Source organism: Temnothorax nylanderi, unplaced genomic scaffold (assembly GCF_030848795.1).
Source record: "Temnothorax nylanderi isolate EJ_2023f unplaced genomic scaffold, tnyl_v1.0 TNYL_tig0124_pilon, whole genome shotgun sequence".
In the NCBI taxonomy this organism is placed as follows: domain Eukaryota; kingdom Metazoa; phylum Arthropoda; class Insecta; order Hymenoptera; family Formicidae; genus Temnothorax; species Temnothorax nylanderi.
This window is the reverse complement of record NW_027249186.1, coordinates 275,746-347,834: the sequence shown is the minus strand read 5'-3', so window position 1 is coordinate 347,834 and position 72,089 is coordinate 275,746. Positions and strand designations below refer to the sequence as shown.

General features: G+C 33.5%; 5 protein-coding genes and 1 long non-coding RNA gene across 15 annotated transcripts; 4 read left to right on the top strand and 2 right to left on the bottom strand.

Annotated features, from left to right (window-relative positions):
• The first annotated feature begins 1,844 nt into the window (after nt 1-1,844).
• LOC139776627 (uncharacterized) lies at nt 1,845-2,678 on the top strand. Its single transcript, XR_011719126.1, has 2 exons — nt 1,845-2,406; nt 2,549-2,678. It is a non-coding gene; the product is annotated as an uncharacterized lncRNA (long non-coding RNA).
• A 6,668-nt stretch (nt 2,679-9,346) lies between these two features.
• Nucleotides 9,347-17,923, top strand: LOC139776632 (F-box/LRR-repeat protein 4-like). 3 transcript variants are annotated; one of them, XR_011719128.1, is made up of 9 exons: nt 9,347-9,574; nt 11,167-11,397; nt 11,511-11,622; nt 11,714-12,164; nt 12,611-12,749; nt 12,839-13,217; nt 13,296-13,632; nt 13,774-14,202; nt 17,635-17,923. XR_011719128.1 is itself a non-coding variant. In XM_071713445.1 (8 exons), the coding sequence occupies exons 2-8, from the start codon at nt 11,176-11,178 to the stop codon at nt 14,108-14,110; spliced, it is 1,977 nt and encodes a 658-aa protein (XP_071569546.1). In that variant the 5' UTR covers nt 9,347-9,574; nt 11,167-11,175; the 3' UTR covers nt 14,111-14,610. The 3 variants fall into 3 exon arrangements, 2 of the variants coding, with proteins under 2 accessions (XP_071569546.1, XP_071569547.1); XM_071713445.1 differs by lacking the exon at nt 17,635-17,923 and having other exon boundaries at nt 13,774-14,610; XM_071713446.1 differs by lacking the exons at nt 9,347-9,574; nt 17,635-17,923 and adding an exon at nt 10,138-10,674 and having other exon boundaries at nt 13,774-14,610.
• Nucleotides 17,924-24,615: 6,692 nt separating this feature from the next.
• On the bottom strand, nt 24,616-31,271 carry LOC139776634 (uncharacterized). Its single transcript, XM_071713448.1, has 6 exons — nt 30,614-31,271; nt 29,460-29,624; nt 28,749-28,901; nt 27,785-27,889; nt 25,606-25,799; nt 24,616-24,797 (listed from the first exon to the last, which is right to left on the bottom strand). Exons 1-5 carry the CDS (start codon nt 31,231-31,233, stop codon nt 25,655-25,657), a joined length of 1,188 nt encoding a protein of 395 aa, XP_071569549.1. The 5' UTR covers nt 31,234-31,271; the 3' UTR covers nt 24,616-24,797; nt 25,606-25,654.
• Nucleotides 31,272-36,985: 5,714 nt separating this feature from the next.
• Nucleotides 36,986-46,815, top strand: LOC139776633 (F-box/LRR-repeat protein 4-like). Of its 2 annotated transcripts, XR_011719129.1 has the most exons (9): nt 36,986-37,096; nt 38,973-39,206; nt 39,328-39,439; nt 39,531-39,981; nt 40,423-40,561; nt 40,651-41,002; nt 41,098-41,443; nt 41,587-42,009; nt 45,482-46,815. XR_011719129.1 is itself a non-coding variant. In XM_071713447.1 (8 exons), exons 2-8 carry the CDS (start codon nt 38,982-38,984, stop codon nt 41,915-41,917), a joined length of 1,956 nt encoding a protein of 651 aa, XP_071569548.1. In that variant the 5' UTR covers nt 36,986-37,096; nt 38,973-38,981; the 3' UTR covers nt 41,918-43,051. The 2 variants fall into 2 exon arrangements, 1 of the variants encoding a protein (XP_071569548.1); XM_071713447.1 differs by lacking the exon at nt 45,482-46,815 and having other exon boundaries at nt 41,587-43,051.
• LOC139776629 (uncharacterized) lies at nt 46,794-54,874 on the bottom strand. Of its 7 annotated transcripts, none has more exons than XM_071713439.1 (21): nt 54,821-54,845; nt 54,357-54,406; nt 53,882-54,155; nt 53,645-53,777; nt 53,109-53,277; nt 52,388-52,634; nt 52,175-52,295; nt 51,949-52,086; nt 51,607-51,863; nt 51,273-51,393; nt 51,047-51,184; nt 50,784-50,963; nt 50,355-50,682; nt 49,760-49,867; nt 49,418-49,582; nt 48,862-49,068; nt 47,980-48,135; nt 47,706-47,882; nt 47,484-47,594; nt 47,135-47,377; nt 46,794-47,054 (listed from the first exon to the last, which is right to left on the bottom strand). In XM_071713439.1, exons 3-21 carry the CDS (start codon nt 54,019-54,021, stop codon nt 46,900-46,902), a joined length of 3,294 nt encoding a protein of 1,097 aa, XP_071569540.1. In that variant the 5' UTR covers nt 54,022-54,155; nt 54,357-54,406; nt 54,821-54,845; the 3' UTR covers nt 46,794-46,899. The 7 variants fall into 7 exon arrangements, 6 of the variants coding, with proteins under 6 accessions (XP_071569540.1, XP_071569539.1, XP_071569538.1 ...); XM_071713438.1 differs by having other exon boundaries at nt 54,357-54,426; nt 54,821-54,843; XM_071713437.1 differs by lacking the exon at nt 54,357-54,406 and having other exon boundaries at nt 53,882-54,144; nt 54,821-54,874.
• Nucleotides 54,875-64,227: 9,353 nt separating this feature from the next.
• Nucleotides 64,228-66,603, top strand: LOC139776618 (uncharacterized). Its single transcript, XM_071713425.1, has 5 exons — nt 64,228-64,285; nt 64,411-64,604; nt 64,999-65,167; nt 65,231-65,361; nt 65,448-66,603. Exons 1-5 carry the CDS (start codon nt 64,228-64,230, stop codon nt 65,682-65,684), a joined length of 789 nt encoding a protein of 262 aa, XP_071569526.1. The 3' UTR covers nt 65,685-66,603.
• Nucleotides 66,604-72,089: the final 5,486 nt, after the last annotated feature.

Genomic DNA, 72,089 nt, shown 5'->3' with positions numbered 1-72,089 from the left:
TTTGATATACAAATTATCATGCACTTAATTTTATACACTGTTAAATTCATAGGGTTAAATTAAACTCAATTTTGAGTAATTTTTAACTATTCCATAGGTCGCCACTGCTCCTACTCAATATGTAGTTAATTTAACTAAAACAATGTTAATTTGACTAAATTAATGGAGTTAAAATAATCCTATTTTGTTTTAAACTAATAAATTTTGACGCACATGGTAGTTAAAAAAAACAAAATAAATCTAACTCATGGTATTGGTTTAAATTTCATCCTCTAACCTTTAACAGTGTACTATATACAATATGTTACGTAAATTCCGACATATCGTACCCCGAGAAGAACACTGTCACAACTCAAAAAAATTCGATTTTGAGTTAAGCCCATAAAAAGTATGGCTAAGGTGTTCCCTACATGTTTATAATATAGTGTTACAAGTCTATATGCAAAATATGCCGCACGGAAGCAGAAGTGTTAATCTTTTATTCTTTTAAACCAATTAAGTTGCGGTCGCTGAACAAATTGTGTCATAAGTGCATGAAATAATTGACAAGTGAATCACAGCAGACGTCTTAAAAAAACAGTATAAGTTTTATCAACAAAATTATATAGATAACAGCCGTAATTGCAATTGCTTTAGTTATCTCACTACTCAAAAAAATTGAATTAAATTTGTTTTTCCACTCTCCTGAAAATTGTGGATTTTTGAGTTGTGACAGTATTCTTCTCAATGTGCGATATATCTACGTCAAATTTTTAGTACAAAAATATAAGATTTTTTTTAGCATACAAATTCATTAAAATACTTTAATTTTGTTTCTTTATTTGAAGAACATACAGGGGCATATATATATATATATATGGGGCATTCTACTTCACAGGAAGACCCCCTCTGTCCAAAAATGGTTTCAACCGAAAAGGTTCCACTTAGGCTTAAAATGTAGGTTATTATGTCTACTTGTAAATGCAAAGTGGCACCTTTTGAAATTGCAAATGGCGGATCCAATATGGCGGACAATTAAAAAAATAACGCGATATTTCGACATTTTAGAACACTCTGAACATATTGGCATCAAAAACTCAAAAAACAATCTTTTCTTTGGTTTCTTCTACCCCTATTTCATATATAATTCACTTAAATTTGGTTGACTAGACCCAACTTTATACGCAATCAAAGGTTCATATACGAAATTTACGAAAACAAAGCTTCCTCTATGAGGAAGCAACAAAAAAAGTAACCAAATACGCTTGAAAATTTTTACTCGGGGGTTTTTTGGGTCGTTAAATACGAATTTGACTTCAAATTTTTAAAATTCAAAATGGCGGACCCCAAATGGCGGACATAATCAAAATTTTTCAAACAACGGGCGGATTTGATTGAAACTTGTTATTTGGGGGTTTTTGGGGTTACTGATTATGAATCCGAAGTCTGATTTTAAAAATTCAAAATGGCGGATCCAATATGGCGGATGGATTTTTTTAAAAACGAACGAATTTGCTTGAAACTCGTTGCTCGGGGATTTTTGGAGTCGCTGATTATGAATCCAAAGTTGAATTTTAAACATTCAAAATGATGGATATAATACCCGAGTAGAAATTTATTCAGGCGTGCCTGTTGTCATGTACGGCCCTGATCAGGTATGAATGAGGCATGCCTGACTACGGCATGCCAGATCAGGTCCTGACTGGTGCCATATCAAACATGCCTGGTTATATATAATCAGGCAAGCCTGATAAGGCAATAATCAGGACCTTTTTGAGTATCCCCTAATACACAAATTTTCGAAGGTCAAAAAATCTGATATATTTATTAATATATAATATTTATAATAAAACATCGAGGGCCTTTTTTATTTGACTATTATTATTATATTGTAGAAAGTACAATTTGTCTTCTTTCATTATATAATATTAAAATTTGTTTTTAATAATTATATATTTGAATTAATAAATATAATATATATACAATAATAATTAGTGTGTAGTAATTATAAGTATAATTATAATAAATTATATATATACGTACTGTATGAGAGAATTTTTTCTTATTGTTAATAGATTAGATATGATAAATATAAGGTTAGGTTAGGTAACCTAACCTTATATTTATCACACATATTTTAAAATAACTTGGGTTCTTACCGTGACTACAATACTGTCAAAAAGTTAATGATAGACAACTGACGTTATATAGTATTTGGCTGGGTTGTCCGTCCGCCTTAGGCATGTGCAGTGTATTAATCTCATATGTACAGATATAATAATACACACTGTGTTACTATTATAGAATAGCTGTTAATCCACCGCTATCAGAAATTGTGTTTTTTATATATCTCGAAACTCGGCTTTGAAACTATAAACTACTGATGATTTCATCTTTTGTACAGTCAATCTTTTTCTAATTGCACAGGTGAGTAAAAGTACATACATCGTATTTACATCAATATATATGCTGTTGAAATTTTATGAGATTACTCATTTTCTTAGGAATAAGAAAATGAGTTTACGGTCGAATGTATTGTATATATATTGTTTAAATAACTGTTTAACAGGACATGAGTGACAATAAAAGAAAACGAAAGCAAGAGCTAACACGACTACGGGTGAAGCGGCATAGAAAACATAAAGCTTATTGTAGTACATCTGAAAATGGAAATAAATCTGACAGTTCATCTGCTTCAATGGCTTCTCCTGCTGCTGCTTCAATCTCAAATGAGCAAGAATTCTTTATGGACATCGAACAATTTGATTCATATGATGAAAACACTGCAGTGAACAATAATAATGAAAATTTAAACTTAACGCAGGATTCCATGAACAATATAAATGATGAGAATATTCTCAGTGACAGTATTGGGGACAATGATCAAACTGATTTCGAAATGGATGAACACAGTAACACAGATGAAATGGATGAACATAGTAACACAGATGAAATGGATGAACACAGTAACACAGATAAAATGGATGAACACAGTAACACAGATGAAAATATAGATTTATTAGAAGCCAGTATAGATAATGAGGATGAATTCTATGAATATAACGATGAATTTGATGAGATCACAGAGCTACGAACTTGGGCATTGTCTGGAAATCCTACTATACTCACACACGACTTGATGAATTATTGCGTATCCTGAGGACTCGTTTACTTCCAAATTTACCAAAATCTTCTAAAACTTTTTTAAAAACAGTTTTTCTTTATCCTGATAATGTCCTGAATATTATGCCTAAAAGGGTCCTCATGAATTCGGCTGACATGGTCCTTATTAGGTAAATGAAATCCGGTCCTGAACATGCAATGCGTTACACATCTTGTCAGGACCATGTCAGGTGACTTTACCAGGGTCAGATTATGTATTATGGCACACCTGATCCGGACCTGTTCAGACAGTAACTGAAATTTCTACTCGGGTATAGCGAGTGATTTGTTTAAAACAAATTATACATTGTAGACAAGTGTTGATCCTGCAGAAGCATTAGAATACCTTTTTATAAGTAGTTCCTTATTACTGTTTGAGATAAAGTTTTAATATCCCTGGTACAGCTGGAGCCTTGTCAAATCTTTTTCTCAAGAACTTTTCAATTTTGTCGTGTTCTTTGCGACTATAAAATTGTTACGTCCAACCCCGGGATTAGGATAAGAAAATCTGGGAAGCGAAGGAAAGGCCAACCAGAGGGGTCGGGGTAAGGAAGGACGCAACTAGACGCTTAAGAATACTGCTCGCAGGCACGCGCTCTGAGGCGCGTGGCGCGAGCCGAACGCACTTTTATGACTCAGGAAGGGTCAACGTCCGTAGGGACCCTAGGACGCCTTCCGTGAGCGGTGCGATCGTCGGTCCTCTTTTAAATCAGGGAATTTAATCCCTTTAACTTAGGATCGGACCTCGTGCGATTTCGAGAGGGATAGAGTGGTGGGTGAGGTCTTAAATTAAAGAATAAATGGAGATATCTTTAACATAAGTATTTATATTTATTTGACATAAAAAAGGTGTTATTCAGTATAAAAAAAATAATTATAAACTATAGACTATATAGGCGTTAATGTAAAATGTGTATGTGTATACAATAAAACAAAGGAGAGTTGTGTAAACGGTTGTTGTACATTATGCGGATTCTGGACGATTTGCGTGGTTACATTTAATGAAATTCTCTATTGAGGCGAAACATATGAGAATTAAAATAAATAAAGTGTATTTTATAATTGCTATTCCAAGGTTATCATCTCGGGTTGGTCTACTTCCTCGAGATTTATAATTGTCGAGGCGGTTGACGGGGCCGGAGACGGAGTTCGGGAAGAGGAGGGGGAGTCGGGAGGTTCGAGGAGGGCGACCGGATCGCGGCTGACGGGGACCACGCAAAATGGGGCCACCCGACACGCGCGGGGAAGTCTCCTCATGCCTTGGAGAACAAATCCAAGGAGCACTTTGAGTCCACCAACGAGTCAGCCAACTCAAAGCAATACACCCCGAGTCCGCCCACCCAGCCAACCCAAAGCAGTGCACCCCGAGTCCACCGACGAGTCAGCCAACTCAGAGCAACACACCTCGGATCCGCCGAGCCAGCCAACTCAAAGCAACATACTCCGAGTCCACCGAGCCAGCTAACTCAAAGCAAAGGAGATTGTTCGGAATCGACCGATAAATCGGCTAGTTCGGAACAGGGGTAGCAAGAGGGATGGAAGGGTTATACTGGGAGACTTCCCTAACGCGTGGATATATGAAGAAGAAGGGGAGCATATATATATATATATATGGTGTGTGTAGAACTTACTACTTGTCGCTGATCGAATAGCTGGTTCTTTTGAAATAGCTGGCTCTCCTTGGGTCCTGTGGATAGGCTCTCGTTGGCACTCGATGGGTTTAAGTTCACGCACAGAACCCAACTCAAACTCAAGATGAGATTTGAATCCGGCGCAGCAAATTGAAAGGAGGCGAGGCGACGAGATAATCCGGCTGAAGAGGAGCTGGGCAAGAGAGCAAGTCCTGCGATGTCGCGATTTATATAGGAAAGTTCTAAGGATGGGAAGGGTGAATTGCGTGTGGGATGTGTCAGGTTTTCATTTTGGGAACTTCTGGTTGGCGGGATGTTTCTAATTTTTGTCTGAAGGATTTCTTATTGGGTGGGATGGTCTTCACCCAAGAGCTGGATTCTTAAGTTTTCGCCTATCCTAGAAAGCTAGAAACGGTTGTCGATTTTTCCGACTGTTCATTGGCGAGTCTTCTCGTAAGGCCCCCACTGTCTTATTGGGGGTGCAACCCATCGCTTCCTCCAGTGACTCACTTGTTTTTCGGTTATCGTTGGTTTCTCCTTTATTAGGGTGTCTTTTTTTATCTCGCGGCCCTGTTTTTGTGTTGACGGACGATGCACACCTCTCAATCTTAAATGCAAGCAAAAAACTCCGCCACGTGTATTTACGGACACGTCTCAGGCTTTGTTTCCGCTTGTCGGAAACATCGTACGTGCATTTTGAAAGCTCGCTTGATGCAATAAAGATCTTCATCAACCCATTAAGGCCCATTTGGCGCGTCGAGTCGCCAGGTTTACATTCTTTCAGTTTTAGGCCTGACAAAGCCGATGAAAATCCTGTCACGTATGCCCCGTCCGTCACTAATTCGTCATCTGGAAGGTTGCGTTTAAGCGCCTAGGTAAACAGATACTTTACCTATAAAAAAGGAAAAGGAATGTGCAAGGATCAAGGCTCACTCGTCGATCGACAACCGTCCGTGCTTAGTTTACCCTATCCTAATCTTAACGGCTATCCTGAGCGCAGAGGAATTTAAGCGAAAAAGGGAAGTCGTGGAGTTCGCAGGACGTAACAAAATAATGTCGTTATATTTTCAAAATAATTCTGCCCCCATTCAACAAGTTTATTTGGAGTTAATATTGCATCAGCTGGCTTACATATGAGACTAATTCTCGCAGCTTTTCTTTTAAATAAAGCACCAATTCCATCCGAAGCACCTTTGCCGTGAGCTGTCGCATGAACATGCCATTCAGCGCTAACATTAAAATCATCTTGATGGTGAATTAAGTTCATCATCTGGAATTTATTTTTAAAATGTTGCTTTGCTTCATCACTGAAGTATATAATTTTCTTTACGTCGAAGCTCTTTTTTATGTGAGGAATCAACATTTTTTGGATAGTATATACAGCAGCTGTATCATGGCGCGTACTATCTGACAAAAATACAAGACTTTTATGCTCAACTTTTTGATTTTTTTTGTAGTAATAAACGACAGGGAAAACTGTACATTGGTCGTTATTAAAATGAAAAGCCTGAGACGCATCTTGAACTACATATTTGTAGTTTTCAGAAAAATCTAAAACAACAAGTGCTTCCCCCTCATTTAAATTATCTTTCTTGTCTTGAAAAAATTGCGACTGCTGTTTTGATATAAACGAATGAGGCTTCAAAAGCAATAACTTATTACTTAATGCCTACAATAGAATTCTTGGAGGAAGTAATTTAATTACTCAAGAGTTACTGACAAAGACAAATCTAAATTGTGTACTTGGCAACTTTTTTTTACTTTCTCTTAAAAATGTAATTTTTTAATGATATTAATTACTTAGAAGAAAAATTAATATTTGTCACATTTACCTCTGCTGATCTCCTTACCTATGTCTATGATGGGAACTTGTAGATGCATAACTTCCTTCAGCTACAGGTTGTTGTATCGTTGCATCTACATTATAAGATCTAGTTCCCCTACCAGATTCTGAGTGTTCGCTTATCCGATGGATCTTATCCAGATGACTTTTTAAGAAATTTATTCCATGAACTGTTCTACATTTAAATTTGCATTGCTTTTCTCTGCAAAATGATCTTCTCAAAGAACTGTCGATTCTGAAATGGTTCGATACCCAACTATTTGTTATTTCTTCTTCTATCTTATCTAACTTATCTCGATGCTTCAGTTCCAGATGCCTCAATAAATTGTCCTTTGAATGTAACTTATACACTCGTTGTGATGTACAAATTGTGCACTTTGCAAAGTACTTGTTGCGTTCGGGTGTGAAATATTGTTTTACAATGCTGTCTCTCCATATAAAGCGGCTTTGCGTGGTAAATATGTTATGTTTGTGGAATAAGTGTGATTCCATTTTTATTTTGTCTGCATAAGCTTTAGGACACTCCTTGCACTGTCTGTATTCACCATTTCTCTTACTGTGATCCTCAATCTTATCACAATATGTAATCGAGCGTTGTCGAGCTGCCATTATATCCGCACTATATCACGGCACATTTTGGCAAACATTTTGGACATTTTTTTTGTTAATTAGATTTATTAGTCTACATAACATATATTTTTTTCATCAAGATCGGTCAAGTGGTTTTCGAGAAAAATACATTTCTTTATTTTACTTTCTCCCTGCATAACTTCTAAAAAAATAAATTTTTTTAAATAATATTTGGTGGAAAGTTTTATCATATTGGTACTAACTTGTGACATTAATGTCAGCTCTGTATGATCAAGGGCAGATTTCACATGCTTACTCCGCTAGGCCCTTTGAGTAAATTTAATAACTCATCATCTTGAAATGTAAACATTTTGTTATATGTAAACATTTTGAGATAAGTTATTAAATTTATTCTTTGAAAAAATAAAAATAAAACATGGCTTTTTTGATTGATTTTGTATCTCTTAATTGTTAATCTAGTCTCTGTGCTTCATTCGATATGAAATTGTATCGTCGTTTTAGGAGAAGGTAATTCGAAAGAATAAGACCAAATTATGACCAATAAAAGCTTTGCAAATTTATTTCCAAACAATAACAATATTGTTGAAATGTAATGTTGGAGCAGTCAGATAAAGCAAGAATGTAATGTATCCTACATAATGAAGGAAGTTCGTGATGTATCACTCATCGAATCTATTCGTTCGTTTATCTTTCGGCTATATAGCATATTTTAGAGATGCAATTAACAGTTATTGCATAAATAATGAAGTCGATACTTGTTAATTATAATTAAGTAATACAGTAATAATTATTACGATAAAAGTGCGCAAAACTTTAAAATAAAATTTTCTAATATTTTGAAGTCAATCTCACCATCAGCGAAAATAGTTGTGAGTTATAAAAGTTCTTCATATAAATCTAGCATCTGATTATTTAACTCCTTTCGGCAACTGCAAATTTTATACAAAATATTTCACCGGAAGTATTGACTATTGAGCAACAGATTCATAGCAGGCGTTGCGACCTTTTATCGATTTTCTTCTCAACGCTTATCATAACGAAACTTGATAGCTGTTCTCGGGACTTCTTCGGCAATCGATGATGTTGATTTCAAACGTAATCAAGATGAGACCAAACGTAAGCTGCTATTTCGCTGTGTTCGCGAACTTAGTCATAACAAACCAAATAGCAACATTTACTTCGCCAGTGAATAATTAACAGTAAAGACTTTTTAATCGAACTTACTTTGACCAAAACCATACAATGATCGTACTGTCACAATAAAAAAAATTATAGTCAGTAGGGTAGATTTAAAAAGTTTTTACAGTCATAACGATTCCGAGAAGACAATAGATCTATCATTTCCGCTCGCTGTTGCCAAGGGTTCAAAGTTTCTGGTATATTTTTTGTTCATTTCGAGTATAAAAAATCGCGGGACTTTCTTACGACGGTCAATCATCAGTCAATTAATTGTCGTCAGTCATTATACCTACTTTTGGTCGCGAACAGTCTCCTGAGAAGGAAGATCGTCACTCATGTTTTGTTTATCTTTAATTAATTACGGTTGAAATATCACAATGTTGCATGTCACATCTCAAGTAAGTACGTGGGCTTCAAGTGCTTCGTTGTATAATATAATATAAAATATATATATACACATATGTGATAACACGATAAAATTTTTACTGTGACATAATTTATGGAATTGCGTTATATAAATTTTCTCAAAAACTAACATTTTAAAATATCTAAAAAACATGACATTATTTATAATCGTCAATAAATGATTAAAGGTATAAATTATTGTATATTGTTGAATTTATAGGCATCTGTTAAGTTTTTATTATCGATACTTATTGTTAGTTGAGAATAAATCTTATATCACGATTTAAATCGTTTTGGATTCAAATTCTTGTGATGGATCAAGCTATATAATAAAGCGCTCGCGTATGAAAGATTCATTGAATTAATAAATTCAGCCTTTTGATGAATTGTCCTCGTGAGAAGAAGCGTTTGCGTCTAATATGCCAATGGAACATAGGGTACACCTACATGAAAAGCCATACAAAAAATGACCATCGGTATTCCCTCCACTTTGCCTCAATCCTGATTGGTCGAGTTAGCGATCCAGGGGATCGATCATGTATCTTTTTCCCTAGCGCGAAAACGTGAAAAGTGAAAAGTTTTACACCATTGAACTTAATGGCGAAAATTTTCCCTTTTTACCTTTCCGCCCTAGGGATCTAGTTACATGATCGTTACTCTGAAAGAAACTCATACTGCTCGCAGTCTAGTATCTGTGGTGCTCACCGACTGCGTGTTCCCACATGTTCTCTCTTTCTTGATTTTTCATTTTATACGGATAAATTAAATCTACTTCGCATAAACAGTGAGTATAAAAATCGATTAGCTTTTCCGATTAATCTTTAATTTAGCTTTCGTCAAATTTCCGTTAATTTCCTTTATTCGCTGTATTCGCTGTATTCATATATGTTCGACTTAATCGCTATTATGCATATCGATATGTAAGATGGAAAATATATTATAAATAACATAAAAAATATAAATTCTTGAAAATATTAGTCACTTAGAAAACGTAAGTGCAGCAAACATGAGCAATTTTTGCAATTTTTTTTGTTTCTTCTTTGTTACTAACGTGGTAAAAAAAAGAACACGAAGCACGTGCTCACGATATATCAGATTTAGAAAAAAAAATGTTTCCATATTTTATTTAAAAAACTTTTAGAAACTGTTTTTTCTTTAAAATATTTAATTACTTAATAATGATATACATTTGTTTTTACAAATTAGTTTATATTTTCAAACACTAGCACATTATTATCTAACCTCAATTTCTTTTTTCACAAGACAGACTGCTTGTGCTATACTTATTGCTAGGACACGTGGCATACTGACACAGACAGTGAGACAGTGCGCATATGCACTAGTGGCTCAGTTTCTTCCACAGACTTCTATATACCACTAGATTGCTCATTTCGCAGCCATATTTGCTTCCAAGAATGGAGAATGTCATTGAATATTTTTTATACTCACATATACAAATATACAATATAAATACATATACAAAAACATATACAAATCACGCGTAACAAATATATAAACTAAACTTCTCGCACATTTTATCTTTTCTTTTTTCCTCTACATCGTAAAAAGAAAAAAGGAAAGATAAGCCGTACAAGAAGTTCAGCTAAAAAGAACAGATCTATTATCTATTTTCAGAATAGAATCAATGCTTGTTTTCTATTGCACAAACTGTGGACAAACATAAGGAGTGTGTCGGGTGGTTGATTTAAAGACGGTAGTTTAACTTTTCCGCATGCATAACACATGTAATAATCGGTTACCAATAATCGATTTTCCAAGGCATTTTTCAAGTGAAATATCGAGGTTCTGTGTACATCGCGAGCGAGCAATCTCAAAATTCCCGAAAAAACGCCCGGGAAAACCAAGGGTTGATGTGGCTGATCGGTAAGTGAAATATCGGAAAAGCGGAAATGACTCAATAGTGTGAAACTCGAGTAGAAAAAGACCGGTTACGACGTGTTTAATCCATGAAAACATTTATGCGGTTCGATTTGAAATTAGGGGCATTTAGTTATGATTCAAATTACAAATATCAATTTCATCCGAGAGTAGTAATTGGGAAAATGGATGCAATATGTGATCATTGTCAAGCAAATAAGTTTAAAACTTAAGCACCTAGAATGTGTTATTCATGCGGAAAAGTTAAACTACCGTTTTTAAATCAACCATCTGACACACACCTTATGTTTGTCCACAATAAGAATATTGAAACACAAATGAAGTCGTTTTAAGAAAAATAACTCCCGGGCGAAGCCCGGGTAACCAGCTAGTATTATATAATTATAATAAATGGAAAGTATTATAATGCAGCATTTTAGCGTTTTTATGCCAAAAAGGGCAAGGATTATAACCTTCATATCTTTTATCTGCTTTCAGAGAAAGAATATGACATTCCATTATCCATTTGAGAGTGAGAGTTTGAGACAATATCCCTATATCGGCAGGGTCTCAACAGGAGAGGAAAATTCTGTTGATTTTATCTATCAATTTGTGAAGTATTGTACAAATAATCTCGATAATCTCGCCACACTTCGTACTGAACGTTACATAAAAGGGGTACCTACTAAATTTCCAAAATATGGAGATTTTTCAGAAACATTTATTATGGTATGCGTATATTTCGCGGGATTATTGTCCTGTAGAAGTAATCACAGTTTAACATTATGCTACAAGATTTTGTAGTATTTGACACATTTTGACATTTCAATATTTTGATACAGAGAACTTATGGTTTCGATATCTCATTATTACCTTCATGGCATGCAACTATTACACTACCTGGTGGGAGTATACCATGGCATGAAAAAGATATTAAACACATCAATCATCTGAGTATGTAATATTTTAATTGATAAATAAAATATTATTAAAGAAAGAACGTTTCCATTGGGAAGAAATCATAATTATACTTTCTACTTTATAGAAATCGAGTTTCATGAAGCTGTATATCCAATCAGAGTCTCTATATACGAAGTATATAATCCTGGAAACATAATTAAAATTTGGGCTCAAGATTCTTCAAATGATCGGTGGATTTTATTGTGGGATGGATCGCCTCAGATTGTGCCTCCGATATCAAGACTATTTTCCCCACCTTTACAGCTGTGTAGCTTTAAAACCAACAAACTCAAACTAGAATTTAAGCACAGTATATTAGACTACACAAAGCTAGACGCTGTGATGCTTATCGGAACGTCAGAATTGATCCTTCCCAGAAATCCTGAAGAGAGTTTAACTGATTTATTAAAGAGACTTAACTGCATGTATTCTCACCATGAGGATGTCCATAATCTAACAGCAAATTACGAAAAAGCACATTTGGATATTGACCATCTTCAAAAGAATTTTCCTGAACACTGTATTATTTGTAAAAGGTATTACATTTGTCAACATTAAGTAGGTAGCAAAACGTGAGTGTGCAAATCATTTCTGGAAACAGTTTATGTATTGTTGCCACAAACATTGCGTAAACATGAATGAAATCGTAGCGCTATAGAATTCATATTTATGGTGCTTTGCAGCAAAAATGTGTTGTTTCCATCAATAATATTTAAACTATATAGCCAATGGAGCTTTCGGGCGTAAACTGTTGATACCAAAATGTAACAGATAATGAATAGACCATTGCTTGAAACAAATTCAATACTGTTGCTGAGCATTTACAGACGCAGCTTTACATGTTGTTACATTTGTACAAACATTCGTCACGAATTTACGCACATATTTCGTAAATATAACTGACGTTTTGTTATCTGGGAATATTCAATCTTTCTTTATTCTGTTAATAATAAAAATAAATTTGTTCCGACATTATTTGCAGCGATGTAGAAAACAGTTTTCATAAGAATAATTTCGGGAATGAAAAGACATCTGTACTTCTTAGGAAGGTAATCCCTGATTATATGAATCGTATAGATGAATCCAAAGAGCTATCACCTGACAGTTTTTCTGCGCTTTCTGTAAAGTATTCTAAGAAGTCTATTTCTCATGATAATATTTATTTCAATGTTATCTCATGTACTAAAGTTTTGTGTTTTATCTTTTGCAGGATGAAGTAATTCTAGAAATATTAAAGCACTTAGACTTGAAGACGTTATGCCTCATGAACCAAGTAAATAAGCGCTTCAATGATTTAACACGGGACCCTCTACTATATACACGTTTGAACATGCGAAATATCTGTTGTCCTACTTATTTTTATAATATACTTTGCTACTTTACACTTAGATGTAAATATTTGCAACAATTAGATCTTACATTAAGCAACTTTTATTCTTCGCATTTCGTGCAATTTCTTGAGAATTGCGGCAGGCATTTGACGCACTTACGAATCGTTGAATATGTCGACAATGAATGGATCATTGAATGGATATCTGTCGACAATGATGTCCTACTCAAAATTTCAGAGATATGCAAAAATTTGAAAGGTATATATATATATTAAGATTATACAAATATCAAAATTATTGTTAAGTTGCATGTATGACCAATACATATTTTTTTAGAGTTGTATCTGACGGGATATTTTGATAATGAAGGACTTTCATGTCTCGAAAATCTAGAGAACCTGGAAAAGTTGAAACTTGAAACAACAAAAATAGAAGCTCAATGTCTTTGCAAAATACTGCAAAAAAATAAACGGATGCGTGAATTATATTTGCACTGTGAACTTGAGGGGAGTTACAAAAAGGGGTCCCCAGCCGACACCGTTGCAATAGAGTTAAAAAATTCGTGTCGGGACTTGCAAAAAATAAATTTATATGAAACAGGTTATATTTCATCGAAGGGTATTAATGCCCTTGCTGACTGTAAGAATTTACGATCAGTGGATCTTGGGGAAATGTATGTGCTACATTTTCTTTCGAAATATATATTACGTATTCTTTATTAAAATTTGTTTCTCTTGCAAGATTCTTGAAAAAGTTACTTTGATTTTATTTTTGTGATTGAAGTTCTGTAATAATTATATGGTTCTTGTTACAGAAACGATGAAGACTTTAATGATAGCTGGAGCAGATTGCTTTCCTCCTGTCAACTGCTGGAAGACATATGGTTGAGTAATATTGTCCTCACTGATCGCAATTTAAAATTACTAGCGGAGTGCAAAAACTTGAAACGTTTATATCTGGACGACGTGGAATTTGTAACACCTGAAAATGTTTGCATTATTCTCGAGCAATGTCCTAAATTGCAACAGTTGAGCCTCATGGTCCACAATATTAGCCCCTACTTGATTAGCCAGTGGAAGAAAAGTCATCCACATGTGTTTGACGAGGAAGGAGGAATATATGAGGAGTATATAAATGAGGAGTATATGTGAATATTTCTATCGAGAATTTGATTCAAAACCATAGAAACTTATTTATACTATCGGGATAAGTGTCAGTTCAACAAAGTACAACTGATTTGAGAGTAAGTGTGTTTAAATTCTTACTAAAATACAGTACAAATGTCATTACCAAATAAAATAAACAGAAACTTATAGATTATTCTTCGAAATTCGACATAAAAACCCATAAAAACGGATGATTCAAAATGATACAAATTATTAAAATCTGGTCAGTAAGTTTCTTCTTATAACTTATTAATACCAGATTATTCTGACTGTTTGATTGAATCTGTTTATATCTAATAGGTAGTTTCTTTTTTGATTATTCTGGCTAGACCAACGAAATGTCATGAAGTCTTTAGATACATGCAAACATACATACATACATACATACATACATACATATATACATACGGACATTTTATAAAATTACGATTTTCCGACGTTTTAGAACATTTTGAACACATTGGCATCAAAAACTAGAAAAACAATTTTTTCTTCGGTCTTTTCTACCCCTATTTCACATATAATTCTTTAAAAGTTGGTTGATTAGACTTAGCTTTATATGCGATCAAAGGTCCATGTACGAAGTTTATGAAAATAAAGCTGCCTCTATGAGGAAGCAAAAAAGATAAAACTTATTAAACGTGCTAATTTAGCGAATTTTGTATTATCGTCTTTTGTCAATTTCGTATCTCAATTTCGTCTTTTGTCAATTTCGTATATCTGGGATATTAGTATTACATAATTTCAATTTTATTACACTGAGAAAAAAAGCTGTTGTTTCAATTAAAGTTCTATCACCAATTTAATTATTCATTTCAAGATCCAGATTCCAATCCAGGGGTCTAACAATAATATACAATTGAATAAATTACTTATGTTTTTGGCATCCCGTGATAGCACTTTAATTGAAGCAACAGCTTTTTTTTCTCAGTGTATAATTTTTCTTACAATTTTTTATTGAAATAATTTTATTATAATTGACATAACATATAATTAAGTCATTATACACATACACACATACTTTTAATATACTTTAGAACTACACATTATGTAATAAGTAAAAAAGTTATTACATATAATTAGTAATAAGACAATTAAATAATATTATATAATATTACGTATAGCTATGTATATTCAGGATTTATAATTCAAATTTTTGACATACATAATCTATATGTATATATGTATAATTAACACATTATATTTTCAAATTATAGTTTTTCCGTGTTTTTAGTCTCTATTATACCCACCCGAACTTCTCCGTCAATGTATTTGATCTACCTATTCATATTTCTACCTATCCATGTCCTATTTACCTAACGCGTCATATATTTCTATATCTACCCGTATTCATTAGTTTATTTATTAGTTTATTTAATTTATTGTTTAATCTATTAGTATTAATTAGTCGCGACCGCGAGTACCCGAGATTAGGGATATATATATATTGAAAATTTCAATAGTTTAAAAGATTTTAAGTTTGCGGCTAAGATTAAACTGAAAACGTCATCACTTTTCTGTCTCCGCGATTGCATGCACATACATATATATGCAAGAAATATTATCTTACCTGTATGTATGTATTACGTTATATTTTGGTGGTGTTGAACGTCAACCTACCTTGTGTAGATTCTCTTTCTCTTATTTCTTCTGGCCAGTTTAACCTTACCCTTTTTCTAGCCAAATCCATTCTGGCGGCAAAGCTAGAGACGGGAAGGAGAAATACTCCTTCTATTGCCGGCTGATTACAGCCGGCAGATGAACGCAATAATTTTACGTTCTTTCCCGAAACACGACCGCGACGCAAAGGACTATTCATATATAGCAATTAAATTAATTAATTATTGAATTACTAACGTTTAAAATCTACTTACTATCTTATATAATATATATTCTAATTTACATACTTGATAATTTCTTCGATTATAAACAAAAACGATATTAATTAGTCAGAAGCTCTTAATGTAGATAGTACAAGCATGCAGAACTTTAATAAAAATGCGAAATAAATGAGTAACAATTGATAAACGATTGAGAAAATCTAAGGTCCATATTTTCGATTTATCGTTTCGAATATCGAGTCTCGCCTCAAGCAGGTGAGAAATAAAAAATTAATGACGTGAGATCCGAAAGGAATAATAAATTTCCCGCATAATATTGCTAATATTTCGTGCACTTGAACGAACATAATTTAAATTTTGATAGCTACATCTCGCACTATATATTACATATTTTGTATGTAATCCTTCCAAAATTATCTTATGGTGTATTAAAAATAAATATTATATTCCTCAAATACAAAGATTTATGTAATGCGAAATTGATCGAGTTTAAAAAGTGATCGCTACAAAAAATTTTTCTGTTTCACGAGATGACATTTACGTATTGGATCTCACGTCATATCACTTTAAACTGGTATAAAGACAGTTATCAATACATATGGCCAGACTGTAAAAGTTTAGGCTATATATATAATTGGCACGTTATATAAAAACAAATAATTTCAATTAATGATCGTGAACACAAACACAATTTTTTTTAACAAATTACATGGAATATGTCAAATAGATTATACTAAACTATTATAAAATATTGCAAGACATTCCCTTTATTTTTTCGTAGTGTATATGCATTACTGAATATATCTCTAATTGTAAGCATATATATATTGCGTTTTTGCACCAATTATTTATGTAATATTTAATCCTGAATGACATTTCGGAAAAGGGAAGGTAGGAGAATAAAACTAAGTGTTTGTTACTCAGTAACAAATTGCTAATGTTCAATTATTGCAATACCATAAATATACATATATAATTGTATTTATTTACCTACTTATATTTTATATATTTCTTTTTTGTTCAATTTGATAAATAACTATTTAATTTATTCTACGAAGACATGCATATATAATAAATGGATTATGTGATTTATCCAGGATTAAATATTAAATCCTAATATGTTACAGTCAATTCATTTTAAGGTAGTGGATCTATGCAATGTAATATATGTAATAATTTATTATGGTAATTTGACAAAAGCGTCTCTGCAATATATTTAATGTAATTGTCGATCCGTAGATCCATTACCTCAATTATAAAAATTTATTCATCACTCACCGACTGATGCGCAACAGCGGAGTTATTCTGCAACGTCGCTACGACGATTCTGTAACAAGCAAATATAAAATCCAAATTAAAACATTGCAAAAAAGAAACAGTTGCTATTTCAAAAATAATTACTGAACACTGAACTCTGTATTCTAGTTTATTAAGCAAATATTTAACGAAATAATTACGAAGTAATATAATAACGAAGAAATAATAACGAAGTACTCTTTTGAGAATACTCTAATATTTATTGGATATAAGCTTCTATTATAGGATTTCAAAAATAAAAATATTTTTCCTTAATTTTTATTTTCTAAATAACTATTTAGTTGAAAAATGGACGACTTCCGCAATAAGATATAATATACAATGTATATAAATCAATTATATTTATCGCAGGTTGCTCCGCCGGCGCCTGATGCCCTCTCTCTGGCCACCTCCTCTTCTCAGGCTGCTCGGGTTATCAGCTCAGTCAGCTCGATCCGCTGGCCTCCGCAGGTCCTTGGCACAACACTCGCGAAACCGCGGGCAATTACAATCAATAGTGCAATGGGTACCTTTAGCTTCCCCGTCGTCAGGGTGCTGAACCCCTCAGAGTACTAATGCCTCTCCACCATCTGCAAGGTCGTACCCGTTGGGAGAGGATTATTAGCAAAAAAAACTTTAATCAATTTTGTGTAATTTCACACGAAAAGTGAGTACCGGACGCATGTTTAAGTAAGGCACCATACTGTTAAAAGATAATTATCGCTCGTAAATACATCGATTGAAAGACACAATTTGGCGCGACACTTGTACGGCACTCCCGAATTTAAGTTAGGAAAACGTTAATAATTATTATATACGATCACGCGATACTTTGCGCTTCCGAAAGTGCGACGCGATGCGACGAACCGCTTAGACGATCGGCGATGATTTCACATACGAGTCTTTGAACTATATATAGTTGTACTGCTGTATTAACAGTTTTCCGGTCTTCAAATTGCTGGGCCACCACACCGCACCAACGTCATATCCGTTTAAAGGTTTATCGCCGGCGAAAAAACTTCACGATATATTAGCTTTACATTTCGAAAATAAGCACAGCAAATTCCGTATGCCGGCACACGTTAATCGCTGAAAATATTTAATGTCACAAAACGCATATCAAGTATTCTATGAATTCTATATGATGTAGTCTAGCTAATTGTTAATTGCGGTGGCATATTGAACCCCCGAGTCGCTCGCGCCGCTACCTCTTCGCTCGAGTGTCGCCGGAAGAATGGCATGCAAGGTATATAGGGGTAGGGCGCGCGACGTCACACGGCCTTCGCGCCGCGGGATAAACAAAGCAATTAAACGCTCGAGCTGCCGAATTGTTACTACGTCACGCAACGAAATATTTAAATTGTTACAAGTAACAATGTACGGTGTGCGCGTTTAATATACGATATCTCGTGTTTTTCAAAGTTATGGATTCGGTGTGGATTTGTTCATGGATTTCTGTCGCGTATGTTACTTAAGGAGGGTGGCTAGTAAAATCAATTTGATAAGAATTAGTTCAAATTTATGGAGGACATTCGTCTATATAGAAATCTGTCGTCCATGCCAAAGTTGAAGACGATCGTCTGCATGGTTGTCGAGTAATTAATTATTGAAGTTGTACTCTTATACATGGGCGACATAACCAAAATGTTACGATATCTGTAATATAATCCTTGAAAGCATATTAAAAATGATAAGAATGTAATGAAAATAGGTGCAAATAATTCTTTACATATTTAAGAAGAACTTTCTCGAAGACTGAACTGATTCGTCTTTATAGTTATTAAGAAATTGTAAAAATAAAACAAGACCACATTTATTATTTTCACATTTCAAAGTGGATAATAACGTATTTGGGTTTTATTGTACAAACAACTCTTTTTAAATCTTAAGAAACAGCAATTGAATGCATTCCACATATTTATTTGCTAAAATTCGTTTATTTCACGCGACGAAAATCTAACCTATATGCTTTCCCCCTGCCGCTTTTCCCCTCCCCGCAGCGTGCGCGATCCAACCTCCTTAACGATATTTTTTGAAAATCATTGAGTGTCTCGCGCGGCTTTTCGGAGCTCTTTTCTTCTCGTCGATCGCACTTTAATATCAACATTTTAAAACTTTTTATCGCTTGGCGCTCGGTGAAAAAGTCGAAGCTTCGAAATGCGACGGACAACACTGATCAAATCTCAAGAAGCACGTTTATTTCAACATTGCTATGTATTTTTTAATGCGATCAATCATGCGCTCTCTCGAACAAGTCAATAAAGAGTTATAGAATGCTGTTGCATATAATGCTAGCCAACGAGAGCCATATATCTCGAGAAATACGTTTATTTCAACATTGATTTCAACATTGTAATGTAGTCTTTAATACGAGTCATGCTCTCTCGAACATGATTAAACGATAAGGTTTTAGAATGTTGTTGCATAATGCTAGGCAACGAGAGAAAGGAGCTTGTAGTTCGCTCAACGAGAAAGTCGGAGCGCCGAAAATGCGACAAATGACACTAAAGAAATCTCGAGAAATACGTTCGTTTTATCATTGTTATCTGTCCTTTAATGTGAGGCATGCTCTCTCGAACAAGATTAAACAATAAAAAGTTTTAAAATATTGTTGCATAATGCTAGGCAACGAGAGAAAGGAGCTACGAATGCCGTCGCCCGATACTAAACGAGTCTCAGAAATTGTACATTGACACAACGCTAATTGTTTCACGAGCTTGTTAAGGAGGTTCGATGGTTACTTGTGAGTCAAAAATGCGACTGAAATAAATGTCATTACAGCGATCCCGAATTATATGCAATATTAGTATAATGAATTGTGGATGCTACTTACGTGCTATATTCTTCGTCAATTATTAGTGTATAGAATATTAACAAACATATACTGGGGTATGAGAGCGTCAACGACTCGGGAATCGCTTATTTAGCCAACATTATAGGTTAGAACCTGTCACTTTGTGACAATAAGCTTTCTATACTCGAAAACCTACTTAGAGCCTTAATTTTTTGATATGATTTACATAAACACTTTACACAAATAATCGCAAAACTTGAGCGATATTAACTATATAGTTTCTTTGTAATATAATTCAGAAGTTGACCACTTTTAGCCTATACTCTTATGGAGAAAGTCGCTCCGAGGTAGATTATCACACTGGTTTAGTACACACTTAGCCAACTTAGGACTTTGAAAACCTAGCATTTGATAGATGAAACATCAAGGATTGTGTAAAGACTTTAAAAATCGGACTTTACTACGTGGATTGAAGGCTATATCGTCATAAAGTTCAGGTCCCAGCGTAGAATCTTGGATAATAAGCGATTCCCGAGTCGTTGACGCTCTCATACCCCGACATATATTCTATACATTAATAATTGACGAAGAATATAGCACGTAAGTAGCATCCACAATTCATTATACTAATATTGCATATAATTCGGGATCGCTGTAATGACATTTATTTCAGTCGCATTTTTGACTCACAAGTAACCATCGAACCTCCTTAACCTCTATTAAATAAATTAAAAATTTTTTTGCAAAGTAATGTAAGTTATATCTTGCTGTTCCGAGAAAAACTACACGTATATATTACGGGTTTTCTCAATTTACTACGGTGTAGTCGTGAACAACGTGGGAAATGAGTTGAACCGTTTTGCGTGCCGCATGCGCGTCAATTAATTGTAATAATTTAAACAAATATAATTAATAAATATAATAATAATAAACAAAATTTCATATTTTAGTGTTAGGTTAAAATCAAACAATTAGAAGAATTTGATCACGTGTCGTAGAGATGCACAACAGATCATAAAAATGGTCGAAAGTACATATTAGGATAAGAGGTTAAGCAAAAATGGCGATTCTCGGCGTCGAAAACTCCGTTTAAATCGGCAAAAGTATTAGCATAGCATGTTGAGCGAGGAGGTTGACGAAGGTATTCTAAGCGAGGGTCTTGCCTCCCCACATTGCCTCCTCGTAGTCGCGCTGCTATTGGTCAGAACGTGGGAGCTTACTGCCCCTTCTGTGCATACCCGCCAGCGCTCTGATTGGCCGTCGTGATCGGCTAGGCATCTGCACCGCGCGCCGTTCCGATGGCGATGGGTAATAAGTGGGAGTAGGCGTGCCGCTGCTGGAATACCTACTGCAACCTCTTCGCTCATCATGCTTCCCGCGTAACAGGAGCGATTTCTGAGGAATTACAGACGACTCCGAACTCGAGATTCTCGCTTTTCTCATAACTTAAAATTCTTTTCATAATTTTTATGATCTTTTAACGAATGCATAATGTATTTCTCACTATTACTTAATAATAATTTAATACTAATATGTATTGTTCATTAAATTAACATGTACTTATTAATAACATTTGGTTATGTGATACATATGTATATATATATATATACATATATATATATATATATATATATATATATATATAAAATTCACGCATCGCATAAGCGATATATGCATGTATATTGTAAGATTAAAAATAAGAATAAGATGATAACAAATTGAAATCAACTGTAATGAATGTTTTATCCAACGAAGTATACCTTGTGGTTTCAGGGAACAGTTTGTTTTATTAATTAATAAACAAATTAAATATTGAAGATACTATTTTATAATCAGGAGAATCTTCGTATGTTGCAAAATCTATTTGATCGGTACGAACAATTGCTGTCATGTTGATTTAATATACGAGTGTGTAATAATATCCTATCACAGTGATTACCGTAGCCGTCGGATCTTTTTTGGTTAAGATATATTAAAAATATTAATAGTACATTATTTATGCCTTTATGCCAATAAACAATATGCGATTCAAAGATTTTAAAATAAAATGTTTTAAAACGTTATTGAATAAAAATAAACCACAATAAAAACGTTTCCTAAATCAGCATACGAATTTTGAAGAATTCTTAAAAAATGACGTTACGTTAACATTGTTATGTGCCCTTTATTAACATAGGGCATGATCTCTCGAACAAGATTAAACGATAAAAAGTCTCAGAATATTGTTGCATAATGCTAGCCAACGATTAATAAAATCTTATGTATATCTCAGCAACCACCGCAGATATAAACATTATTCAAAAACGACGTAAAATATTGTAATAAGCGCTAATGTGATTGCAATATCATTAATAATACATCTCACATTAGGGAGGAAGCTGTGACAGCGTAAATGACGCTGCTTTGGAAGCAGGCCACTGGCTGCTTAAAATAAACCTTTAAAAATCAGTTAGCAAAAACATCGAAATATTTATGAATTTTAGTCCGTATCTACAATAGCTGTAGTAAGCTGTAGTAAGCCTCAAGATGTAAGAAATTGACCAATCACAGTCGATTATTCTCCTCACATTCGCCTGTAATTGGTCAATTTCTTACTGCTTGAGGCTTGCTACATCTATTGTAGAATCGGCGACCTTACGGATAGACATTGCCGTGCACGCCGCGGCGCGCGCCGGCATTCCCGGACTCGGCGATCTAGGTCAAGGTCAATTTAGAAAGTAGGTCAATGTACAGCTCGTGACAAAAGTGTCCCACCGCGCCCGCCGCGCCGCTCAAGTAGGTCAAGGCCATGTGTCGGTGGCTTGGCGCGAGAAAAAAAGTCTTCCCTATCGTTTATCGCAAATATCTGGGCAACTACCCAAGATATAGAGATGATTCGAAAAGGACTGTTTAGTTTATACTCTGCGCTATTGGAATATCTCGATTTTGTTACTAACAATTACATCCTTTTGTTTATTTAACATGATAAAGCGCGCGCGTGCCGTAAAGATCGGGTGCCAAATGATTTCTGACTTTCATAAAACGCTTATATCTCGGCAACCGTAAATGATAGAAAGATAATTAAAAAAAGACTTTGTACTTTATACTTTGCCCTATTGGTATTACTCAATTACATTACTCGCAATTATATACTTTCGTTTATTAAAGCAATAAAGCGCGAGCTGGCCAAAAGAATCGTGCGCCTCGCCATTCATCATTTTCATTAAACGTCGGTCGGCGCACGTTTCGTTAAGATCTCGCGCACTTTCTCGTCTTAGTAATCGAAACTGTAAAATTGCCAGTATTAATAATGACTAATTCCAATAGGGCAGATTTCAAACTAACGAGTGCTTGTTGAATCGTCTTTCTATCGTTTGCGGTTGCCGAGATCTTAACGAAACGTGCGCCGACCGACTTTTTATTTTCATTAAACACTTATCAAGGTTTGGAATCAAAGGAGAAACCCTAATCTATTAAGGATCCAAAGATCAATATTCTTGATATAACATTAATTTTTCTGTTCCGGTAATAAACGTTGCTTGTTGTTACGAATTACTACTACCTACATAATTCGCGTTTTTCGACTAATGCAACTGATGTAATCTAACAGTAAAGTAGAAAATTCACAATAAAGGTATAATCATTGATAGATTTATTAAAACTTTGATATACAAATTATCATGCACTTAATTTTATACTATACAATAATACGTAAATTCCGACATATCGTACCCCGAGTAGAACATTTGCACTGTCACAACTCAAAAAAATTCGATTTTGAGTTAAACCCATAAAAATATGGCTAAGGTGTTCCCTACATGCTTATAATATAGTGTTACAAGTCTATATGCAAAATATGCCGCACGGAAGCAGAAGTGTTAATCTTTTATTCTTTTAAACCAATTAAGTTGCGGTCGCTGAATAAATTGTGTCATAAGTGAAAGAATTGACAAGTGAATCACAGCAGACGTCTTAAAAAAAAACAGTGTAAGTTTTATCAACAAAATTATATAGATAACAGCCGTAATTGCAATTGCTTTAGTTATCTCACTACTCAAAAAAATTGAATTAAATTTGTTTTTCCACTCTCCTGAAAATTGTGGATTTTTGAGTTGTGACAGTATTCTTCTCAATGTGCGATATATCTACGTCAAATTTTTAGTAAAAAAATATAAGATTTTTTTTAGCATACAAATTCATTAAAATACTTTAATTTTGTTTCTTTATTTGAAGAACATACAGGGGCACATATATATATATATATATACATATATATATGTATAAATATATGTATAAATATATATATGTATGTATGTATGTAAGTATATATTGTTGGAAAAATCGCATGTCCTAAACGGTCCACTCAAATATTTATGTAAATTTAACATAATATTATATAATATTAATATTATATTATATTATATTATTAATATTATATTATGTTCGAAATATTTCACACAAAATATTTTACACAAAAATTTTAACAAGAATCTTTTTTAACAAACCTTTTCTTTTACAAAAATTGTCCAACAGTGTATCTATATATATATATATATATATATATATATATATATATATATACCAGTAAATGTGTTCTTATTCGTATATATGTATATATAAAGATATTTTCCTCTCTTAATTATCCAAGTCTCCAAATAAGAATTATAATGCTTGTCTGTGTACCGTTTTCAGAATATCGGAATCCGCGTGACGTTGCTGTTTATTCAGAGTCTTCTGAAGAACTTTGTCTCACATCTGTGGCCTGCATTTATGTGAAAAGTAATATAAATATATAGAGAAATGTTTCAATAACACATTTTATTCGATTTTTAACTAAAATTATCACACTTTGAAGATATATATATAAACAGTCAATGTAACTTATCAAAAGTAATTTTTATACGTGTAGTTCATCTACATCTTTGTACATATTTATATAATATCACTAGTATTTATTATTGCGAGTTAAAAGATATTGTTCAAAATAAACTGTATTATGCACCCACATTAATTTAATTATAAAATGCACTAATAAGAGTATGAGCTACATAATAGGATTTAAGTGACCAGCAGATATCACCCGTAGCAAATTTTAATATAATATCTATATGATTTATATATTTCACTAACGCCGAGTATATTTAAATTTATTGTCCGATTGAAAGATAAAATGTGTGCAAAGTAAATCGCATAATGATTCTCCGTAAATTTATTGTGAATGAAAAGAATGTAAAATTTTTTAAGAAAACATTAAAAACATTAAAAACCGTTTTTATGTATATATAGTAACATAAACTACAATATAAAAGTAATGATATAAACATAAGAGTAAAATTACAAAAAAGCAGATATTGCACGATGACCATGTTCTCGTTTTGGCACAAAAAAAATCACAAGAAAAGATTCGCCACGAATAAATATTTAGTTGCTAGCGCCAAGCGCTCATAATTTCCTCATAATGCAGTTTAGATTGACAGAGTGTTTCGGTCAATATTAAATTTGTAAAATTATTTTAAGTAGTGTGCTCAACATAAGCAAAGAAAATAATAATTAATAAAAGTAATAATTACCTTAAATTTATATTCATCTATTATTAGTTCTTGTTTAGACGATCGTTCGTCAGGACTTTCTTTTTTGGGTTTTACTTTCAGGTAGGTTCTTGACATCTTCGTCCGTCGGGTCAGACTTTCTTTTTCGGGTTTTACTTTCAGGTAGGTTCTTGACATTTTCGTCGTCCACTGATTTAGCAGAACACGGTACAGGTCTGCAATTATAAATAATATGATTAATTAAACAGACAACTCGATAAAAAAATGTAAAAATTATAAAATCATAATTGATCGTGGTACTTCGTCTATTTAATCAAAATATTGAAATAAAGATATGTAGTGAGATGAAAGATCAAAAATTGTATGTACGTATATTGATATAAATATACATAAAGTTACTGGTACAATTCTTATAATAAAAAAAATTTGCGGAAATTAGAGCAATCACGTTGATTTTTTTAAACAGAAATCGGTAACCCCTTTATTATTAGCAATTTTTATTAATTCTATTATATTCTTCAATTTTTTCTACCCCTATTTCATATACAATTCTTTAAAATTTGGTTAATCAGTTCTTGAGTTACAGAAATTTCAGTAAACTTGACTGTTTTTTTTTTAACAGAAATCGGTAACCCCTTTATTATTAACAATTTTTATTAATTCTATTATATTCTTCAATTTTTTCTACCCCTATTTCATATACAATTCTTTAAAATTTGGTTAATCAGTTCTTGAGTTACAGAAATTTCAATAAACTTGACTGTTTTTTTTTTAAAAGAAATCGGTAACCCCTTTATTATTAACAATTTTTATTAATTCTATTATATTCTTCAGTCTTTTTTACCCTTATTTCATATATAATTCTTTAAAATTTGGTTAATCAATCAATAATTCTTTAAAATTTCTGTTGAAAAAAACAGTCGTTTACTGAAATTTCTATAACTCAAGAACTGATTAACCAAATTTTAAAGAATTATATATGAAATAGGGGTAAAAAAAACTGAAAAAAATAATAGAATTAGAAATAGATCGATATCTCAAATATTGAGAAAGCTACAGCGTAAAACACACTTTTCTAAAAAATGAAAATCTCCTTAAAATCCATACCGGTCGACGGATTTTAATAAAATTAGAGGAGGACATACTTTATATGATACTCTATTTGTGTACTAAAATTCAACCCGGTATCTAAAAAATTGTAGAAGTAGATGCGTGTACAAAAAAACCGTACACACACACACACACACATACATACTTCCGGACATTTTTTACTAATATGATTTCTCAACATTTTGGAACATTCTAAACCTATTTCCTTTAAAATCTCGAAAAAAAATTTTTTCACCATCACAAAGCTTCCTCTATGAGGAAGCAAAATTAATGGACTAATTCCATTATGAAAATAAAACATAAAAATTATATTTTAACAATTAGGTTTGTCTCAGTAATATTTGTCCAATTAAGTTAAACTTATATCTACTTTTAACACTTAATGATTTATTTGCACATAAATGCATATAGTTTTTAATATTTTTCATTGTACTTGTTGTACATTCCTTACCATTGTAATATTTTTTTGAAAACATTTACACATTTTACACAAGTTTACCGTACAATTTATGCCAGCAATTATCAAGAACATTAAATACTGATTAAATATCTATCTGTTCCTTCGTCGGAAATGAAAATTAAGATACACAAGTAATGATATAAATTTTAGTAAAAATGCAAAACAAAGCACATATTCTGCAAAAAATGACCGTGTTTCTATTGGCATAGGAAATATCAAAAGAAAAGTTTGACAACAAATAAATGTTTATATAGTTACCAGTTACCGCGTACCGTGCAATAATTTTTTCACACAGTGCAATAGATATATGTTTACAAATTAAAATGTGAATATTTAATTTTTGAAGTCAATTTGTACACTTTGCGCAATACAAGAAAAGAAAATAATTACTCGATATTAAAGCCTGCTATTCCTGTTTCTTATTCCTCTATGTCCTCGTTGACACAAAAAAATCCCAATAAAAGATTCGCCACGAATAAATATTTAATTGCTAGTGCCAATAATTTTCTCATAATGCGGTTTAGATTGACAGAATGTTTCGGTCAATATTAAATTTGTAAAATTATTTTAAATAGTGTGCTCAATATATAATAAGTAAGTAAAATTATAATTAATGAAAGTAATAATTACTTTATTTGCGATGAAGCATCTTTTGATTCAAACAATTTCGTCTGGTCTAATAAATCTGCTGTTTCACTTTCAGACTGGAGCGTTTCAAATAATTCCGCACATTCTCTGAAATTATATATATATAATATAATTAATTAAACAGGCAACATGATAAGAAAATTTCTAAAATTGTAAAACCATATAAATCGATCGTAACACTTCGTTTATTTAATCGAAATATTGAAATAAAGACATGTGGTAAGATAAAAGATCAGAAATATATGTATATGTATATACATATATTAATATAAATATACATCAAGTTTCCGGTACAATTCTTATACAATAAAAAAATTTAATCAATGGACTAATGTATATACACTAACTTAAATATATGAAAATTCAATTATAAAAATAAGACATAAATATTTGTATTTTAACATTTAGCTCTGTCTCAGTAATATTTATCCAATTAAATTAAACTTATTTCTACTTTTGACACTTATGATTATTTGCATACGATGCGTATACTTTTTAATATTTTTTATGTACTTGTGTTACATTCCTTACCATTGTAATATTTTTTGAAAACATTTACACATTTTATGCCTTTCCGCAGATTTATCGTACAATTTATGCTAGCAAATATCAAGAACATTAAATGCTGATTAAATATCTGTCTGTTCCTTTGTCGGAAATGAAAATTAAGATTACTAGTACACAAGTATAGGTACTAATAATATAAATTTTAGTAAAATTACACAAGCAGAAAGCAGAAATTTCGCAAAAAATGATCATGTTTCTATTGGCATAGGAAATATCAGAAAAAAAATTTGACAATAAAGAAATTTCTAGTTACTGGTTACCGCGTACCGTGCAATAATTTTTTCACACAGCAATATATGTTTACAAATTAATATGTGAATATTTAATTTTTCAAGTCAATTTGTACACTTTGCGCAATACAAGAAAATAAAATAATTACTCGTAATTAAAGCCTGCTGCTCCTCTTTCTTGTTCAGGCGGTATCATCTGTTTGATAGTTTCTGTTTCACTTTGATGTTGTATAACCCCATGCAAATTGTCGTGACTCATTGATGTAGAAGTACTGGGTGCGGAATGTGGTCCGATTAAGAAACTAGAAAACAACGTAAAAAGTTTTTAAAATTTTACAATCATAAAAAATCGTGATTCCCTATTTATTTTAACACTTTAAAGCATACATTCTTTCTTTCAGCGAATTTTTATGAAACTTAATACTCGGGAGTTTCTGCTGGTTCCTTTAATTTCGGGACGTGTGACGTGTGTGTCACGCTGTGCTTTAAAGGGTTAAACAATATCAACGAAATTATGTGATGTGATAAATGATCAAAGATATTTAGCTGATTAAATATCTGTCTGTTACTTTGTCGGAAATTAAAATTAAGATTACTAGTACACAAGTACTAATAATATAAATATTAGTAAAATTACACAATAAAGCAGATATTTCGCAAGAAATGATCATGTTTCTATTGGCATAGGAAATATCAGAAAAAAAGTTTGACAATAAATAAATGTCTAGTTACTGGTTATCGCGTACGGTGTAATAATGTTTTCACACAGTGCAATATATGTTTACAAATTAATATGTAAATATTTAATTTTTGTAGTCAATTTGTACACTTTGCGCGATACAAGAAAAGAAAATAATTACTTGATATCAAAGCCTGATGCTATTCCTATTTCTGGTTCAGGCCGTATCATCGGTTCGATAGTTTCTGTTTCACTTCGATTCACTTCGTGTTGTATAACCCCATGCAAATTGTCGTGACTCATTGATGTAGAAGTACTGGATGCGGAATATCGTCCGATTAAGAAACTAGAAAACAACGTAAAAAGTTTTTAAAATTTTACAATCATAAAAAATCGTGATTCCCTATTTATTTTAACACTTTAAAGCATACATTTTTTCTTTCAGCGAATTTTTATGAAACTTAATACTCCGGAGTTTCTGCTGGTTCCTTTAATTTCGGGACGTGTGACGTGTGTGTCACGCTGTGCTTTAAAGGGTTAAACAATATCAACGAAATTATGTGATGTGATAAATGACCAAAGATATTTATGGTACAAAAATGTATAAAATTATTAATATAATTTTTCACTGTAAATAAAATATGTATAACTAATGAATTAATTATCCTAACATATTAACAGAATGGGTATTAATAAATTATTTAAAAGTAAAGAAGTTCGTTTGACCATAAAGTACAGTTAGTACGTGCATATTTTTTTGCAAACAAATATAATAAAATTTGTGACAAATATATTAAAAACTTCTTTCATAATATCTACAAGATAATTAAAATCTCATAGAAAAACCATACAAAGTTAAAAAAATGTGGACCAAATACATAAATAATAATACATAAAATGTAAAATTTGAAGTATAGGTTCCAATGGAAATACGTATAGATTTAGTAACCGGGCTAACTTAGAACCAGAACCTTAGTAAATGATACGCGAAAGTTTTATTTATATTTATATTTTATTTTCCAATCTTTGACTGCGTGCCGACTAGATTTGTCAGACTTGAAACACAGCTCCGGTTGGAGTAGTAAATCCCTCCCCCCCGATTCGATTCAATTTTTGATGCTTAATGCATCTAAATAAAATATATGTTAAATGTAATCGTTAAATAAGTAATTATGTACAAAAAATAAATATAAAATTAATTTAATTACTCAAGAGTTACTGACAAAGACCAATCTAAATTGTGTACTTGGCAACTTTTTTTTACTTTCTCTTAAAAATGTAATTTTTTAATGATATTAATTACTTAGAAGAAAAACTAATATTTGTCACATTTACCTCTGCTGATCTCCTTGCCTATGTCTATGATGGGAACTTGTAGATGCATAACTTCCTTCAGCTACAGGTTGTTGTATCGTTGCATCTACATTATAAGATCTAGTTCCCCTATCAGATTCTGAGTGTTCGCTTATCCGATGGTCCTTATTCAGATGACTTTTTAAGAAATTTATTCCATGAACTGTTCTACATATAAATTTGCATCGCTCTTCTCTGCAAAATGATCTTCTCAAAGAACTGTCGATTCTGAAATGTTTCAATACCCAACTATTTGTTATTTCTTCTTCTATCTTATCTAACTTATCTCCATGCTTCTGTTCCAGATGCCTCAATAAATTGTCCTTTGAATTTATCTTATACACTCGTTGTGATGTACAAATTGTGCACTTTGCAAAGTACTTGTTGCGTTCGGGTGTGAAATATTGTTTTACAAGGCTGTCTCTCCATATAAAGCGGCTTTGCGTGGTAAATATGTTATGTTTGTGGAATAAGTGTGATTCCATTTTTATTTTGTCTGCATAAGCTTTAGAACACTTCTTGCACTGTCTGTATTTACCCTTTCTCTCACTGTGATCCTCAATCTTATCACAATATGTAATCGAGCGTTGTCGATCTGCCATTATATCCGCACTATATCACGGAGAATGTCTTACTAAATGTGAACACACTGACTACGCCAAAGAAAGTATTCGAAATAACCGTTTGATGAAGGTTGCAGAGAAACATGTGAATTTCTTCTCCTCTTCTAAATAAATGTAAATATTGTATGTACACAAAAATAATAGCTAGTAACTATAATAATAGCTAGTTATTTATTGTTTGACTCGGGACGCGGCTATCTTCAGGTGGGAAGACACTATTAGAACGCCGTGTATACACTCTACCGGCAGGAATGCCTGGACATAATACATATACATATCAAAATGTCCAGGCATTCCTGCCGGTCAGTGTACATAGTATTTAAAAAAAAAGTGAAATCTTTAAATTGCGCCTTGTAATTGCAAAGAGAATATATATATTGCTATGAAAAATAATTGAAAAAGGATTTAAGAGGTAACAGCAGTACAAAATAAAAACATTTAATTAAAATAAATAAATATATTTAATTAAAATAAAGAAATTTTTTTTGTAAAAAAACTTGGCGCTGCCAGATTTCGAAATTTTAACATTAAAATTTAAACAGTACTAAAATTTGTGATTGAATAAAAAAACAACAAACATAATTTGGGGAAGAATGCGACAGGAGTAAGAAAGCAGCGCCAAGTTTTTTTACAAGAAAAATTTATTTATTTTAATTAAATATATTTATTTATTTTAATTAGTTTTATTTTGTACTGTTACCTCTTAAATTCTTTTTCAATTATTTTGCATAGCAATATTTATACATATATTCTCTTTGCAATTGGCGCAATTTAAAGATTTCACATCTTTTTTTTTTAAATACATGTCACTTGAGTTGAGTTAAGTAACATAATTTTGTGATATAATAATTAAGGAGAAATTAAAACTACTACCACTTAGATTGGATTTTTGGATTTATACATATTACTTAGATTGAGCTAGGTAACATAATTTTGTTACATATTTTTGTTAAAGAAAAATAAAACTTCCACTTAGATTGGATTTTTGAATTTACAAAATACATTGCGTGTACTTGGCGCCTTTTTTTACCTTTTTTGAAAAAGATAATTTTGTACTGATATCACGCATTTTGTAGTGTTAAGCAGGGATCGGCAAAATAATTTTTATTTTTTATTATTTAATTATTCACAAAATTAGCAATAACAAATTAAATTTTTATTGAATTAGCAAATTAATAATATTCTGGAAACGATACAAGTGTCTTAATAGTACATTGTGCAACAAGTGCTGGAAGATGAAAATTCACGGGTGCGGAGTTGACGCACGAGCCGAAGGCGAGTGCGGTCACCGCACACGGGAATTTTCAACTTCACGCACGTGTTGCACACCCTATTTTATGTTGCAAGTGCGTGGAAAGTGGTAAATCCCGCACGCGTCGCGTGCGGAATGTGTCACTTTCCATGCACGTGTGACATAAAATACTTTTATATGACATGTGCACGGAAAGTGGCCCATTACGCGCGTGTCACGCCACTTTCTACGCACTTGTAATATAAAATAGGGTGTGTAACACGTGCGGGTTGAAAATTGAACACGCGTGCGGGTGATCGCACTCACCTTCGGCTCGTGCGTCCACCCGCACCCGTGAATTTTCAACTTACCGCACTTGTTACACAAATAACTATTTACTTTTTTATAAACAGCTTAAGGTATCGATACAATAAATAATAGTATAAAAGCTACATTTGGATGGAACGGTAATAATTTACACATCCTACCTCTATAATTATGTTAAAATCATAATAGCGTAATAAATGGAAACGACTCATAAAAATAAATGTGATAGTATTTATGAAATAAAATTAAGTATGAAATATATGTTTAAGAAATATTACTTTAATGATTATATTATCTTACGCGTTATTAACATTCCATACAGCCGAAGCAAATAGATGCTATGATATACAGGATACCTCTAAACAATTGTTTCATTTTCTAACATTTTTCAGATATACTGTAATATAATCGTCATATTTTTTTACACAAAAATACTAACGTAAATTATTTGGACATTGTCACTACTAAAAAAATCAGATGAAGATAGTTTGTAATCATACAAAGGTATTATACTGTTTCGGTAATGTGTGTGTACACATCTTTTTAATTCACATATCTCTCATTTACCACCGATCATTATTTCATAATGATGCATTTGCAACGAAATAAATACGTCAGCAACATTCGAAACCATCGACTGGAAAAAGCATTCCTCTTGGTCTATTCGTTGTGACGGGAAAAATCGTATAATTTCAGCACTCAGAAGTAGATTCACTTCAATTGATGCGATTTTAAGGCGGAGCTCTCAATTCAAAGAATCCTCGTTGTTACTAAATATACTTACAAAGCCTGTGAATAGCGCTAATTTTGGTGTCATGCGCAGGTCTTCCCTTTTCGTGGCTGTATCCTGATCGGGCATCATCTTGTCCGCAATATGCTTATAGACTTTTCCATTCAGCATTAACGTAAAAAATAAAAAAGCCGTCGTACCATTTAAAATCGTTATATATAATTGTCTTGGTATTATAATCAATTTTATAATAAGTGTTTCCTCTCCGATAGCATAAGCAAAATTAATTTTAGGAAATCTAAATTATTTTATCTTTTTCTGAAGATTGAATAAAAAAACGAAACTAAAAATTAAGTTCTTTTCAAATAATAGACAACTTGAATTAATTATTTGCTACACCGTATTACCATTAACAATGCTATGGAACGTATACAGGTTGCGTTGTTGTCTAATGCAACATTTTTGGGAACACATTCGGCAACTTTTATTAAATTTCACAAAGAAGAGATTTGAAATACTAAAGAATTTCGAGATCTACCACAAGTGAATTTAATTAAGATAATGGAATTAATCGAGAAAAGTAAATTACTTGAAGTCAGCACTTGTCATTTTTTGTTACCATTTAAGACAGACAAGAAATTTACATTTGCAAATACAGAGTGTTTCTGAAAGAGCGCCCATTAATTACATAGCGCTATTTTTTGTCAAAAATTGAGTCGAAGAAATCTGAACTATTTTTTTTTTCTATAATGCATAATTCTAATGCATAATCTGTACAGCAGTAATTATTGACTAAATTAAGTCAATTCAATTAGCACCATTCTTTAACCGAGCGTACGCTCACTGACGTACTAATTCAGAATTTTTCAACTCAATTTTTGATAAGAAATAGCGTTATGTAATTATTGGGTATTTTTTAAGAAACACTGTATGAGAATTTGTATTCAAATAAGTACTAATATATTAATTACACTTAATGTAGTTTAGTTATAAGTTTTCTCAAGTCTACAGGTTAATTTAAAACAAAAGGAAATAAGAATTCTTACAAACTTATGTTACTTGTAAATATTTCATTTATTTTTATCAGTACTATGTCTTATTAAAAAATTCGTTCTGTAGATTATTCTGCGTACATTGTACATTATAGCGTATATCGGAGTCTTTAGCAACTACCTTTTTCAACGAAATATTAATTTTTCTTAAATTTAAGCTTGATTTTTGTCTTTCAATGTTTATTTGCGTTTTCGATATTGTCATTAATTCGAGTTCAATAAAATGTGATTTATTTAAAACAATCCAATTCATAATAATTCCTTAATATATATAGAAAAAATAAATAAACTTATATTTTATTATTTATTTTCTTACCAGTTTATTTATCTTTATTTCTAATTCAGAGACGTATGTGATGTTGAGCGAGCTACATACACAGATGCTCGATTTAATAGAAATATACAATTCGATCACCTGGAGATGAAAGAAAATAAATTCAACAAATTTGAGTTCAATTTAATAACTCATCATCTTGAAATGTAAACATTTTGTTGTATGTAAACGTTTTGAGATAATGAGTTATTAAATTTATTCGTTGAAAAAATAAAAATAAAACATGGCTTTTTTGATTGATTTCGTATCTCTTAATTGTTAATCTAGTCTCTGTGCTTCATTCGATATGAAATTGTATCGTCGTTTTAGGAGAAGGTAATTCGAAAGAATAAGACCAAATTGTGAGTAATAAAAGCTTTGCAAATTTATTTCCAAACAATAACAATATTGTTGAAAGTAATGTTGGAGCAGTCAGATAAAGCAAGAATGTAATGTATCCTACATAATGAAGGAAGTTCGTGATGTATCACTCATCGAATCTATTCGTTCGTTTATCTTTCGGCTAGCATATTTTAGAGATGCAATTAACAGTTATTGCATAAATAAGGAAGTCGATACTTGTTAATTATAATTAAGTAATACCGTAATAATTATTACGATAAAAGTGCGCAAAACTTTAAAATAAAATTTTCTAATATTTTGAAGTCAATCTCACCATCAGCGAAAATACTTGTGAGTTATAAAAGTTCTTTATATAGATCTAGCATCTGATTATTTAACTCCTTTCGGCAACTGCAAATTTTATACAAAATATTTCACCGGAAGAAATATTCACTATTGAGCAATAGATTCATAGCAGGCGTTGCGACCTTTTATCGATTTTCTTCTCAACGCTTATCATAACGAAACTTGATAACTGTTCTCGGGACTTCTTCGGCAATCGATGATGTTGATTTCAAACGTAATCAAGATGAGACCAAACGTAAGCTGCTATTTCGCTGTGTTCGCGAACTTAGTCATAACAAACCAAATAGCAACATTTACTTCGCCAGTGAATAATTAACAGTAAAGACTTTTTAATCGAACTTACTTTGACCAAAACCATACAATGATCGTACTGTTACAATAAAAAAAATTATAGTCAGTAGGGTCGATTAAAAAAGTTTTTACAGTCATAACGATTCCGAGAAGACAATAGATCTATCGTTTCCGCTCGCTGTTGCCAAGGGTTCAAAGTTTCTGGTATATTTTTTGTTCATTTCGAGTATAAAAAATCGCGGGACTTACTTACGTCGGTCAATCATCAGTCAATTAATTGTCGTCAGTCATTATACCTACTTTTGGTCGCGAACAGTCTCCTGAGAAGGAAGATCGTCACTCATGTTTTGTTTATCTTTAATTAATTACGGTTGAAATATCACAATGTTGCATGTCACATCTCAAGTAAGTACGTGGGCTTCAAGTGCTTCGTTGTATAATATAATATAAAATATATATATACACATATGTGATAACACGATAAAATTTTTATTGTGACATAATTTATGGAATTACGTTATATAAATTTTCTCAAAAACTAACATTTTAAAATATCTAAAAAACATGACATTATTTATAATCGTCAATAAATGATTGAAGGTATAAATTATTGTATATTGTTGAATTTATAGGCATCTGTTAAGTTATCGATACTTATTGTTAGTTGAGAATAAATCTTATATCACGATTTAAATCGTTTTGGATTCAAATTCTTGTGATGGATCAAGCTATATAATAAAGCGCTCGCGTATGAAAGATTCATTGAATTAATAAATTCAGCCTTTTGATGAATTGTCCTCGTGAGAAGAAGCGTTTGCGTCTAATATGCCAATGGAACATAAGGTACACCTACATGAAATGCCATACAAAAAATGACCATCGATATTCCCTCCACTTTGCCTCAATCCTGATTGGTCGAGTTAGCGATCCAGGGGATCGATCATGTATCTTTTTCCCTAGCGCGAAAACGTGAAAAGTGAAAAGTTTCACACCATTGAACTTAATGGCGAAAATTTTCCCTTTTTACCTTTCCGCCCTAGGGATCTAGTTACATGATCGTTACTCTGAAAGAAACTCATACTGCTCGCAGTCTAGTATCTGTGGTGCTCACCGACTGCGTGTTCCCACATGTTCTCTCTTTCTTGATTTTTCATTTTATACGGATAAATTAAATCTACTTCGCATAAACAGTGAGTATAAAAATCGATTAGCTTTTCCGATTAATCTTTAATTTAGCTTTCGTCAAATTTCCGTTAATTTCCTTTATTCGCTGTATTCGCTGTATTCATATATGTTCGACTTAATCGCTATTATGCATATCAATATATAAGATGGAAAATATATTATAAATAACATAAAAAATATACAGTCTTGAAAATATTAGTCACTTAGAAAACGTAAGTGCAGCAAACATGAGCAATTTTTGCAATTTTTTTTGTTTCTTTGTTACTAACGTGGTAAAAGAAAAGAACACGAAGCACGTGCTCACAATATATCAGATTTAGAAAAAAATTGTTTTCATATTTTATTTAAAAAACTTTAAGAAACTGTTTTTGTTTAAAATATTTAATTATTTAATAAGGACATACATATGTTGTTACAAATTAGTTTATATTTTCAAACACTAGCACATTATTACCTAACCTCAATTTCTTTTTTCACGAGACAGACTGCTTGTGCTATACTTATTGCTAGGGCACGTGGCATAGTAACACAGACAGTGCGCATATGCACTAGTGGCTCAGTTTCTTTCACAGACTTCTATATACCACTAGATTGCTCATTTCGCAGCCATTTTTGCTTCCAAGAATGGAGAAAGTCATTTAATATTTTTTATACTCACATATACAAATATATATAAATACATATGCAAACATATACAAATCACGCCTAACAAATATATAAACTAAACTTCTCGCACATTTTATATTTTCTTTTTTTCTCTACATCGTAAAAAGAAAAAAGGAAAGATGAGCCGTACAAGAAGTTCCGCTAAAAAGAACTATCTAAATGCTAAAATAGATCTATTATCTATTTTCAGAATAGAATCAATGCTTGAAAACTTGTTTTCCCTTGCACAATGTTTCATGCAGGAATAAGCAAATTTTGAACAAGTTGATTGATTATCTCTAAATACTCCATTATCATATATAATAATTATAAGAAATAATATGATAATTATACGACCGTTATATGATATACAATCAAATAGATTAAACTAAAATCGCAATTTAATAGGCCCGAGCTGGATCTTGGTAGTCAAATTATTATATATATATATATATATATATATACACACACACATATATTTTTTTCCGTGTATTTAGTTAGGTATGTGCGTTAAAGTTATGTGTATTACACATAACTTTTCCAATAATAAGTAAACTGCGCGACGACTAGATTTGTCAGACTTATAATTAACACAGTTCCCGTTGGAGCAAAATCTCCTCTCTCCCAGCAATTAAATCGATTTGATTTAATCGTTAAATAAAGAAATTATTGCAAAAAATATTACCTCAGCCAGAATTCGAACCTGGAACCTCCCACATTCCGTGAAGGGTGTCACGTACCAATTTGACATACTGAAGCATGTGGTAATATTTATCACAATAACCGGTTAACAGTAAATTGAACGTCTTTTTCAGGTTATGTAAATAAACAATAATTATAATTATAAATCGAAATTATATCTTTACTTCCTTCTCAATAGAAATAAAAATATACAAAATTGATTCACTAATCTCAAGAAGCATTATTGAAAATTGTTAATTACAGTTATTTGATAAAATTAATTTTGATTGCACTAGACGCGCTAATTACCGTTCGGCTAAAAGCTAAATAGAGTTTGTATGCTGTATTTTAATAAACGGACAAAAGTGTGCTACTTTTGAATGTCAATACTAATAATGTAAAAGCAAGCAAGACAAATTTATACTATATAATGTTTAAAGATTATATATATTATATAATTATAATAAATGTAAAGTATTATAATGCAGCATTTTAGCGTTTTTATGCCAAAAAAGAGCAAGGATTATAACCTTCATATCTTTTATCTGCTTTCAGAGAAAGACTATGACATTCCATTATCCATTTGAGAGTGAGAGTTTGAGTAAATATCCCTATATCGGCAGGGTCTCAAACGAAGAGGAAAATCCTGTTGACTTTATCTATCAATTTGTAAAGCATTATAAAAATAATTGTATTAATAATCTCACCACACTTGATACTTTAGGTTACATATGTGGGGCACCTACCAAATTTCCAAAATATGGAGATTTTTCAGAAACACTTATTATGGTATGCGTATATTTTTATGGTACGCGGGATTATTGTCCTGTAGAAGTAATCACAGTTTAACATTATGCTACAAGATTTTGTACTATTTGACACATTTTGACATTTCAATATTTTAATACAGAGAACTTATGATTTCGATATCTCATTATTTTCTTCATGGCCTGCAAACATTGAACTACTTAATAAAAGTATACCATGGCATGAAAAAGATATCAAACACATCAATCATCTGGGTATGTAATATTTTAATTGATAAATAAAATATTATTAAAGAAGAAACGTTTTCATTGGGAAGAAATTATAATTATACTTTCTATTTTATAGAAATCGAGTTTCATGAAGCTGTATATCCAATCAGAGTCTCTATATACGAAGTATATAATCCTGGAAACATAATTAAAATTTGGGCTCAAGATTCTTCAAATGATCGGTGGATTTTATTGTGGGATGGATTGCCTCAGATTGTGCCTCCGATATCAAGACTATTTTCCCCACCCTTACAGCTGTGTAACTTTAAAACCAACAAACTCAAATTAGAATTTAAGCACAGTATATTAGACTACACAAAGCTAGACGCTGTGATGCTTATCGGAACGTCAGAATTGATCCTTCCCAGAAATCCTGAAGAGAGTTTAACTGATCTATTAAAGAGACTTAACTGCATGTATTCTCACCATGAGGATGTCCATAATCTAACAGCAAATTACGAAAAAGCACATTTGGATATTGACTATCTTCAAAAGAATTTTCCTGAACATTGTATTATTTGTAAAAGGTATTACATTTGTCAACATTAAGTAGGTAGCAAAACGTGAGTGTGCAAATCATTGCTGGAAACAGTTTATGTATTGTTGCCACAAACATTGCGTAAACACGAATGAAATCGTAGCTCTATAGAATTCATATTTATGGTGCTTTGCAGCAAAAATGTGTTGTTTCCATCAATAATATTTAAACTATATAGCCAATGGAGCTTCCGGGCGTAAACTGTTGCTACCAAAATGTAACAAATGATGAATAGACCATTGCTTGAAACAAATTCAATACTGTTGCTGAGCATTTACAGACGCAGCTTTACATGTTGTTTGTACAAACATTCGTCACGAATTTACGCACATATTTCGTAAATATAACTGACGTTTTGCTATCTGGGAATATTCAATCTTTCTTTATTCTGTTAATAATAAAAATAAATTTGTTCCGACATTATTTGCAGCGATGTAAAAAACAGTTTTCATAAGAATAATTTCGGGAATGAAAAGACATCTGTACTTCTTAGGAAGGTAATCCCTGATTATATGAATCGTATAGATGAATCCAAAGAGCCAATACCTGACAGTTTTTCTGCGCTTTCTGTAAAGTATTCTAAGAAGTCTATTTCTCATAATAATATTTGTTTCAATGTTATCTCGTGTACTAAAGTTTTGTGTTTTATCTTTCGCAGGATGAAGTAATTCTAGAAGTATTAAAGCACTTAGACTTGAAGACGTTATGCATCATGAACCAAGTAAATAAGCGCTTCAATGATTTAACACGGGACCCTCTACTATATACACGTTTGAACATGCGAAATATCTGTTGTCCTACTTATTTTTATAATATACTTTGCTACTTTACACCTAGATGTAAATATTTGCAACAATTAGATCTTACATTATGCAACTTTTCTTCTTCGCATTTTGTGCAATTTCTTGAGAATTGCGGCAGGCATTTAGTGCTCTTACAATTCACTGAATGCAGATCTGTCGACAATGATGTCCTATTCAAAATTTCAGAGATATGCAAAAATTTGAAAGGTATATATATATATATATATATATATATATATAAAGATTATACAAATATAAAATTATTGTTAAGTTGCATGTATGACTAATACATATTTTTTTAGAGTTGTATCTGACGGGATATTTTGATAATAAAGGACTTTCATGTCTCGAAAATCTAGAGAGCCTGGAAAAGTTGGGACTTGATAAAACAAAAATAGAAGCTCAATGTCTTTGCAAAATACTGCAAAAAAATAAACGGATGCGTGAATTATATTTGCACTGTGACTTTAAGGGGATTTACAGTAAGGAGGGGTGCCCACTCGACACTGTTGCAATAGAGTTAGGAAATTCGTGTCGGGACTTGCAAATAATAAATTTATATGAAGCAGGTCCTTTTACATCGAAGGGTATTAATGCCCTTGCTGACTGTAAGAATTTACGAACAGTGATACTTGGTGGGGAAGAAATGTATGTGCTACATTTTCTTTCGAAATATATATATTATGTATTCTTTATTAAAAGTTATTTCTCTTGCAAGATTCTTGAAGAAGTTACTTCGATTTTATTTTTGTGATTGAAGTTCTGTAATAATTATATGGTTCTTGTTACAGATTCGACTTTGATGATAGCTTGAGCAGATTGCTTTCCTCCTGTCAACTGCTGGAAGAAATATGGTTGTATATTATTGTCATCACTGATCGCCATGTGAAATCACTAGCGGAGTGCAAAAACTTGAAACGTTTATATCTGGCAGACGTGGAATTTGTAACACCTGAAAATGTTTGCATTATTCTCGAGCAATGTCCTAAATTGCAACGGTTTCAGCTCAATTGCCACAATATTAGCCCCTACTTGATTAGCCAGTGGAAGAAAAGTCATCCACATGTGTTTTACAAGGAAGGAGGAATATATGAGGAGTATATAAATGAGGAGTATATGTGAATATTTCTATCGAGAATTTGATTCAAAACCATAGAAACTTATTTATACTATCGGGATAAGTGTCAGTTCAACAAAGTACAACTGATTTGAGAGTAAGTGTGTTTAAATCCTTACTAAAATACAGTACAAATGTCATTACCAAATAAAATAAACAGAAACTTATAGATTATTCTTCGAAATTCGACATAAAAACCCATAAAAAACGGATGATTCAAAATGATACAAATTATTAAAATCTGGTCAGTAAGTTTCTTCTTATAATTTATTAATACCAGATTATTCTGACTGTTTGATTGAATCTGTTTATATCTAATAGGTAGTTTCTTTTTTGATTATTCTGGCTAGACCAACGAAATGTCATGAAGTCTTTAGATACATGCAAACATACATACATACATACATACATACATATATACATACGGACATTTTATAAAATTACGATTTTCCGACGTTTTAGAACATTCTGAACACATTGGCATAAAAAACTAGAAAAACAATTTTTTCTTCAGTCTTTTCTACCTCTATTTCATATGTAATTCTTTAAAATTTGGTTGATTAAACTTAGGTTTATATGCGATCAAAGGTCCATATACGAAGTTTATGAAAGTGCTAATTTAGCGAATTTTGTATTATCGTCTTTTGTCAATTTCGTATATCTGGCATATTATTATTACATAATTTCAATTTTATTACACTGAGAAAAAAAGAGCTGTTGCTTCAATTAAAGTGCTATCACGGGGTGCCAGAAACATAAGTAGTTTATTCAATTGTATTATTATTAGACCCAATATCTGGATTATTAAATCAATAATTTAATTATTGGTTTAATAATCCAGATATCGCGTCTAATTATAATACAATTGATTAATTACGTATGTTTTTGGCACCCCGTGATAGCATTTTAATTGAAGCAACAGCTCTTTTTTCTCAGTGTATAATTTCTCTTACAATTTTTTATTGAAATAATTTCATTATAATTGATATTACATATAATTAAGTCATTGTACACATACACACATATTTTTAATATACTTTAGAACTACACATTATATAATAAATAAAAAAGTTATTACATATAATTAGTAATATGACAATTAAATAATGTAATATTATATAATATTACGTATAACTATATATATTCAGGATTTATAATTCAAATTTTTGACATACATAATCTATATGTATATATGTATAATTAACACATTATATTTTCAAATTATAATCCTTCCGTGTTTCTAGTCTCTACCCACCCGAACTTCTCAATGTATTTGACCTACCTATTCATATTTCTACCTATCCATATCCTATTTACCTAACGCGTCATATATTCCTACCTACCCTATACCCGTATTCATTAGTTTATTTATTAGTTTATTTAATTTATTGTTTAATCTATTAGTATTAAATAGTCGCAACCGCGAGTACCCGAGATTAGGGAAGTACATATTAAAAATTTCAATAATTTAAAAGATTTTAAGTTTGCGGCTAAGATTATAAACTGAAGACGTCATCACTTTTCTGTCTCCGCGATTACATGCACATACATATATGTGCAAGAAATATTATTTTACCTGTATGTATGTATTACGTTACATTTTGGTGGTGTTGGACACCAACCTACCTTGTGTAGATCCTCTTTTTCTTATTTCTCCTGGGCAGTTTAACCTTACCCTTTTCTGGCCAAATCCATTCTAGCGGCAAAGCCAGAGACAGGAAGGAGAGATACTCCTTCTATTGCCGGCTGATTACAGCTGGCAGATAAACGCAATAATTTTACGCTCTTTCCCGAAACAGGACCGCGTCGCGAAGGACCATTCATATATAGCAATTAAATTAATTAATTATTGAATTACTAACGTCTATATATATATATATATATATATATATATATATATATATATATATAAATATAAAATCTACTTACTATCTTATATAATATATATTCTAATTTACATACGTGATAATTTCTTCGATTATGAACAAAAAAGATATTAATTAGTCAGAAGCTCTTAATTTAAAAAAAAGCTTTTAATCAACCGCGTATAATTCAAACTGTACTCGCGAATAACAGGAATTTTACTTTAAATGTAGATAGTACAAGCATGCAGAACTTTAATAAAAATGCGAAATAAATGAGTAACAATTGATAAACGATTTAGAAAATCTAAGGCCCATATTTTCGATTTATCGTTTCGAATATCGAGTCTCGCCTCAAGCAGGTGAGAAATAAAGAATTAATGACGTGAGATCCGAAAGGAATAATAAATTTCCCACATAATATTGCTAATATTTCGTGCACTTGAACGAACATAATTTAAATTTCGATAGCTACATCTCGTACTATATATTACATAGGTATATCCTTCCAAAATTATCTTATGGTGTATTAAAAATAAATATTATATTTCTCAAATACAAAAATTTAAAGTAATGCGAAATTGATCGAGTTTAAAAAGTAATCGCTACAAAAAATTTTTCTGTTTCACGAGATGACATTTACCTATCACTTTAAAGTCGTATAAAGGCAGTTATCAATACATATGGGCAGACTGTAAAAGTTTAGGCTATATAATCGGCACGTTATAAAAACAAATAATTTTAATTAATGATCGTGAACACAAACACAATTTTTTTTAACAAATTACATGGAATATGTCAAATAGATTATACTAAATGACTATAAAATATTGCAAGACATTTTTTTTATTTTTATTGGTAGTATTATATATTGCGTTTTTGCACCAATTTGTTTATAATTTAATCCTGAATGACATTTCGGAAAAGGGAAAATAGGAGAATAAAACTAAGTGTTTGTTACTCAGTAACAAATTGCCTATTTTGTTCTATTATTGCAATACCGTAAATATACATATATAGTTGTATTTATTTATTTACCTATTTATATTTTATATATTTCTTTTTTGTTTAATTTTACATATAACTATTTAATTTATTCTACGAAGGCATATATAATAGATGGATTTATCCAGGATTAAATATTAAATCCTAATATGTTACAGTCAATCTATTTTAAGGTAGTGAATCTATGCAATATATTGTAGTATATGTAATAATTTATTATTGTAATTTGACAAAAGCGTCTCTGCAATATATTTAATGTAATTGTAGATCCGTTAGATCCATTACCTCAATTATAAAAATTTATTCATCACTCACCGACCGATGCGCAACAGCGGAGTTATTCTGCAACGTCGCTACGATGATTATGTAACAAGCAAATATAAAATCCAAATTAAAACATTGCAAAAAAGAAACAGTCACTTTTTCAAAAAATAATTACTGAACACTGAACTCTGTATTCTAGTTTATTAAGCAAATATTTTACGAAATAATTACGAAGTAATAATAACGAAGAAATAATAACAAAGTAATTGTTTGAGAATACTCTAATATTTATTGGATAAGCTTCTATTATAGGATTTCAAAAATAAAAATATTTTTCTAATTCTTATTTTCTGAATAATTATTTAGTTAAAAAATGGACGACTTCCGCAACAAGATATAATATAAAATATGTATATAAATCAATTATATTTACCGCAGGTTGCTCCGCCGGCGCCTGATGCCCTCTCTCTGGCCACCTCCTCCTCTCAGGCTGCTCGGGTTATCAGCTCAGGCAGCTCGATCCGCTGGCCTCCGCAGGTCCTTGGCACAACACTCGCGAAACCGCGGGCAATTACAATCGCGCGATAATTGCACGGCACCCCCGCGACGCGACACGCGACACGACGAACCGCTTATACGATCGACGTCGATTTTTGTGTTAATTATAGTGCAATGGGTACCTTTAACTTCCCCGTCGTCAGGGTGCTGAACCCCTCAGAGTACTAATGCCTCTCCACCATCTGCAAGGTCGTACCCGTTGGGAGAGGATTATTAGCAAAAAAAAAAACTGTAATCAATTTTGTGTAATTTCACACGAAAAGTGAGTACCGGACGCATGTTTAAGTAAGGCACCATACTGTTAAAAGATAATTATCGCCCGTAAATACATCGATCGAAAGACACAATTTGGCGCGACACTTGTACGGCACTCCCGAATTCACGGTGTGAAACCTGAGTTTCGCCTATCTTATTATCCAAGTTTATTCTTCTATTAACTTTTGTTATCTTCTAGCGTCTCTCTACAGATGCATAATTAAATTCTTGCTATTTTCTAATTATAATCTAAGACATTTTAAAATTATAGTATTCTATTAATCTATTATTAATATTGTTATTAATTATGTTTTTCTGAATAATTTATGCTAACATAAAAAATGCAACACAAAAATCGAATGTAAATCTAACCTTTTAATAAAACTTTGAACACAATAACGAACCTTAAATCTTTGCACAATTGTGGACATAAAAGTTGGAAAGAAGAAAAACGCGTTGATTTATTTTAAAAATATTTAATAATAAACATTGACGATATACAGAGAAAATACGTACGCCATAAAAAGTCGCTATGAGATTAATAAGAACCTAACTGCAGGTCCACACTTTTACAAAATAACATCAAATCAGACAATGATAAAGGTGTCACGTGTCACACCTTATGTTCCTATAAATATTTCGTAAATAAAGTTCATCGAACATATACCATAAAAAGACCCTTTTAAAAAAGTTAAGAAAAGGGCGCCAAGTGTTCGCGCCCTATTGTGCGTAGCTATTGCGAGATCGAAACATTATGTTTTAATCTATTTTTGCTATAAAAATAGTGATATCAGACATTGTGCCAAGTGAGCGTGAATTTATACATATAAAATTTTATCCTTTCTCACATAAATATTGTATAATTTAATTCTTCTATCGTACTTAATAGAATAATAAAATATTTAATGTAAAAGAATTTGTTAATGAGCACGAAAAATTATGTTTACCATGATATTTAATTTTTTCTTATTATATTATGCCTATTAAAATAACAGAATACTTTATCAAAAAAAAATTGGCGTCCGACTCGGAATATTGTCTTATCATCCAGCCATTAGCGGCGGCTGCTTAACCTCGTCATAGATGTGCTCGACTCTTTTGTCGTTCATGCCGCTTATCACGTTGTGATACACATTCAAGTTTGGATTTCTTACATGGTCGTCCTTCTTCTGCAGGTAGTATCGCTGACCGAACGTTCCTGAGTAGTAACATCTATATAAGTTGATGTAATTGTCGCGCAAAATTGTCTTTATTTTGTCGTTAATAAACATGTCGTACCTCTGGAATCGTCTTCGTCGGTACAGCTACTTATGTCGAATTTATCCTTCTCAGACTTAGCCGTGTATTGCACTTGAGCTATCTCGTTCTTGACACCAGCCATTCTGCGACGACGATACATCCATGCAGCTAACAAAGCGCCAATTATAACAATAATCGCAAATACGCCTCCGATATACTCATATATTCCGTCATCTTTCTCTTGGATATTACGGGAGAACAGTTGTTGGTCGCAATTCTCACCTACAGAATAATTTCTCAGTCACATTAAATCACTGTACGATTCCGAAAAAACCTCAATTCTTCATGCAGAATTATTATTATTATTTTTTAAATGTACTCTAAGTACCTGTATACCCTTGCCTGCAAATACAACCCTCGACTAAATGGCACCTGAAGAATTCGTTTTTACATTCGCAAATCTCCAAACAATGGTGACCGTAGTACCCCTCGGGACAAACTGCAATCGGCAAGCGTTGCGTTTAAATATAATTTATCAATATGTAACATAGTTTGGTACATCATTCCTTTCTGGTACTAACAGTCTACAGCTTTCGGTAGCTAAACCTACTTTCGGTACACATGGTCCCGGTCCATCCCGGCGGACATTGACAATGGCCATCCTTAAGCCTGCATTTACCGTCGTTCTGACACTTGCAATGCTGTGTACAATTAACGCCGTAAGTGCCCTCCGCGCAGGGTGTTTGACAGTACTCGCCTTGCCAGCCAGGTCGACATTGGCATACACCTGATTAGAAAATACACCTCGGTATAATAAAAAGAATTAGAGTAGACGCATTTAGACGAATATCTCAGGAAGATTCTCTTGCGAGCTCTCAACTTGCCTGTTACGTGATGACATTCCCCGCCGTTCTTACAGTGACAATGATTCGAACAATTTAGCCCGTAACGATTGAGCGGACACGGATGTTCGCAGGTGAGACCCAGGTATCCCTTACGGCAAACGTACTGGCCGGTAACGTGATTGCAAGTCATATTTTCTAAGGAAAAAATGATGATACTTAAGAATTTACCGCGATAACATAGAAAAGTTTCCTATAAATAAAACTTTATATATCGCCTGTTGATTTTTATAGTAACACATTCGTTATAACTATTATTAAACCTTTCACCACTTTTGCTTTAACCCGCACGAATGTAAAATAAATAATCTAATAATCAATAAAATCATTCTGTGCTTGAAGAGTAAAATGAATTATTATATGCATACTATTTGCGTCAACGTTTGCGCAAGTATCAAACTATTTATTCTTAGCTTCGAAGCTGTACATAATAGAAAAAAAACCCACATCCAAGCATGTTATCTATATCTCCGGATGTACAATGCCATCACAAGCAGAAGAATTGATCTTACAATTTAATCCAATTTCTTCTCTTTTATTTCTTTCTGATTGTAATATATCAAAATGTATGTCGCGACAGATGGGCAAACTTACGTAAAGATATGTTTCTTGAGAGAGACTGACCGATTATGCATCGGAAAAATAGGAACTTATTGAGATGTAAGATATGTATGTTGTAAGAATAACATTGCATTCAGGATTAAGATATTAAACATAACGCAATTTGCCACAAGGTGTGATAATACATTTATCTTATGTTGCCTACGAAACACAATTAATCGGTTCAAAAAACATGCGAATGAAATGTGTTACACTCAAACGATGTCATGCGTTTAAATCTTGGATATTGGATCTTCGCTTTACCGTTCATTTTCTCCGGGCACTTTTCTCTGCATCCCAGCCCGTACCATCCTTCCTTGCAGGGTTGCGAGCAATCAAAGCCCTCCCAGCCCTTGGCGCAGACGCAACTTCCGGTGGTAGGATCACACGAACTGTTGTGCATGCATTCGCAATGCAAATGACAATCCTCGCCGTAAAGACCTTCCGGACACTTTGTTTCGCATCGTATTCCTGTTTCAACGTTAAAGCAAAATCCATCTCGAGAAACGGCTCTATGCTGCATGACTACCATTAAGAACCGTTCTTCATACGCTATCGCTTCTCTTTACTCTTTATATTACAATACCATTATTCAATTGACAATATATGCGATACAGCTATACACAAGAAAAACAAAAAAGTCAAAATACTATCAATTTAACTCTCTATTCTCCTTGAGTACGTTTTTGAATAATCTTGTTCACGATCGCTTTAACAATAATTTTTCTATTGATTCAACAATGACGTAACATGTTGATTTTCTCGACGAAAAAAATTTTTGATTGACGACTAAATTGGTGCGAAAATTAATTCAACAAACCTCGCCATTCCGGCTTGCAGTTGCAATACCCGGTAGTGGAATCACAATCTACGGTGTTCTCTTCGGCACAGTTGCATCTCTGATTACATCCGTTTCCATAGAAGCCCTTTCTACAACGATCCTGACACAGTGTGCCGGTGAAACCAGCCGCACACGTGCACGTGCCTGCGTTTGTTTAGATTTAAGATAACATGTATTCTGTGCAAGTAGTAAGAAAGAATTTAAAGGTAGGAATTCGTCGCGTATTTCTTTGTATGTTCCTTTTTAACGATATCGATGTAAAATTTTACTACCTTTATCGCGAAGAATCGAACCGGAATAGTCGCTACTTGATTGCCTTACCATTTTGCGGGTGGCAGGCTGCATTATTATAGCAGTTGCATTTGTCTTTGCAATCCTCGCCATAGAATTTGTCATCGCACGGACGGTCGCACAAGATACCGACCCATCCTGGTAAAATGACGAAGAGATACGTGAAATTTGTGTCGTACTTAGCGATGTAGAATATCTTCATCGGAAAAACGTTTATTAGCGAGACTTTAATAAATAATTCTATACTAAGTAACTATAAGTATTACTAGATAATCCTCTACTAACAAAGTAAAGTATGGTAAGTTCTACAGATGAGCAATGAAAGTTGTTGACGTGTACGAAAAATATCAAACAAAGCTGTCTAATACTATGCAAAATGTTACGCAGAATAATTGTGAAATAATATTGATAAGATACTTCAGGAGACAATAAATAAAAATAAGAATAACCAAACATTTAAACCCAAAAGTTTCACCCTGTTACTAACATTGACTTCTTCTGTTACTAACATTTTCTTCTGTGACTAATTTATTTCTGTAACTAATAGGTGCATCTAAAAGATTTTCTCTAGACGATCAGTTTATAATTACAAACCATCGAGTGTGATCATTCAAGTTACGCTTACCAGCCGTGCAATTGCAGCTTCCGTTCTCAGGCGAGCAGCTGGCTCCGTTCTCGCAGGCGCACTTCTGCGCGCAATCCTCCCCGAACGTATTCGCGGGGCACAGATCGCTGCAATCCTTTCCGCGATATCCGTCCGCGCAGAGGCAAGTGCCGTCGATGGGCGAGCACTGCGCGTTGTTCTTGCAGGTGCAATGATTTTGACAACCCTTGCCGAAAGTATAGAAGGGACACGGCCTGTCACAGGTTTTGCCGTCCCATCCCGTTTTGCAGGAACATTGTCCAGTCCACGGATGACATTGCTCCGTATTGCTTTTCTCACATTCGCAAACCTGTGAATTAAGTTTAATTTACAATTGGTGCGAGACATCGTAAAAGTTTTTAAGAGCAACTTTTTAATTGTAACTTTTTAATTGTGCATATGAGGACTCACTTTTGTACAGTTGGAACCGTACAAACCGTCCTCGCAGGCTCGTTGGCTGCACGTTTCACCCATCCAATCTGCACCGCATACACAGGTACCGTTACTAGGATTGCACGTAGCATTATTTTCGCAGGTGCAATTGTTCGTGCAGTACAGTCCAAACGTGCCCTCGGGACAGATCTTCAAACACTGTTGATGAAAAAATATGATAAATTATTTTGATTTAAAAAATGCATTAATATAATTAGTCAGAATAATCATCGTTGACGTACTTTATCGCCATAGAAGCCCGGCTTGCATTGACACTCGCCCGTAACATGATTGCAGCCGGCTTCGTTATAGCAGTCGCAGGTCCGACTACAATTCTTACCCCAAAAACCCTCCAGACACCGATTCGCACAGACTGAACCCTGTGACAAATATTGCATTTGTAAATGTAGAATTTACGTGTGCGCCGCGAGATACACTTCGTATTCGATTGCGCAAATACTCGCGTACCATCCAGCCGGATGTGCAGTTGCATTCACCAGTCACGGGGTTACAGGATCCACTGTTCTGACAACGGCACTCTGACTTGCATTCCTTGCCATATGTGCCCATCGGACACAAATCGCCGCATCTGCCCAACACAACAGCGATCACAGTGATCGACACGAGTCTCGTTACATCTGGCTACGTCTAGCTATTATTTTTTTAGAACAAAACTCTTCGAGAGAAACTTTCTTGAAAAATGCGCGCAAAAGATGTGGAGATATTTCATTTCTGAGTGGTAATGTAAACAATATTCCTCGATAATTAATTACGGTGGTCTACAACGAAATTTGCAACTCACAGTGGTCCGGTGTAACCGGGGGCGCAATGACATTCGCCGGAGATATGATGGCATCTTCCACCGTTTCTGCAACGGCACTCCTCGGCGCAGTTTTGCCCGTAGCGATTAGAAGGACACTTTTGATCGCAGGACACGCCGGTCCAGCCTCTGGTACACTTGCACTTGCCGTCGAATGGGTCGCACGTGGCATTATTTTCACATGTGCAATTGTTCGTGCAGTACAGTCCAAACGTGCCCTCAGGACAGATCTTCAGACACTTTTGATGAAAAAATATGATATTAATTATTTTGATTTAAAAAATGCATTAATATAATTAGTCAGAATAATCATCGTTGACGTACTTTATCGCCATAGAAGCCCGGCTTGCATTGACACTCGCCCGTAACATGATTGCAGCCGGCTTCGTTATAGCAGTCGCAGGTCCGACTACAGTTCTTACCCCAAAAACCCTCCAGACACCGATTCGCACAGACTGAACCCTGTGACAAATATTGCATTTGTAAATGTAGAATTTACGTGTGCGCCGCGGGATACACTTCGTATTCGATTGCGCAAATACTCGCGTACCATCCAGCCGGATGTGCAGTTGCATTCACCAGTCACGGGGTTACAGGATCCACTGTTCTGACAACGGCACTCTGACTTGCATTCCTTGCCATATGTGCCCATCGGACACAAATCGCCGCATCTGCCCAACACAACAGCGATCACATCAGTGATCGACACGAGTCTCGTTACATCTGGCTATTACGGTGGTCTACAACGAAATTTGCAACTCACAGTGGTCCGGTGTAACCGGGGGCGCAATGACATTCGCCGGAGATATGATGACATCTTCCACCGTTTCTGCAACGGCATTCCTCGGCGCAGTTTTGCCCGTAGCGATTAGAAGGACACTTTTGATCGCAGGACACGCCGGTCCAGCCTCTGGTACACTTGCACTTGCCGTCGAATGGGTCGCACGTGGCACCGTTCTGGCACTTACAATCCATCTTGCAATTTCTGCCCCATTTACCCGAAGAGCACTCTGTTCATATGAAAGTTAAAATTAACCTCCTGTACACGCCGTTTAAATAAACTGATATCTTCGGTAGCGCAGGAAGTCACCATGTATTTCTTTCATCAGTTTTTAAAAATAATTATATGAGACATAAATATTCCAGGAAAACCCGTCAACGTAACTTCTTAAACACAATAAAAATGTATTTACGCTAAGTATTCGTGATTTGCGATTACGTATTTTTAAATTCCTTTCGTTAACGCAAAGTGTCATTATTACAAAATTATAACATACAACATATTTAGTAATATTCTCGTTATTTCACGTTCACTATCTCTCTACGTGTTACTCTAACACGTTGTTATTCATGTCGAATGTCGGACTGTTGCATCGCAAATGAAAGTACGTGCACTATAATAAAAGAGTATTCGTTTCGCCAGGTATGCCGAAATGCATATCCCGCCGTTGTTATTATTATTATAAAAATAAGGTTGCTCTCACTGGTATCACATAACGAGCCGCGGTATCCCGACTCGCATTCGCAGACATCAGGCGCAATACAGGTACCGTAGAGACAACCCTCGGAGCACACTGGAATGCAGCGATTGCCTTTCGTGGTCTCCGTGTAGCCTTTGCAGCATTCTTTTATTGGCCTTTGTTTCGTCACATTCTGCAAGAAACACGTAATTACGGAAATATTTATTAGATGGCTCCTAATAGCATATTTACTTACTTTTTACACATATTTATTTAGAATTAGATATTTTTTTGTTTAATTAAAATAAAAATATCTAATTCTAAATAAATATGTGTAAAAAGTAAGTAAATATGCTATTAGAAGCCACCTAATAAATATTTTTATGGATTACAATGTTTTCTTTCTCATTGTCAGTACACCGATAATCGTTTCTCCGCAGCTTTTTCGTCTGAGCTTGCTATCGCTCCGCGACAGTAATTAAGCACAAAACACAAATCTATATCAGACCTTTCCACAAAATATAAGAAAGTACTTCGTAGATGCGGATTAGATAACCGACCTGGATCTTGTAGACTGTCTCGTACTTGATTTCGTACGTGGTACACCATCTTGGTATGATTAAAATAAAACACGCTTTGCTGTCCCTCACGGTGTAAGGTTTTCTCTCGGACACTCTCACCGTTATCGTATACCTGAAATGACACTCGCTCTCATAAATTTCACCGACGATAACGCTGTTTAACTAGCGAACAAATTCGCGAACAAACTATTAAAATCTCGATTCCCGACTGCTTACGTTTCCTGCCGAGTGCATACGTTCGGTTCCTCGAGGCTTGCTCCTGTCGAGACTATCACGGTGGCGGCCACGATCAGCCACCACGCTGCAGACTCCATTCCGGCTGATCCAGACAAGTTTGAACTTCGTGAGCGAAACATCGCTATCGTCTTTCCATTACGTTATTGTTAGCTTCGATCGTGATTAATCTCTTACGTTTCTGCACGGCACGCCGGATCGTATCCATTCGCTCGAAAAGCAGAACGATCGACCCGTCTACGGATCTGAGAGTAAGCTGTGTCAAGTTGACGCTTTAACGTGTGTCACAATCCATGTAGCAAACTGACGTTATTTATTGTCACTTTAATGTCAAAATGACGTTTTGACGTCAAAATAATTATTAAATAACGTTACAATAACGTCAACATGCTACCTGAAAGCGGCGCGATTTATTTCCCGAATTACGAACGACTGCAAAATGCGCAGAAGCATGTACCTCGCACACCGGATACACGATTACTAGCACGTCGGCAATGCCGGACCAAACTGTGGACCAAGAAGCACGCCTACAATACAGTGCATTATATCAGTATACAGTGCCTATACACAACTTGTGTTTCCTGCGATCGTCTTACATCGATCGTCTTACATTCGACTTTGGACTTCAGATAAGCGCCACGAAGAAGGATGATCATAATTTCTTTCAAGCATTTCCGGTCATAATGTCCGTCACGAACAAATATGTTCGTTAATATAAATATTAGGGGTGACGAGCTAAGCTATAATATTTTCTCTATAATATCAAGGGACGATAAGATGGTAACCGATATCGTTCGCGCGGCGCGTGAGAAAGGAAGAAGCATTCGCGACAACAAAATTTAAATAAGATTTAGAATTTAGGGGTAGACCGAGTGGTGAAAGTGTCCCGGAAATCGCTAACGTTTATACATTTTCGTTTACCGTAATTTAGACTGCTCGCGTCGACTGACCGATGATCGACTGACAACTGCCCGACGAATGAATCATGAAAGTTCCGGGGTTTTTTGTGCGATAAACAAAGAATATGCCAGACACTTCGGGCACTCGGCGGAAGTGAAACAGCGAGCGGAAATGATATATTTATCATTTATTATCATTAACTGGCTTAGCGGAATTGTTAAATTGTGACTGGATTTTTCGATGCCCTGCTAGTGAGATAGCGGCTTCCGTTTAGTCCAGTTTTAATTGCGAGCTTGAAATCAACTCGCGTCTCCAAACATCAATTGTCGAAGAAGTTTTGCTGAAGAAGCTGCGAGAACGGCTGAAGCTCATTGTGACATGTATAAACATATAGAGAAAGGAATTGATAAAAATGTCGCGGCGTCTGTGATGAGTGTGATTTTTAAAGTTATTGCATTCTCAAACAATAATAACATTTAAATTTGCATAATAATAATTAAATATTAATCATTGAGGAAATATTATATTTTGTGGAGTTCTTTTTATTTTTATTTAATTTATTTTATATTTATAAAAAGAATAAAAAGAATACTACAAACTATATATGTATTTTTAATAACCAAGATTTATTCACCACCTAAGATTCATCATGACGTTATGACCGTAAATATTTGCGGACAATGAGTTGAAAAGGTATTCTTTCTTCGATCGCGGCGCTTATCTAAAGTCAAGTGTAAGACGACACGCAGAGACGCTTAAGAGCGGCCATTGTTTTGATGCAACCACTATAAGTGATACTCCACATATCCACGAAACATGAACGTTGAACTAATATGCCCATAAAATTCTTCAGAGGGTTTTTAAAAAAATTTTTTCTTCAATAAAAAGGTGTTGCTAATAAAAAGTTATTGGCTAAGAATGGATTTTTATACGTTACATCTACACCCAGAGAAATGATTTATTACATTCAAATAAATAAGTACATTAGAATATTATTTATTTGAATAATATACTTTTATTTGTGCGAACAAAATTTTTATTAGATTGTGACTATGAGAGCTACTTGGTGCAACTAAATAATTTTATTTATGTATAGCTGTGCCATATAAAGAAATATTCTTTTGGTCTGAATAAACGCGATATTTAAAATTGAAAATTTAAATAAGTATTTCTTTTGGTCAAATAGATAATATAGTTAAGTCGGTAAAATCAAGGTGCGCTTGCTAATAGATGCATCTATTAGCAACTTGATACTTAATTACAAGGGAACTTGTTTTCATGATAATTTAATTCTTGTTATTGACGAAAATGAATCTGGACCATTATTTGGTTCAATTGGTGCTATAATTGTATGTGAATATACGGTGATATTCCACTGTAAAGTTTTAATTACAATAGGATTCAATGAACACATTCGTGTTTACGAAGTAAGATTTTCAGAGTCGAAAAAAAAACATTAACATAGATGATCTTTATGATCCACTCCCATTAAGTTTGAATGCAAATGTACTTAATGAAAATTATGTTATTATGCGTTACGCAATTTAAGTTTTTCTCTTATTAAAGTTCTCTTACTTTGTAATTAATACTTATATATGTAATTACTTAGTAATTACTTAGTAATTGCATATATTAATATTAATATTAATATTAAGTTTCTCTAACATTTATGTATAGTACATAATATTTCATTATTATATCATTTAAATAATTACAGAGTAAATATATTCCAGAAATTTCAATGAGCATAGTTATTTTACCTAACTTCTATTGCTGGAGCAATTAATGATTTAGCTGTAATCGAATTTATTAATGAAGCTAATTTTCTTTTATACAACAGCAAAAAGATTAGTTACATATACCAAGCTAAATTTTCCATTGGTTGTAGTGAAGAATCATCTTTGCTGTACTAACAAATCTACCGTGCTGTAACATCAAATTTTATTAGGTATAATCACAAATTTTATGCAGCTCTGTGACTTAGTTACTGTAAAGGCCATTGCACGTAACAAAGTTTTAGTCATAATCGTAAGGCTGTAAGAAAACAGACCAATCGCACTCGATTATTCTTCGAGCTCAAGGAGAATAATCGACTGTGATTGGTCTATTTTCTTACGGCTTTACGATTATGACTAAAACTTTGTTACTAGGCCAATCAAATTAGACATTTGAGCTCGGAAATGAAACGGTATCAGTGAAACCTTTTTAGGGTTGTTGGGGGGATGTAGAAGAGCTTATTTCTGAGTTTTCGGGTTAATCGGACCGATGGGTTTTTAAGGGGGGGAGGGGGAATGAAAAATTTCGTTTTTTCGCAATAACTCGGCGAATTTTGACCGTACATGATTGACTAACCCCTCATTTTGTAGCTCTTCTAAAGCCCTACAATTCATTTCGTGAAGACCCTAACTTAAAATCAAGATTTGTCGAGTTCTAGCCGGTGAAAGTGGGAAAAAATATATTTTGTCGCGGTTTTTTGCGTTTATCTCGTTTCCATTAATAGATAGAAATGTGCCGCCACTGACAAAGTTGTAGGGCTTGAAGAGACCTGCAAAATGAGGGGTCAGTCGTTCAGATTCGTTAAAAATTGAGCCCAGGGAAGCTTCTGGAAGTCGCGCTTTTAACGCGTGGCCGATTGTCGCCGGCGGCGCGGCGGCGGCGCGTGTCGAATCGAGTGCGCTCGGGACTCGGCGCGTATTCAAATTCTATTTAATATCATGAAATGATACATTTATTGTGAAATAAAATACATGAAAAAGAGAATGAAAAAAGCTATCAATAAAATTAAACGGTATGAATTTTCAATCGCTTTGGTGAAGGTTCTGTGAACTTAGGTGAACACTAATGTTTTGCGCGTTTTCCAACAAACGCCGATATTCTTCGTTTTTTCTTTCCACACTTGCCCGTTTCAGAGTTTGCACACCTCTCGCTTTAACTTCGTACACGTTATTGCCGCCTAACGGCTCGTTGCATATAAAACACTCGCTCATGTTACAATTTTTCACAAACTTTATACTCGAAAAGAGAGATAAGCGAAATACGCGCCGAGTCCCGAGCGCACTCGACTCGACACGCGCCGCCCGCGCCGCCCGCGCCGCCGCCGGCGACGATCGGCCACGCGTTAAAAGCGCGACTTCCAGAGGCTTTCCTGGGCTCAATTTTTAACGAATCTGAACGACTGACCCCTCATTTTGTAGGTATCTTCAAGCCCTACAACTTTGTCAATGGCGGCACATTTCTATCTATTAATGGAAACGAGATAAACGCAAAAAACCGCGACAAAATACATTTTTTCCCACTTTCACCGGCTAGAACTCGACAAATCTTGATTTTAAGTTAGGGTCTTCACGAAATGAATTGTAGGGCTTTAAAAGAGCTACAAAATGAGGGGTTAGTCAATCATGTACAGTCAAAATTCGCCGAGTTATTGCGAAAAAACGAAATTTTTCATTCCCCCTCCCCCCCTTAAAAACCCATCGGTCCGATTAACCCGAAAACTCAGAAATAAGGTCTTCTACATCCCCCCAACAACCCTAAAAAGGTTTCACTGATACCGCTTCACTTCCGAGCAAAAGCCTTTTTTTGTCTAATTTGACTGGACTAGACGTGCAATGGTTTCTTTCCGTAAGGGTTAACATAGCAAACTGGCTGTCCGTATATTACGGCTATGGATTTGCTAGGCTAGCAAGGTTTTTTGTTGACACAGCAAATCTTATAATTTTTTCCGTGTGTACCCTTACGGAAAGAAACTACAGCGGATTACAGAAAATTATATTACAGGAACTACATAAAAGTATTACACAAAATTACAGACTGAAGTATTGTAATATACTGTAATATTTTCGTACTATACGCTCGGATTACAGGAAAATATTACAGGATTACAGGACTACAAGATTGCAGTCTTCTTAATACTAGAGGACACTGATTTGCGATATTCACCCGGCATAAAAAAAATTATTTTTTTCTTAGTTTTATTACTTTTTTATAACTAAATTTGTTTCTTAAGATGCAGTCTATGATTATAAATATGTTCTTGTATTTGAAAAACACACTTACCTTGGTGGGATTCGAACTCGGGACCTCGGGACCTCTGGATCGTGAGCCAACTGCCTTACGTGGTAGACTACTTCTTAATTTGATGTAAGTGTTATATATAGTCTACATATGTCATAACCAGCACAAATATATAATTTTTCAAAAATCATCTTAAGAAATAAATTCAGTTTAAAAAGAGTAATAAAATTTTAAATTGGATATATGATATAATATTTCTTAAAGTCGAGTGAATGTCAGAAACCAGTGCCGGCTCATTATGAAATTACTTATAAAATATGAAATTAAAAAATAATAAAATGTGGTTAAAAAGTGATACATTAAATCTAATAAATTTCAAACAATATTTATAAAAATAATTTATATATATACAGCTGCATTGAAGTAAAAGTATACTATATATGGAGGTGGAGGGGTAAAAACCACAGTGGTGTAACTCAAATTTTTAAAAATATTTCCTCGTGTGCATAGATGCAATCTGTACAATATATAAATTGCATCTATGCACACGAGAAAATATTTTTAAAAATTTGACTTACACCACTGTGGTTTTTACCCCTCCATATATGATAAGACTCGCTATTTCAAATTTTATGGATTACTGGTAGCATTACGTTTAATACACATGTGTAGTAGTGTATTACACATTTTGTAGATTACATGTGTAGTCTACTACACAAGTCACTTACCACACGTGTAGTATATTACACATATAATGGATTACACGTGTAGTCTACTACACAAGTCACTTACCACACGTGTAGTATATTACATAGTGGATTACACGTGTAGTGGATGTCACCCTTCATGATTAGACGTGTATTCCATATTACAGGGATTTCACGCACTAAGTAATTACAGCGTGTAATAACTACAGATTATTGTGTTCCTTTCTGTGATAACTACAGGTGGTCCTGTAGTAACTACACAAGTGTAATATTTACTGGCTGTAGTTTCTTTCCGTAAGGGTAGCTGGCTGCGTCGCGCGCGCCCGTCACTTTTTTTTGTTTCTCGTCCTGTATAGACGTGTGCAGTGTGCAGTGCGTTTTCTCGAAAGTTATTGTAACAGTGAAGAGATGGATTATGAGATGGTGACATTCTTACAAAATTCAGGCTTGGAGAGCTACATAGAAAGTATTTCACAAGTAAGTATATATTTTAAATTCTAAAATGCACAAAACTTATATATATGTGAGATGTGACGAATGACCGGCGCCCTATTATCACCTTTCACTAAGAATAACTTTTACAGTTATTCTATCATAATAGGTTATTAGTCGTTTATAGTCAAAAATGTATGTCGGTCCTTCTTCTTTCGCTTAGAGAAAGCTCGTATTCGTCATACAATGTATCGATGATTAATGTATGACGAATGCGAAGCTTTTCGTCATCTCGCGTGTCTTTGATCTTATTCAAATAAACAAATATTTTTATCAAATGAGAGGGCATGTGTGGTTCAAATAAATTCTATTAAAATGAAATAAATTTTTTTATTTTGATAAAATTTATTTGAATAAAATCAGTTTTCTCGAATGTTTTCCGTCGTTTCGATGTCGTTTCAGTTTTAGGAAATGTATCATCATCAGTTTTAATAATAATGTTTTTATAATTGCGATTGCAGAAAACAAAATTGGAATTAACCAAATTGGAGAAATCACGGCGGATATTCTCCCTTTATTAATTGTCCCGATTGGTGATCAATTACGATATAAGAAGGCTGTCGAAGCTCTTAAAGCTAAGGTAAGGTTATAACGTTTCTCTTCAACGAATAATTGCCGTTGTTTTTTCATCTAGTAATGTTGAAAACAGTTATATCCCAAGTAGCAAAAAAAAATATTTTTTAAACGTTTTTAAAAACATTTTTAGTAATGAAAAAAAAATATTTAAAAAACGTTTAAATTAATGGGATAGATCTTTTTTTTCTTATTAAAAAAATATTTATTTTAATATTGTAAAAAACGTTTTTTTAACATAAAAAAACGTGTTTTTAATATTAAATAAACGTTTGTTAACCTTAAAAAACGTTTTTTTAACATTAAATAAATGTTCTATTAACATTAAACATTTTTTTATTAAGAACGCTTATTTTAACAACTTTTTCGACAAAGAAACGTTTAAAGAACGTTCTTTTTCTTTATCTAAAAACCGCTTTCGTAACTGTTTTTTTTTATATTGGATGTGCGTAAAACCGCGCGCCCATCTGAAAAAACTGCTCAAACCGGTTACCCATCCGAGTATGGTAACGCGTCTACGTTACTTGACTTTGATGATCGAATGGACAAGTGACTGATGACTCTGACGCTTCCTTCTTACCTGTAATTGTCTACAACATATCTTTAAAGTGTTAAAAAATCTTATGGGTCCTATGACGCGAAAATTATTTACGGAACGGCACATAATTTATAAAGCAAAACGACAACAGAAAAATTTGATTAAAACATCTCTTACAATCAAATAATTAATATAAAATAATATTTGAAGTAAATATTAAATATAAATATTAAATAAATATTAAATAAATATTTTTTTCACATATTGTTATTGCAAATAAATAATTAATGTAAAATAAATATTAAATTAATGTCAAATAAATGTTAAATAAATGTTTTTTTAAATCATTATTGCAAATAAATTATTAATGTAAAAGAAATATTAAATAAACGTCAAATAAACGTTAAATAAATGTTTTCTCTAAATTACTATTTCAAATAAATATAATCAATGTAAAATAAATATTTAATAAACATTAAATAAATATTATTTTTACAATGAATTGTACAATGTATAGGTAATTAATGAAAAATAAATATAAAAAAACATTTAAAGAACATTGTCTGCTGCTTGGGATATCGTATTCGTGATAACCATCTTTGATCGTTCTCAAATAAATTTTAACAATCGTACACATGTATAGGTTATGTACATACTACTTTTTTGTTATTCGATTAAAAAATGTGAGAAATGGAAAAAATGTCGATATTGGTCGGTATTCATATATAGTCCTTATTTCAAGTCTGTCTTATAAATAATATCTTCAAACGTCAATACGGCTTTGTGATTTGCAATAATTTTTCTATTGGTGTATAAATATATGTATATTTAACCCTATTCACTCCAACCATGCCCTTTCGTGTCCCACTAGTTTCTAACAGTCGTTTGTTCCGGAAAACAAATGATCGTCAGATAATCCCCCTCACTCCTAAAAAAAGTTGTTGTGGTAGGGAACCTCAGGTAAAAATTTCAAAGTCCTAGCTCATTTACTCTCGAAACGGCGAACAATCAAAATCTCGGTGGGACACGAAAGTGCATGGTTGGAGGATTACGTCAGTGTTGTGTGAAAGGTAAATGAGAATTTTTTTTCGATAAAAATGTATTTTTGTGTATAATTTAAGCGTATTTAAAATATTTTTGTTGTTAAAAGAAAATTTGACATTCCACAGAGGTCTATTATGGCTCAGAGGCAGATGGAAAAGGTGGGGAGGAGCTACGATTATAAAAAAAATTTAATTTTTTTACATAAAAAATATCTGTCACACTTCAAATTCGCCTTTTCTTATTCAAAAATTCTTTTTCTAGCATTCTTTAAGTCCTTGAAGTCCTTCTGTACCATTTAAAAATTACCAAATTTGCGGCGACGAAATTAAGTATACCTATTTAATTAATAATTATCTAATATTTTTTTTCTCATTTGCACTACTTTTAGCTTTAATTTGCGAGTTTGATCATTAAGCTTCGTCAATTTGTTCGTGAGTTATGATTTTTTAAATAAAACGAGTCGTAATGTGTGTTTGTCAACATATAAATGTTGTAAAAAAATATTTAAATAAATGATTTTCAAATGTTATTTACATTGATTTTTAGTCGAAGGTACAAAGATATTATAATAATTTTTGGGGAATTTTTCAAAGCTATTAACATTATAAAAAACACGTGGGACTCGAAAGTGCATGGTTGGAGGATTAAAGGGGCGGAAAAAACGTTGGAGTGAATAGGGTTAAATATACGCTCTTTTATTACTTAAATCGCACTTTTCGGCGCTTATGACCTTTTTCTGATTAATCACGCAATATTTTAATCCCATGTACAGGTTTCAACCGAAAATAATGCACCGACTACTTCTAATACGGCTGAATGGATAATTAAAGTTATCGATACACATGAAAATATCTTGACCGATTATAAACTGCAACACTCGAGTGCATTCTGTGACGAATCAAATGTGCTCGCTAAATTTGAATTGAAAAATGTATCCCCCTTAACACTAGCAGATGAAAACCTCGAGAATATTGACAATCAGAACAATGATAATGATGAACTATCGACGAAAATTAACACACATGAGAAATTTGAAGAAATTGCTGAAATTGCACAATCTGAACCATGTAAGAAAGTCAAGCTCGAAGATATTAGGTACAGGTCAAGTTCACCTTCGACATCATCAATAAGTGAAATCAGTACATCTTCGGGGATCGTCAATAACAAACTAAAATCAAAAGTGGTACATTAATTACTTTTTTATTATTTACTAAGTTTTCTCCTAAATTTTGTATATAATCTACTCTTTTTACATTTGATTCTAAACTATAAGAGCTTGCACAAAATATATATGTAGTATAATGAACTACACACACACACACACACACACACACACACACACACGCGCGCGCGCGCGCGCGCACACACACACACACACACACACACGCACGCACGCACGCACGCACGCACGCACGCACACACACACACACACACACACACACACGTACATGTGTGTGTATAATTACATGTATATATTATTATGATAATTAAAAAAAAGGGCTCGATTAAAAATTGCGATCATTGAATGTAAAATTTTATAATGGGCTCCATTATTCTCTTCTATAAAATTTTTATAGAATATTATTAATTAAAGTTCGTTATTCGATATTTGCTTTATTCAGTATTGCATTTGTTCTAATTTATTTATATGAATTTTAATAGGAATTAGAAAGTTTATTAACAACGCGTAATGATGGACTAATTGTGCTGAGTACTTTCGAAAAAAATGGTAAACTCAATGAAGCCGTGCGTCGGAAATTAACTACTATAATCGTTGATCATTTGATGGTCGTTTATGGAAACAACTTAAAAAATTCGCATTTTAAGACCGTGGCGGAATTAATTGCCGAAGTGTTTCCAACAGAATGTTCAGTGCGTACGATTTTTATATCTGTCACGAATTCTTAAGTTCCATTAACTCAGGAACTAAAAAGTGTGTTGATTTAGGACGCATACTATACATAGAACCACATACGGAGGGTGTTAATTAAAAGTTGGCAAAAGGAAAATTACCTTATAAGTATAGAAACCTTAAGACTTCTATGAAGGAGAGAGTTGTAATGATTTCAAAATCTTCTTCAAATCAGGTTTCCTCTAACGATATAACGATTAAAAATTGTAAGTAGTTCACATCATATGAATCATACTAAAGTACATGCCTTTTACTTACATTTATACTCCGTCCGTATGTTAAACAATTGGGAACAGTTGTTTATCATTTCTTCAATATTAATTTATTGTAGTACTGTCCGAGCAACAGCTCCTTGAATCGCAAGTGTGGCTTAAGAGCTATACAGAACCATGGACAGAAGTATTGGAACGCTGGAAGAAAACAGCACCAAATCGGATTGCCCAGTTTACCAAGCGCAAAGATCTCTCGATAACTAATATTCTGACGGAATGGCCATTATTCAAACATCCATTAGGATACTCTTTGGTATGATATTCTCCAAAGATATTTTGCATACTTTATTGATATAAGATGGATAAAATTTACAAAAAAAAAATTGAAAAATTGAATGAGGTAAAGCGAGAGAAATAATTATGGCGAATTAAAGTAAATTTTCAGTAAATCTAAAGTCGTTGAGATAAAACGCATTCTACTGAAATAAAACATATAAATAAGGTTTGGAATTTACTACATTTAACTTGGACAAATAAACTGTATTGCATTCGATTAATAATGGACAATTAAATGGACAAAAGGACAAATAAAACAACCAAATCGGAAATAAATGGACAATTAAATTTTGAAAAATTTGTATGATTTGTAAAATGTTGTCATTGTGTTCTGAAATTGCGTTCTTCAAATGATCCTTTTTTTTTTACAGATTTCGATTGATTTCACTGTTCTGTTTCCGGAGAAAGGACTCAAGTTTCTGAACGGCTGGCCTAGCTGCAGAGATAAGCTCATTGATATTATAAGAGAGCGTTCAAATAAAAACAAGCACACGATTGCATACCAGATTCTGAATACCCTTCCTTCAGTGATATCAGAAGGTAATTAATACATTGTGTACAATTATATTTTTTTACATAAATTACGTAATGGCTTATGTACAGATGGCAAAGACATTGTTGCAATGTACTTGTTGCCAATATTGCTACCGCCAGCGATAATCCGAGAAAAGGATAAAGGATCGTGGAAACCAACAATAGCAGAAGCTCAAGAAACGTTTGTTCTATACGTCAAAGTAAGTAACATTATCAATTAATAAACAATTGTTTATTCTAATATTATTAGATAGATTCTAATATTATCAATTTCTTGCCTTTTAAGGATTCCGTAAGCAAGCAAATCTTTCTGGAACAGAGGAAAGAGAAATATCAAAAACTCATGCGACCGATTCAACCGTGTGTGATCATAGTAGGAGAAACATTACAGACGGCGAAGGATTTCTACGTACTATTCGAGAACGTAGAGTACAAACTGAGTAGCGTATTAGGAGCAGTAGATACGTGTTTCAAAGTCATACACGTTATGAACCTAGTAGGTATATCCACCCGAAGCGTATAATACATGGATGTTTATTCAGAGGTATTTTTACAAACTATATTTACAAAACGAAAAGGTGCCAGCGTGTGTTACAAATCTTATCAGCGAGCTTTAATGCGACACTACAAGTGTATACGCAATTTTGAAGACTATCTTTTGTTACATTCTTTCCTAACTTCTCGAAAATTATTCCGAGTTTCGAAAAGTACGAACATTATTTTTTTATTGGCCCTCGGAGCCTGTTTCGGATCTATTCATTGTTCTTTTTGTCTTAGCGCTGAAAACCTTATTTTGAATCTCGAGTATAAACTTAGAGTATAAACCATCAGTGTTCTAAGTCTCATAATAAAATTTTTTAGATTAAGTAATCGGAATTTTTTTTATTAAGTAATTATTTTTGTAGATCTCGAGAACCTTTTTAAATACGTACATTGGGTTTTTTCAGAATTATTGAAAGCCTATTTCAAATGCGTATATTGTTTTGGTTACTAAAAGTTTATTTATTGTACATATATTGTTTATTTTTTTATCAAGGGCGTGAATATACATTAAATGCCAGTACAAAGTCTTAAGATTATATAACATTATCGACGATAAAGGCTCGTGTTAACCTGTTAAGAATAAGTACATTAAAATATAATTTTCAAGAAAATAAATAGCTCTTATAAACTTGTTTAGTTTAAAACAACACTCGAACATTATCAATTTAAGGGACTTTCTAGTATGTATATAAATATATTATACGTTTTTAAGCATTTTTATTTTATGTTTTTGTGCTTCGACGTAGTAGTTGAGACCGTGAATATCCTTTTTCCAATATTTTTTTACGTAGAGTTCACTATTGAATGAGAATCTCATGACTTTTTCTAATAATATTTTACATATTTTGTAAGATAAAACTAAAAAACATTTTTAAACAATAAACAGGTTGTGAATTATCGTATAAAGCAATATTTAAAAAATGTACTTTTGCGCATTTAAAGACCGTTACAATTATTGCCAATATGGCTTTAATACCCCAGAAGCACTATTTTTACACACTCAGATTTATCACATCAACTTGACAAATTACACTTGTGGCCAGGTTGGTTGCGAGAGAACGTTTCAACGATTAGACTCCTTTAGAGCCAATTTCACCAACCACGGTTAGCTTAACCGACGGTTAAAGTTAGCAGGATTGACCAATAGAAATGAATCCACCCTGCTTTATATTGGTCAATCCTGCTAACTTTAACCGTCGGTTAAGCTAACCGTGGTTGGTGAAATTGCCCCTTAAACGTCATATAAGGAACATTCATTCTCATCAGCCGCCGAATCCTTTACCTAACATTTGTGCAGGATCATTAAATGTAGAGCAGCCTTTAATGGATGTATAGACTTATAGTTGAAGACGTTGACTTACTTGAAGAAGACCCCTTACCACCACAACATGAACTGATTAACGATTTACCGCATATTGGCAATCAATTAAAAAGAATAACGTACAAATATTTGTCAAAATTGCATGTTGACAAAAATCTGTCCCGTACAGCTATTCAAAGGATTATCGAAAGTACCTCCGAGTTACTATCTACCGTTGGAACCATGTTAGAAAATGATGTAACTGCAACTGATGATACTCAGGATAATCTTCGAGATATTATCTCTTTCTTGAAGAGTCCATTTTCCAAAAACGCAACAGAATATAAGAGGATACAATTGATGGAAAAAACAGGATTTTATGTAGCTCCTAGAAAAATATTCATTCGCCAAAGAATCGATGACATAGCTGTCGACGGTACAATTGTGAGAGCGCCGGTTGAAGTAACCATAACGTTTGTGCCTTTACGGATACTATTCAAAACTATTTTCAGTTCGCCGAGAATTTTTCAAATCGCATATACATATATGCACCAGCAGAATCATGCTGATATAATTGACGATACAATTCACACCTCTTCTTGGAAAACTAAACAGCATCAATTCTTTTCAGATAAATTCGTAATTCCTTTATATATGTACTATGATGAATTCGAATGTAATAATCCAACCGGTTCTCAAACTGGAATTCACAAAATAAGTGCGGTTTATGTAAGTCTTCGATGTTTCCCATTAGAATTCCAATCTCAATTGAATAGCATTTTTGTAGCACTGCTTGCTCATTACCAAGATGTTGTATCCGAAGGAAACGAAATTTTTCGCGTCATAGTTCAGGAACTAATATTTCTCGAATCTGAAAAGGAATCTCTGTTGATCGAGGCAATGGAGTAGGGGAGACCGGGGCCTAACCGTCGCCGCGGTTGAACCGTCAAATCAAATATCTCGGAACCTGTATATTGTGCGAACTCGCTATTAACATTGTAAACGCTGCTTATGGTACCCATGTGACCAACGGAGTTTCGGCAGGTTACCTGCCGTGTTATGATTTTTACGAGGGCAAACGTGTTTTCGGAAGGTAAAAGTTACATTTTCTGCGCGTGGAAATTTTGTAATATCTGCAATAATATTTGCTCTCCAAATCTCGAGGTACGCGATTATAAAGAGTAATGCATGCTGAACACGAATCCAGTGTAGTTTTTTCATTATCATTGATGTCTAATATTTCGTGGGCGATCAAACCTGAAACTTGTGTTTGGGGTTAATCCGTCAGTAAGCAGTCCGGGTGCATTTCCAAGGCATTTCCGGGCATTTCCAGGCTCACTGCATATGGAATATGGATGAGACGGGAATTACAACCGTTGAGACACCGAATAGAGTCATCGGACGTCGAGGAGTGAAACAAGTCGGGCGAGTGACTTCTGCGGAAAGAGGAACCCTCGTAACTATTTTTTAATAATGTTTCGCATAAAAATTTTAAATAAATTTTTATATTTTTCTCTTAAAAAACAATTATTAAGATGTATCCTATCATTTTTCAGGATTAGATGTACGTATATGTATTGAAAATGCAGTGTGACGGTTAAACCCCGGCATTTTTGAGATTTCAATTTTTCCACCGTTGTCATTTTTGCTCTATACCGGTTAAACAAAGCGACGTAGATAAAAATTTCCTATATAAATTTTGTAGCTAAAGGTTCACTCTTTACAGTGGTATACCACATTTAACTAAAATTATTTATTTTCTTGTTAAAAATCGGCACCGAAAAAAAACTGACGGTTAGGCCCCGGTCTCCCCTATCGCAAAAGATTTATTTTTCATTGGCCATGATACTCGGTGATAATGCTGGTTTAAATTCTATTCTTGGTTATTCAAGTTGTTCGAGTAATTTTTTCTGTCGTATCTGCAAGGGGCATAAGCGCGACTTACTGACATGTAATGAAGAAAATGAACATTTGCTACGCACCTTAGAAAATTATAATGACGATCTTATAACTGACGATTACAGATTAACCGGGATAAAAGAAAACTCAATTTTTAACGAAATCCCGTCATTTCACGTCGTTAACAATAATGCTGTCGATATAATGCACGACTTACTCGAAGGAGTGTGTAAATATGACATGATTCTTATAATAAACTCTTACACGACAGTTCGCATAATATCTTTACATACCATAAATTCTTGTATTCAGTCTTTTGATTATGGATACATCGGTAATAAGCCGCCAGTATAATAACTCAAGATGCATTAAGGAAGAAAAATATTAACATTAAAGCCGCGGAAATGATGTGCCTTGTGCGAAATTTTGGACTCATGATTGGGCATCTTATCCCGGAAGGCGATAACGTATGGCCACTTTATACTACTTTGTGCAACATAATGGATATTGTTCTCGCGCCATCCTATCAAGTCGGTACGCACAATTTATTAAAAGTTCTCATAAAGGAACATCATGAACTATACGTCGACATTTGTAGGCTAGTTCCGTGCTATCAGGCTGAATATAACCTTACACCGAAATTTCATTTCATGGTGCACTATTGGCGCATTATCCATAACTATGGTCCTCTACGTAACTTCTGGTGCATGAGATTTGAAGGAAAACACAAAACAGGGTTACAAGTGGCTCGAAACTCCGCGAGTCGAATAAATTTGACTCAAACCATTGCAATCGATCACCAATTGCGTTTAGCATACAAATTATCGAATGAAGAAATCCTAAATAATATAATAAACCAAGGACCTCGGGATACATTTGTAATTTGTCAATTTAATGAAGAATTCGTTGCTATTAAATGGATCGATTATAATGGGCGATTGTATAAAGCAGGGAAATGTGTTGTACGCACAGATACACTCGACGATTTGCCACATTTCAGATTAGTAACAGCTATATTCGTAAAGCAGGAGACAGTATTGCTTTCATATCAAAATATACTCGGTTTTGACGAATACCATTCATATGTTGTTGAACTTTATGAAGTTAATGTTCAGAATCAATATATTAATGTCAATAATTTGCCAGATTCAACACCTTTATATTTGCGCAAAATGAATGAGAAGCATTATATTACTGTTCCTTTATGCCGCATAATCCCATATAGGAGTTGCCAGACGTTACAATGAAACCAAAACGCTCGGCCAATGTTACGGCAGTCAATTGTCGGCCAAGGTTCTATCAGTCAGTGCTGGGCCATCACTGGCAAATAACTGGCTGCCTACCTATATAGAATAATCCGGCATTACAACGAAGACCAACACTTGGTCGATGGTTGGCAGCCGTACGTCGCCCAACATTCTGTCAGACAGTACTGGGCCATCACTGGCAAATAACTGGCTGCCTACCTATATAGAATAATCTGGCATTACAATGAAGACCAACGCTTGGCCGATGGTTGGCAGCCGTACGTCGCCCAATATTCTGTCAGACAGTACTGGGCCATCACTGACAAATGACTGACTGTCTACCAATATAGAATCCGGCGTTACAACAAAGACCAACGCTTGGCCGATGCTACGGCAGTCAATTGCCGGCCAAGGTTAATCAGCCAGTGCTGGATCATAACTGGCAAATAACTGGCTGCCTATACCTATATAGAATAATCCGGCATTACAACGAAGACCAACGCTTGGCCGATGGTTGGTGATACATAATGGCTGCGTTCAGCAGAACGCAACAGTATTGCAACTGTTTTATGGTTCTCTGCTGAACGATTCTAAACGCACGTAAAGTCTCAACACGTTCACTTAACAGTCGCCATGATTTTCAGCGAATTAAAAGTACGCAAAACGTCAAGCTGTCAAGCAAAACGTCATCGACATATAGTATGGACTACGCGATGTATAAATGTATGGACTACGGTATGTACAAACAAAAGTAAATATTGATTTATAAAATAAAACGACTAAAAACACAAAAAAGTTCTCCACTGTCTTAAATTGATACCGTGTGTTGAAAGAGTTAACGAACCCTCTTCCGCCCGCGAGCGGAAGTAACGAGCGCGTTATTTCGCTCGGTATTTTAATATCACACGTCGAGTCGGTTGATAATAGCGCGATACTTCGATAACAGACCTCTCGTAAAATTCACAAAAGAATTAAAGAAACTTACCCCTCTCGCCGCTTCTGCCCGTCGTCGCCATAATTTTAAAACTTACCGGCCCTCTCGCCGCTTCTACCGGTCCGCGTCGTCGCCATAATTTCAGTTCACCGACTTTTCCAGATTCCGAGCACGATCGAGAATCCAACAGTATTCCGCGAGATCAAAGAAGTGCTACAGAAGCTTGGCTACGCGAAGCTGGCCCCGGATCCTCAATGACCGCGCCTCGTGCGAAACGATTCCTCCGCGTGCGAAAAGAAAATGGAAAAGAAAAGAAAAAAGAGAGAGAGGAGAGCGGACAACTTCCCGGAAACATTGAGCGTCGTTAATTTGACCGCTGCAGCGCGGCACCCCCGTCGTCCCCGATCGCAGAGTGTCTAACTGCGATCGAGAAAGGCGTGTGTGCGCGCGCGCGGGCAAATCAAAAGGGTGAAGAAAGAATCCGTGGAAATTCTTCATTTTCTTCTACTTTTATTTACGGCTTATTTTTTTCGGGACTTGAAACGAGACGGACGTGTAGTCGGAAGGCGAAAGATCCGCGCGCGGACGGTGCAAGTGGAGCAATGGAAAGGGAGAAGAGTGCAAGAGGCGCAAAATTTACTATGATCATTCGATTATAATCTTGGAAATTTTTATTTCAAAAACATTTACAGCTACAGTGTCTATTTCAAAGAAATGTTGGATTTAAATTTTGAACCACGTAAAAATTATTAATAAAGTAATAATTATTATAATATATGTATACTAGCTATTATTTCAATTAAATAGTTAAGGGGATGCTGTAGTGGCAGTAATTACCGACATTTAGTTAAAAGCAAACCACTTTTAATTGGCTTTACGGAATTGCAAAACTTTGGTGTAGAATTAAAGTACGCACAAAAATGTACAGGGCTAGATCGGTTTTAACTTCCAAAACAAAAAAAAAATTAAAAATTTGGGCACATAGAGCTGTCACTGACGACAATA

Excerpts from the sequence above, each read along its gene's own strand:
- LOC139776632 (XM_071713445.1), top strand. The coding sequence starts at position 11,176 with ATGACATTCCATTATCCATTTGAGAGTGAGAGTTTGAGACAATATCCC. Across the intron at positions 12,165-12,610 it reads CACTGTATTATTTGTAAAAG|CGATGTAGAAAACAGTTTTC; the intron begins GTATTACATTTG and ends CATTATTTGCAG. Across the intron at positions 13,633-13,773 it reads TCAGTGGATCTTGGGGAAAT|AAACGATGAAGACTTTAATG; the intron begins GTATGTGCTACA and ends TTCTTGTTACAG.
- LOC139776634 (XM_071713448.1), bottom strand. The coding sequence starts at position 31,233 with ATGGCAGATCGACAACGCTCGATTACATATTGTGATAAGATTGAGGAT. Across the intron at positions 28,902-29,459 it reads GCATCAGGCTTTGATATCAA|TTTCTTAATCGGACCACATT; the intron begins GTAATTATTTTC and ends GTTGTTTTCTAG. Across the intron at positions 27,890-28,748 it reads GCAGCAGGCTTTAATTACGA|AGAATGTGCGGAATTATTTG; the intron begins GTAATTATTTTA and ends ATATAATTTCAG.
- LOC139776633 (XM_071713447.1), top strand. The coding sequence starts at position 38,982 with ATGACATTCCATTATCCATTTGAGAGTGAGAGTTTGAGTAAATATCCC. Across the intron at positions 39,207-39,327 it reads TTTCAGAAACACTTATTATG|AGAACTTATGATTTCGATAT; the intron begins GTATGCGTATAT and ends ATTTTAATACAG. Across the intron at positions 40,562-40,650 it reads ACAGTTTTTCTGCGCTTTCT|GATGAAGTAATTCTAGAAGT; the intron begins GTAAAGTATTCT and ends TATCTTTCGCAG.
- LOC139776629 (XM_071713437.1), bottom strand. The coding sequence starts at position 54,021 with ATGTTTCGCTCACGAAGTTCAAACTTGTCTGGATCAGCCGGAATGGAG. Across the intron at positions 52,635-53,108 it reads CGGCTCGTTATGTGATACCA|AGTGCTCTTCGGGTAAATGG; the intron begins GTGAGAGCAACC and ends TCATATGAACAG. Across the intron at positions 47,883-47,979 it reads GGAATGTCATCACGTAACAG|GTGTATGCCAATGTCGACCT; the intron begins GCAAGTTGAGAG and ends TTTTCTAATCAG.
- LOC139776618 (XM_071713425.1), top strand. The coding sequence starts at position 64,228 with ATGATTTCAAAATCTTCTTCAAATCAGGTTTCCTCTAACGATATAACG. Across the intron at positions 64,286-64,410 it reads CGATATAACGATTAAAAATT|TACTGTCCGAGCAACAGCTC; the intron begins GTAAGTAGTTCA and ends AATTTATTGTAG. Across the intron at positions 65,168-65,230 it reads TCCTTCAGTGATATCAGAAG|ATGGCAAAGACATTGTTGCA; the intron begins GTAATTAATACA and ends GCTTATGTACAG.